We start from the raw sequence: 72,089 nt of genomic DNA, 5'->3' as shown, positions 1-72,089 counted from the left end.
AGGGGGTTTGGACGTGTTTTGGCAGAAGGATACCACAAAAAAAATACTGAAACACTCAAGGTGCTGTGAATCAAGAAAATTTGGGAACCTCTGCCTTAGAATAACTTCCTTTTTATGACCCTGTAGTTCCTATTTGGGGTAGAGTTGGTGCAGCTGGATGGAGCTGAGCATCTATTGGCTGGATGCCCTTCCTGATGCCTACATGGAGTTCACAGAAAATATTTTTTCTATATAAATATCAGAATATATTTTTGTAAAAGATGGGAAGTGTTAAGTTCGATGAACTAACATAAGAAAATGTACCAAGACCAATTCCATCAAAACGTTTCTCTACTTATATAAACATTTTTATTAATTATATGCATGTACTGAGTTCTGCAAAGCAAGTTGCTTTATTATCATCATCAAACAGGACAATAATATTGCAATGTGCTCTGGGAAATTCTGGGAAATCCACACTAGTTTAGTTTAATGTATTAAATAGATTGTGCGGATGGATGAAATGGAAATTAACTTCATTTGCATATAACTCTAATTTCGGTGGTGAAGACAGAACCTTGTATTTCTATTCAGAATAAGAATCTAAAACTGAGAAATATAAACAAACCAGCTGAGAAACATTCAGGCTAGGCTATTCATTTAAAGCAAGGTCTTTAAGAGAGGCAGGCACGTAACGCACTCACAAAACCCCGGGTGTACTGGTTCAGCCTATCCACCGATGATGCTTTTGCCAATTCTTTTTTGACATAGTTAGGAGGAGATATATCTGGAAGTCCTTGTCCAAGATTAACAATAGAGGGATCTGCAGCAAGTTTTGTAAATTCCACCCTACAGAACACATAAATTATTGCAATCTTATTAAATCCCAGGAAAGACTAGAATTTCCACTTCTGTGGAAATCATAACACAAAAATAGCAACAGTGTGCATTTTTTAAAAAAATTCAAATGCTTTGTTCTGATAGTCTGAAACAGTCTGAAATTATTATAACCTTAATGGAAGCGTATCCAATGCTTTTCGGATGATTGCCTTCCTCCCTAAAAAAATCAATTTCAAACTTGGGATATTTCTGAAATGACCAGAGGAATACTTTCCATAAGGTTTAGCAATCTGTTTTAAATTTACAACATCCTTTCGAACTAAAAGAAATTAAGCTGCATAATGGCCAACCAACTGCATCAGAAAATTCACTATTCTCCCGAGATGCCTTCAGAGGCAGTCCCACTGCCATCAAGACTAATTGTTATTGATCCCCATGGCAATAGATTAGAATAGGTCCAATCCTTTTTTGAAATCAGACAAGCTGGTAGACATCTACTACCTCTTGGAATACTCAATTTGCAAAGCTGAAAACATGTTGTGTAAAAAAAATCTTACTAAATACCTATTGGAAAAACCCTGTTTTGAGTAGTTTTTAAACTATAAAGTACAGGCTGTTCATGCCTCCAGAAACTAAGTGTATTTATTTGTTTGTTTGTTAACAGATTTTGTAGCCTGAAAAAAATTGAAAATTCATGGCTTATTCAGTCCCTTACAGATATATTTATTCCTAACAACCTTCTATAATTGAATAATGAAATATGTGGCTAATGGATAGAATTCTTATTCAATCTCTTGGCCATACATTTATTCTTACCTCTAATTGTACACTAAATTAATCTTTAGGCATCATCAATGTTTTTTTGTATTTAATTTCTGGTATTATTTAATGCAAATATCTGGATAGAATTTAATAAAGATAAAATCAGGAAAAATGCCAACTCCTGAGAACTTAAAAAAAGATGAAAAAAAATCCTGAAAACTGCCAACCTTTCAGCTGATTTCTGTAGCTGTACTCTTAACAGCAGCATGCAGTTCAATTATTCTCATGATACAAATCATAGTATACTGATTTCTGCAATCAAAGTGATATTGAAGGTACAAATGAAGGTGAAAAATTAGTTACCCTAACACACATTCTCTTCAGAGCTGAAATGTTTTGAGGTTTGACTATTGATTAAATTAATGCTTTCATTCATTATTACTTACCACATATTGTTATCAAGCCCTTCAATTCGTTTAGCGTTTTTATGCTTGAAGTTCATGGCCTAGCAGCAAAAAAAAATCAGAGACAAAAGGACTTTTGTTAGGGACAAAAAAAGAGTATATTATTGGATGGCATGTTATGCTGAAACTACAACTATATTCTAATATAAAACGAATTTCACACTGAAGACGCAAACAAGAATGAAAAGTAGATTCATCCTGTATGAAAAAGCACTAGAAACAAATTAATGGAAACTGGATGTAAGTAAATTAATTGGGAAGCTGCTTCGAACAGGGTTACTTGGGAGAAATATGAGACGGATGCTGAAGAGAAAGAAGCTGCAGTTCAGAATAAATGCATGTAAAGATTGTTACAAAAAAAGAGGATGGGAAAATACTGTAAATATATCTCTATGGACAGAAAGTTAGAGAGAAAGTAGTCAAAGAAAACAAGGGATAAGTTTAAAAGAGGAAGAAGAAACACAAAAGTGATTTTGAAGAATTTAACTGCCAGCAGTCACTAAACAAGGCAGTCACTAAATGAGGACTACTTATAAACTAACCTTGCTTGCAGCACATTGATATACTACATTGCCTTTATTCTTTGAATTTCTCACTTTTCTACCAAATTTAATCTAACCACAATTTTCTCCTCCCCCACCCCACTTCATCTTGAGTCATTGTCTTTATATGGCTAACCACTTCAAAAGTGCTCCCTTCATACTGACCAAATGCTTTTATATTCAGTCCAAATTCATTTAGCATTCATTTGTTCTTGATCTGACTATTCTTGTTTTATCACACATACTTCATGACTCCATTCCAGCTGCACTCAATTGCTTTTTGTGTTTCACCTGACGTAACTAACTTTCCAAATAACAAATACAGTAGAACACATTTTCATTTCTCTCAATAAGTGTTTATTCATTACAAGAGACCACAGCCTCCATCCATTTCTCCATCTTTAATACAAATTCTAACAAAGGTATACCATGCATTTGTTCTAATTTGTCAGCTTTTATATATAGTTTGTAATATATCTAATATTTGCTGAAAAACAGTCAGATATTGGGCCAACACTGCATTGTCATAATCTGCATACAAAATTATATTTACATTTACATTGTCAACCAATACACTTTTTTAACATCGCTACAGAACTCCTTGGCTTAAAACAATCCAAAAATGTATTATAGGTTATTAAACACATAGCTACATTTTAATGTATTATTAAGATCTCATAGCATTATGCGTTTCCACCTTTTTCTGGATGCTAACATCATAATGTTTTTTAAAATATGGCATTCCTTTAATATTTTTGCCTTACTATTTATTACTCCAAAAGGGAATAGCACAATCGGTATTATGCATCTACTGGTATCTATGTACAGCAACATTATAAAATATAACTCTGCTAAATTTCTTTGCTTGGCTTATGGTCAATCTAAGTACAGAACTCCTCTGGTCATACAACCCAAATGAACCACGAAATTCTGAAAAAATGAGAGAATATGTTAAAAAAAAATACCTGTTATTCTAGCTCTCTCTCTCTCAATCTTTTAAATATTATTAAGAATTTTGGGATCGATACAATTATTATAAAACATGTATAAACCAAGCAAAACCATCAAAACCATTTATTATAATACCAGGATACTAATAATCATTCTAACAGTTCCTCAAAAAAATATTAAAACAAACTATGTAACCAAAATGCCAAATGTAGAGAATGATATGTTAAGAGAATGACATGGAGGCTAGTAGACAGAGCCGCACTTAGTCTTAGATTCCAACATAAAAGTAACAAGACACACAAAGGCCAATTTAATTTGTTTTAAAAGGCTTCAAAGTAATTGCATCAGAGATATCCACACAGAACATCTATGCCAGCTGTACCATCTTGGATTGCTCATAAAAGTGTTGAGAAGGGCCTTGTATGAATAGCCAGCAATGTCAATCACTAGTCTAATAAATACTGTTTTGCATTTAAAGAGAGACCTGAGGGAACCTCAAGTGCACATCTAAATAGAGCCTCAGAGACATTAAAGAAAAATGCAGAAAAAGTTTCTTTGCTATGCTCAATCAAATGCTTTGTTTTTCCCTCCTTTTTTGGTTCTTGATTCTAACCAGCTAAAAGAAGGTGCCTTCTTTTCCTGCTTAAAAGATCAGAAAGACCAAATTTATTTTTCCATTTTAGTCCAGTTTTCCCATGGTTTTTTACATATTGCAGTACAGCCTGCAAATGAGATAAGAAACTGAAGTTATTATGTTTCTTATATTGGCAGTATTTGTAAGGAAATCTTTTTGAAGACATTTAAGTTATGCAGTGCAGGATAACTGCCATTAGTGATTCAAAAGTAAATGTAACAAAAAGTGCGTGCAACTATGAAATCTATGAAGAGACTGAATACATACTGAGCAAGTTGAAAACCTGGAGCATCTCAAAGGATAATTAATCTTCTGTAGAGATGTTCTAATCCCAAGACACTTGAAGTACAGATGAGCTAAGAACATTCCTGCGTAACAATAAGTTTTAAGAATGTAAAATAACAGAGACACAACAGAGGCAATTAACAGGCAAAACTTGCATTACTATATTTTAAAATGAACATACACAGAAAAATTTATATAACACATTTTGGTTATCAACCAACAGATAATAAACGGGAAATAAGAAATCAAGAAACATGAGAAAATCAGAAGGCATAAACCTATTTAATGCACTTGTTGGATTAGGGACTATTCTCTAAGGGAATTTTTTTTCCCTATGGGTAAGCTATCTCTTACTCTCAGTTTGGCAGAATAGAGTACCTCTTTGGATTTATGGGTGGCTATACAACGGAATGCTTAAATGTCATGGATGAGAGCAAAATATTACTGTTTGTTTTAATAGATATACAGTTATACAACAAATAATAGAGAGATTAATCAAGTGGTCACTTATTTAAAAAAAAAGTGGAAATCCGATATGGAATTAATTACAGAAAAAATGTTTTACAGGCAAAAGGAAGATGCACTCTCTTTGTATTGATTGCCCTTTCTCATTTTACATTTGGCCCAAAGCACAAAAATTAAATAAAGGTTAGTCTTACCATGTTAAGATTTCAGATTATTTTGGGTGCAAATCAGGGAAGAACAAGGCATCATTTAAAGAAAAATGATTTATCAGTATTTATTTGGAAATAATTATGCCAATTCTACCCAAACAAATCTCTGAATTAAATTGGGAGGGGGGGCAGCAAATCAAGTTTGAAATAATCTAGCTTAATTTCCTTTGAAGAAAGATTTGTAGAAAAAAGAATTTTAAGGAAGTATTGAATTGGGTCTATGTATTGAGAATATGGGTTTTCATAAAAACTAAAGTGAGTCCTGATGTCTAGCTTATAATAGTATACTCCTCATGTTACTCTTTCAAGCTAAGCAAACTTTATGCAAGGTTCAAAAAGCAATAAATATTATGTCAAGCAAGCCATAATATAAAAAAGGAAGCAATATATAAATTTAGTTTACACCAACTTCATTCATTTTATCCGTTTCAATTCTTCACAAACTATCTTTTTCCACAAATTCTTAAATTATCTCATGTAAGACCTTTTGCTCTTTAAATATCCCATCTCTCTCTTTTTCAGGATTTTTCAACTATGACTTTCTCAGTTTTCCACTTTCTCTCAACCAATGTATTCTTTTACTTTTTATACTGGTTTTTTTATGTGGCCAAATCTTAACACGTTTGTTTAACATTGATTAACTAATCAGTCAACATTCATTCATTCTTTTATCACCTTGTATTTTCTTGCGTTATCACATGTATTTCCTAAGTAACTCATTTCCACTGCATTCAATTTATTTTATCATTCTCCCAACTACATATAGAATAGAATAGAATAGAATAGAATTTTTATTGGCCAAGTGTGATTGGACACACAAGGAATTTGTCTTGGTGCATATGCTCTCAGTGTACATAAAAGAAAAGATACGTTCATCAAGGTACCAGCCTTAATCCCATCCCTTCCAAATACAGTGTGCCCTGTTAATAGTAGGGACACTTTTAGCAGTTTTGGCATATTTACAAACAGCTTCTTGAAGTTATTTTTATTCTAAATATAGAAGACAGCCTGCTTCCTTTCAAAGGCCAGGAACTCTACTGACCCTTATATCCTGTAATGCTTATTTTTGCTGCAAATCTAATTTGGCAGGAATTGTATAAGAATAAACCTGGGAAAAATGCTTTGAAATGGTGAGAAGACATATAACTATGCTGAGCTCAGTAACTACATTTACAACAAAAAGGAAATGAAATATAAATAAAATTTCTCGGTGATGATTGGGTGCTAGAACTGTAACTCAAAGCATAATACAAGACATGCCCTTCCAGTTATTATTTTGCAGGGAAAAATCAGCAGTGAGAATTTGGGGAGGGTGGGTAGATCTCAGAAAACTCATAGCCCTACCTATAAGAAAATAGTTATCTGTCAGAATGACAGGTTTATGAATATATATTAATGCCAGGGAACCCAAGGATTGTAACCCACAATACATTGTGAAATGTTAGATACAAGTCATCATATTTTATTCATTTGTTGTTTGTGACATTTCCACACCACCCATCTTACCTAAGTGTTTCTTGCAGTGTAAAGGTAACCTGAAATGTAATCTTAAGCAGCCTGTTTACAACCTTTATAAAATTATGCAATGCCATTTATTTCACTTGTTTATTTCAAAAGTGAACCATGCTGCTCCATATCTTTCTCACTTTCCACCAAGTCTTGTTATCCAAGAAACAGAACAGAACAGAGAGGGAAAAGGCCAGAATATTCAGATCAGGAAAGTGTTTGGTGCTAAGGGCAAAATCAATAGATCCCTTAAATAAGAGGGATATCCTGATTAATTAAGGAATAGTTTAGTCAGGCCTTGATTTTGAAGAACGAAAGGGGGGAAAAAGGAACTGTTACAGTTCAGGCTCAAGGTTGAATCAGCCTTCCATCCTTCCAAGGTGGGTAAAATGAGGACCCAGATTGTTGGGGGCAAAATGCTGACTCTGTAAACCACTTAGAGAGGACTGTAAAGCACTGTGAAGGATGGAATACAATACAAAGTCTAAGTGCTATTGCTATTCTCCCAATGTAGTACAGATATTCTACACTGAGCTCTGGGGCCAGCGAACGCACTCTGCGATTTCAAGTCATGATTTCAGAACATCTGTTTGCATTCATGCCCATTTATATCATTGGTTTCATTGCCAGGGCTAGACACCCACCTCGGTTTCTTTTGCTCATTCGTCTCTTTAAAAAGACTTTAATATTTTCACTACTCCACAAACTCTTCTGTGATTAAAAAAAAAAATCGTTATCTGTAACGGAACTGTTGCAATCATGCAGAAAGTAAAATTCACTCCACGCACTCTCAAAACATGTTTTTTAGAATAGAATAGAATAGAATTTTTATTGGCCAAGTGTGATTGGACACACAAGGAATTTGTCTTGGTGCATATGCTCTCAGTGTACATAAAAGAAAAGATACGTTCATCAAGGGACAACATTTACAACACAATTGATGATCAATATATCAATATATATTCTATTCTATTATTACTCAAGGCAAAGGAGTGAAAAGCCAAGCAAATCTTCCAAGAACTCCCTGGATCAAACCCATACTGCCTTCTACCAAAGGGTGCGTTTCCCATCTATTGCTAATTTTGCAAATCCTTTCCCACTTTCTTATTCTCAGATTATTATTTTTTTAAAATCCACTTCCCAAGGAGGCCATTTTCCTCTCGTTTGCTTGCTTCTTCGCTCGGCAAGAGACTAAAGGCAATTTTATAAACCACAGAAAGTAAGGAACCAAAGCCCCCGGGGACCCGCTTTTTAACGTCTCCTCGACGTCGAAGAAACGATCTCTCTTAAAAGTTTTGGCACTTTCTGCCTCCAAATCAACCACGCTGCGTCCTTCCTTACCTCGCACTTGTTTTTCCCAACCCCCTTTCCCCGGATATGGCGTGTCCTTCCCGAAGAGGCGGTGAAAACAAATTGGAGAAAGGCTAATCGCCGGGGAGGATGGGCTCGGCTTGCTTTGAGTCCTTTGATCACAGTCACCTAACAAGAGGCAAGAGTGGCCGGGATCAAAGCCCAGATCGCAGTCCATCGTTCTGGATCTATTTTCAGAGAATCATTTCAAAAAATAAGACTGAACAGGCTTCCCCCCTCACCTTTTTTTTTTTTTGCAAATACCAAATTTGCATGCTTGTCGGGCCCGCCAAAAGCTAGCATGAGAGACTCCGGCTGGCCTTTGCTTTTACAAAGTATTGTTTTCCATGTGTAGCGTAGCGAGCGTTGTCCTTGGGGTGGAGTGGGGGGAAATCAAACATGTAATGTCCCCTCGGTAGGCATACGTGGTACAATCCAGCAAAACCATCAATATACAGTGTATAAGCAGCGGATAATGCAATCTGTTGCAATTTTCTTCATATAATGATACCTCCTAATCTTAGCAGAGGAGAACTAAGCTTGTAAATCGTTTAACTAAAGCTACAATCTGATACATACACACACACACCCAGAAAAAGTGGTGTCTTCTGTCTTTTTCAAGTTTATAGATTGTCCTGGAAAATTAAATCTGTGTTGCACCAGATATGAATTATTTCAGATTATTCTTCCTTGAACAGTCTGAAATTTTTTATTTTTATTTATTAAATTTTTATACCGCCCTTCTCCCAAAGGACTCAGGGCGGTGTACAGCCAAAAATAAAACACAAGATATATACAATTAAAAACAACATTTAAAACATAGCAAATTATAAAAGGCTGATAATTAAAATTAAGATTTAAAATTTTAAAATATTAACAAAACCCCAAATTAAAATTCAACACTATTATGCCAGTCCCGCTTGAATGAATAGGTGTGTTTTAAGCTCATGACGGAAGGTCCGAAGATCAGGCACTTGACGTAGGCCAGGGGGAAGTTCGTTCGAGAGCGTCACTGCCCCCACAGAGAAGGCCCTACTCCTGGGGGCCGCCAGCCAACACTGTTTGGCGGACGGCACCCTGAGGAGACCCTCTCTGTGAGAGCGTACGGGTCGGTGGGAGGCAAAGGGTAACAGCAGGATGACATCATTGCTATTTGTAAAAGATGCTCAGTATGGGCACATCCACCCAGCCATCCACACCTAGCATCTGTTTCCATGTAGTATGAATGTACATTCCCATCCATCCCACACCTTATACACTGTAAGCCGCCCTGAGTCTTCGGAGAAGGGCGGGATATAAATGTAAATAAATAAATTAAAAAAAACCTTAGGGTCAAGCCTGTAGCTGAGGCACCTGAATGGCAGATTTAGAAGCTAATGGAGGAGAATATTTGTTATTCAGTGTTGAACTTCATGCTCTCTGAGCTTGATTGTTTTCTTGCAAACATTTCATTACCAAACTAGGTAACCTCATCAAGTTTAGAAGTTCTGTTCCTCTGCCAGAATTTTCGCTTCTACTGTATGGCACCTGCTGCTGAAGCGAATTGTGGCTTATTTATAAACTAATAAAGGTGAAATTTTAAAAATGCTAATAAAAAAATAAGATCATGCAGTTGGACCAGTTGCTAGATATAATGCAACAGGTAGTAGTGTATTTATATGTAGTGGAATTTCTGTGAGATGGAAATAAAATTATTTTAGATTAAAATGAACAAGCCTTGTCTAAAGGATTAATATGTTTTAGTTTTAATAGTGAAAATTGCTGCTTCATACAAAATGCAGGGTAAGGTGGAAGAGCAATCTGCATAATAATATGTAAAATGGCAGTACAGAAAAAAAACAGAATATATTTTGCATTCAACTAATTTGTGCCAGCTCTAAAGAAGAATTTTGGATAGAGTAGAAAATATTTCTATCAGAAAATCTGGAGAGAGAGTATTTTCAATTATATTGATTATTTGAGAAGCCTCAGATAATTTTTTTACTGATCTCCTTCAGAATCACTATTGTGTATTTCAATTTTCAAATTGGTCAGTAGAGGGCAATATTCCATTAACTACTTATCTTTAAAACTTGAGACTTTAGAGGAAAAACAAATTTTAACAAATGTCTTCTTTATGGTGTATATTCATAATGCTAAAACTTTGTGTTGTTGTTTTTGGTGAAAATATATTTCTTCTGCAATTTTTCACCATCCAGACAATACCATATTGTGATGGCTTGTAAACAAACACACTCTATTTTGTAAGTAAGAAAGAATATGTGATATATTAAAATACTTTTTTAAACATCAACAGTATCAATTAGTTTAGTAATCAATATTTTCTACATTGATAGGAGACTTTTATTAATATGAAAGTTATTTTTGAAAAAAAAATCCTTTTTATTCTAGTACTACTCTTAAGCGAGACTACTGATGCAATAAAGAAAGAAAGACCTTAATTCAGTTTTAAAGCTACTGACAGATACATTTTTATGCCCTGATCTAACATCTGTTTATTTGGTTAATTTAACTTATACCTAATGTGACTTATTCATTAAAGACTGCTAGTTTTTACTGTATTTGTTAAAATAAAGAACAATCATTACTTCTTTGGTCCAGAAATGTTTACTGTGATCTTTTCCCATCAAACAACATTTGTAGACCAAATTTTGTTTGTATTTGTTCAGATGCAAGTGTTACAATGAAGCTTATTTTTATATAAGAATACTTAAAACATTAGCCTAAGGCCATGAAACATTTTCTTAATAATGTTTACTAAGATAATCAGAACCCAAGATATGCCAATGTTTGAAGTCATTATCTAAACTTTTAATATAAACAATTAGTAATGCCATTTTAAAAAATGAATCAAGTCAACATAAACTACATCAGAATTGCTAACTTTTGATTGTACACTAACTTTTGAAGCCCCAATGAAAGCTTGACAATATAGGAATCTAGAAATTATAAATTCATGGTAGCCTGATCTCTTTTTAACTTATTATGTGCAATTAATTTTCTGCTGATTCTTTCTGTTGTCCTGCTGCATTTTGGTTTCTTAGGCTGTGAGTCACCAAACTTGGCAACTTTAAGACTTCTGGCCTTCAACTCCCAGAATTCCTCAGCCTGTCCTAGACTATACTGTTCAAGTACATATTCCAGATTATTTAAATTCTGCAGCGTTCCAGGTTCCAGTCATAAAAAGCACATCTTGTTTACATGTTCAATTTCAAATTAAACTTGTTATCAAAGTCACCAACCCTATCTTATTCTGCATCAGTGGGTGCAGCAGAAACATGGATAATTGTTATATTAAAGCGTTAGCCATAAAGTCCAATTGATATTATTGTATTGCAGCCAAGTATGCACAGTATTAAACAGTATGATCACCTGACTATGTTCAATTCCAGTCCACTTCAATTCACTGATAACTAATATATCAATATGTAGTTGTTATACTGCATATTTTATTTTATTGAGCTTTCTCTTTATTTCATACTTAATAAAAATTGCTCCATACCACATTCCAATCCTGGGAATCCTTTAATAACCTGAAACTAAAATTATTCATATTAAAAAATTTCATACATTTATAATATTTTTTTTAAAAACTTTAATTTTATCTTTATCTTTATTTATTTATTTATTTATTTATTAAATTTTTATACCGCCCTTCTCCCGAAGGACTCAGGGCGGTGTACAGCCAAAAATAAAACACAAGATATATACAATTAAAAACAACATTTAAAACATAGCAGATTATAAAAGGCTGATAATTAAAATTAAGATTTAAAATATTAAAATATTAACAAAACCCCAAATTAAAATTCAACACTATTATGCCAGTCCCGCTTGAATGAATAGGTGTGTTTTAAGCTCACGACGGAAGGTCCGAAGATCAGGCACTTGACGTAGGCCAGGGGGAAGTTCGTTCCAGAGCGTCACTGCCCCCACAGAGAAGGCCCTACTCCTGGGGGCCGCCAGCCGACACTGTTTGGCGGACGGCACCCTGAGGAGACCCTCTCTGTGAGAGCGTACGGGTCGGTGGGAGGCAAAGGGTAACAGCAGGCGGTCTCGTAAGTACCCGGGTCCTAAGCCATGGAGCGCTTTAAAGATGGTAACCAAAATCTTGAAGCGCACCCAAAAAACCACAGGAAGCCAGTGCAGACTACGGAGCAGTGATGTCACGTGGGAGCCACGAGCGGCTCCCGTTACTACTCGCGCAGCCGCATTCTGGACTAACTGTAGCCTCCGGGTGCACCTCAAGGGCAGCCCCATGTAGAGAGCATTGCAGTAATCCAACCTAGATGTAACCAGAGCGTGAGTGACCGTGCATAAGGCATCCCGGTCAAGGAATGGTTATATGGTTATCAAACTGCCTTTCACATCTGAAAAGCCTCCATCTCTTGATGCAAACTCAGAAAATTGGATTTAATTATTAGTTTAAAATGAATGGTGCAAACAATGTCAGAATGTAGGGAATATTTAAGTATCTCCTGTTTCCTGGATACTGCCATTGTTGATATATGATTTGTATTGTATGGCTAGCTTGTTCTATTCTATAGAGATATTCTATAGAGATAATTGTGGTGTGCAACATTGAAAAATAGATTCCCCCCCCCCCCAGTATTGAGGAGTTGTTGGGTCTTTAATAGATATAGGAACAAAGTTGGCATACAGGCTACCATAAGACAGTGGCAAGTATTATCTGAATGTTACAGGTTGTACGTATATGTAAAGTTGCTTTAGGTTATATTATATGTGCACCAAATAGATGCATATCATCCAAGGGTTCTTTTAGAGAGACACCAGATTGTTTTATAAGTAGAAGCAACAAAGAATCGTGCAATACCTTGATGATGATAATGTTATCTGGTTGGTCAAGCCCGACTCTTGGTGATTTTATTGTGGAGATTTCCCAGAACACAATTCAGTGCAACTAATTTCATTATGTTCGCACGATATATTGAAACCAGCCAAACACATTTGAATCTATTATTTGAGAAAAGCAGACTATGTGGCTATTGTTTATGGTTCAGCATTTTATGTAAGCCCAGAAAGTTGGGTCAATTCATTAAACAATGGTGAAGTTAACCATAACTAATTGCATTGTACAAAAGAGAGCCTTTAATTGATTTTGTTACATCATCTGTCAGTTTCATTTTTTTTTAAAGGAGACAATGTAAGTTAGGAAACTTCTTTATAAATTAGTAAGACTTTAGGAGAGAACGAAAACTATTTTTAAATTGCAAACTTGCACACTAAAGCCGATTAGCCCATTCATCTGTAATTAGTAGACAAGAGTAAATTAAATATACCTGCTTCTTTTACAGCACAGAGTCTGAGAAATATTCCTATTCCTAAGGTACAGACAGCTCATCCTAGAGAAAGTATGATTTGTAAGTTGAATGTCAGCCTTTGGAATGCCTGAAAAAGAAACAGCAGTAGCCCCCTCACCACCTGTTTTCTTTTGTGATGGGAGGAACAGTAACGGGAAGGAAAAGATGGCACCCTGCTAGGTTATCAATAGGATAGCAGTTCAGCCACCCCCTCTCATTTGTTGCACTGCTTCGAAGAAAAGTCAGAGTTTAAAAATTCCCTTTTTTTTTACAAGCTGAACTTGTGCATATTTGTTCAGAAGTAAATGCTATAGAATTGGACAACTTTTTTATCCAAATTTATCCTATTTGAGGACACAACCAAAAGCCTAAATTCTTGGATGGCAGACCCCACCTACCCCACCACCTTGCTCTCTGCTCTCTACCCACCCATCTTTTGTATTATCGTATTTATTCTCATTTTGTTCCTTTGTCATTGTTTGTTACTGTTTTATTATTTTACTTCTATTCTGTTTATACGCCTTTTCATTTTTCTTCTTTTTTATTATTGTAAGCTGCCTAGAGTAGCCTCATGGCAAGATAGGCAGCAAGTACATTTAATAAATAAATAAATTCCACTTTTGAGATATTTATTTACTAATTAAATTTATTACATATATCCTAACTCCAAAAGCTGGGCAGTAAACAAAACTAAGATTAAAATCACAAATCACATACATAGCAATAGAACTTAGACTTATATACCGCTTCACAGTGCTTTTACAGCCCTCACTAAGCAGTTTTCAGAGTCAGCATATTGCCCCCAACAATCTGGATCCTCATTTTACTGACCTTGGAAGGATGGAAGGCTGAGTTAACCTTGAGTTGGTCATGCAACATAACAATAAAAATTACAACTAAGTCACCATCAAAATCTTGTAAAAATGGGATCTTTAAGGATAGCCCCAGCCTGAGTTGTATAAAATTGAAGTAGGTAGGGTATACTACTAATAAATAAAATAAATAAGCCATCTTCACTGCTCTGTAAAAAGCCAGTACAGAGGAAACCTTGAGGGCAAGGTATGGAGGCCATTGTAGAAAAGCATTGGCCTTTGATCCCCTAACTTCTGTTAGGGACGGGATCCCTGTGCATCTCAGTATGCATCTCAGGGCAGAGTCCATATGGTGGAGAATCTGTAAGGGTTAGGGTTGTATCTTGGTCTTGGAAACTTATTTGTAATTTAATGCAGGGACTGGAGGATCATTATTACATAGGTAGTCCTCATCCAGTGACAACTGAGACCAGCACTTTTGTCATTAAGCAATCACTAAATGAAATCATAACTGTGCTTAAGATCTTACTTCAGCTTTCCATTACAGACCTATGAACACTGTAAATATGATTGGTTGCAATTACTTCTGTTGTTCCCAGTTCGGATCTGAGCTTGGTGCCGAAGCCAATGAAGAACACCAGACATGAAGTGCATAGTTTTGTTTCCTTTTATTGAAGTGCTTCAGCAAAAGGGGTCCCAGCCAGCAAAATGCCAGGACAAAGGATTAAGAAAGTTTTATACAATTTCATTAAAGCAGAAGGCAGGACAAGGTGGTCTATATAAAACAAATTATCTAATAAACATTTTAGTAATGATCTAACAATTGCCCTATTGGCCTCTAGCCGTCCCTATTCTTAAGCCTTGCCTAATGAATTCTCCAGGAGTTATCTAATACACATTCTATTTGCTCAAGGCCATCCCTATTTCTAACTTCTAGCTGAGATATGCAGGATATCTAACACTTTGATACTGTTATCAGTTCTCTAACTACTTAAAATGGATACAAGTGTTATATATGCATATTCTCTATAAAGAAAAGAATAGAATAGAATAGAATAGAATAGAATAGAATAGAATAGAATAGAATAGAATAGAATAGAATAGAATAGAATAGAATTTTTTATTGGCCAAGTGTGATTGGACACACAAGGAATTTGTCTTGATGCATATGCTCTCAATGTACATAAAAGAAAAGATATGTTCATCAAGAATTCTAAAGTACAAGTACCCACAATAGAAGAATGGATATTGAAAGTTGCCAATTTGGCTGAGATGGCAAAAATCTCAGCCTTTTTTAAAGATAATACACAAGAAAGATACTTAAACGAATGGAAAAAATGGTTTGAATATATTCAAAGTAGATATCAGACTAAGAGTTATCAGAGTGCCTTTGAATGATTAGGATGTATTATTTCTAATTGTTTTGGGGGAGGTTAGGAATTGATGGGAATTGTAGGAGTATAATTGAGTTAGGAGGGAAATTTTTTTAGCATATGTTTGTTTTATTTTTAACTATACCTTGTGTTTGTTCCGAAAAGTCGGGGGGGAGGGGGGTTTGTGAAGGGAGGGGGGAGTGGTGGGGGTGGGGGGAAAGGTGGGGGAAAGCTTTGTAAAACTTTTTCAATAAAAAAAAAAGAATTCTAAGGTACAACACTTAATGATAGTCATAGGGTACAAATAAGCAATCAGGAAACAATATCAATATAAATTGTAAGGATACAAGCAACAAAGTTAGTCATACAGTCGTAAGTGGAAGGAGATAGGTGATGGGAACGATGAGAAGATTAATAGTAGTGCAGATTTAGTAATAGTTGGACAGTGTTGAGGGAATTATTTGTTTAGCAGTGATGGCGTTCGGGAAGAAACTGTTCTTGTGTCTTAATTGTTCTGGTGTGCAGTGCTCTGTAGGGTCGTTTTGAGGGTAGGAGTTGAAACAATTTATGTCCAGGATGTGAGGGGTCTGTAAATATTTTCACAGCCCTCTTTTTGAGTCATGCAGTATACAGGTCCTCAATGGAAGGCTGTTTGGTAGCAATTGTTAGAACAGAACAGAAGAGAACAGAAGAGAACAGAATAGTTCTTTATTGGCCAGGTGTGATTTTTTTTTTAATTCGCATTTATATCCCGCCCTTCTCCAAAGACTCAGGACGGCTTACACTATGTTAGCAATAGTCTTCATCCTATTTGTATATTTATATACAAAGTTATTAGTGATTAGACACACAAGGAATTTGTCTCCGTTGCATAAACTCTGTGTACATACAACAATAGTGATAGATCATTATCATAATCATTGTAAAAATACATTCATCATAAAACATTAGATACAACACTTAGTGCCAGTCATGGATACAATGGAAGAAATCAACATAAATCATACTAGGATACTAAGTAAACAATATAAATCGTAAGATACAAGCAACTGAAATTATAGTCGTAAGAAGATGAGGAGATAGGGAATAGGGAAGATGAGAATAATGATGGTAACACTGCCTTTCTGGATAGTTTGACAGTGTTATGGGAATTAGTTGTTTAGCAGAGTGATGGCATGGGGGAAAAACTGTCCTTGTGTCTAGTTGTTCTTCTAAACACTCTTTGTTCTTGCCAGACTCCATAAATACAGGCTTCCCCATTTTCTTTCAAGTGTATGCCATAGCCTTTTAGCAGACAGCCCACCACTACAGTCCAAGGCAGTCGCTAAATGAGAACCAACTGTATTACCAAGCCCTGTCTTATTAGGCATCATTATTTTATTAACAGTTACTCTCAGCTCCTTTATTCACAACAGCCCAAGGAGCTGCTGATCCAATTCTACAGAGGAATTATTGAGTCTGTCATTTGCACCTCTATAACTGTCTGGTTCGGTTCTGCAACCCAACAAGAAAAACACAGACTTCAGAGGATAATTAGAACTGCAGAAAAAATAATTGCTACCAACCTGCCTTCCATTGAGGACCTGTATACTGCACGAATCAAGAAGAGGGCCGTGAAAATATTTGCAGATCCCTCGCATCCTGGACATAAACTGTTTCAACTCCTACCCTCAAAACGACGCTATAGAGCACTGCACACCAGAACAACTAGACACAAGAACAGTTTTTTCCCCGAAGGCCATCACTCTGCTAAACAAATAATTCCCTCAACACTGTCAGACTATTTACTGAATCTGCACTACTATTAATCGTTTCATAGTTCCCATCACCAATCTCTTTCCACTTATGACTGTATGACTATAACTTGTTGCTGGTAATCCTTATGATTTATATTGATATATTGATCATCAATTGTGTTGTAAATGTTGTACCTTGATGAACGTATCTTTTCTTTTATGTACACTGAGAGCATATGCACCAAGACAAATTCCTTGTGTGTCCAACTTAGCCAATAAAAATTCTATTCTATTCTTTATTCACAAAGACTCATAAGCTCTGAATAATAAGGAGCAGTAACAAAAGCACCCGCCATTAAGAAGCAGCTTAATTCTGCTTTTGAAGCTACACTGCTGAAGACACTTTGGAGTAGGCCTCTTGCAAGCATTCAAGAGGGGAATAAGACATCTAATACTTTTTATCTAAGACGACTTAAAATTTAGGGACTGACATCCAAGGGAGGCCAGCTATCTAAATACAGGGCACGCCTGCTTGGGAGGAAGCCCCAGTGTGCTTAGTGAAACTTATTGCACTAAAGCAAAAAAAGAAAAAAAAGGAACTGATAAGGTCATGTCAGGACACGGCAAACGCGTTCGACCTCCGCCAGCTTTTGCGAAGTCAAAACGGGGCCGGCATCCGCCGCCTCCTCCGTTCTGAGGCGAAAAAAAAAGCCAACACTCCTTTTGTTTTCTCCCTTCTGTCCCGCCCCTTTTATTATTCGCTCCCCTTTCCCTCCTCCCACCCCCTCCCCACCCCGCCTCCGCGGGTTCTGCCTTGCGCTTCCCTTCGCGCCCAGTCAGCGGTTCCATCAGCGAAAATCCAATTGGTGGACGGGCGGACGGTGACGCGACAAAGGAATCGGGCGGAGTCTGAGCCGCCGAGCCTCTGGTCGAAGCCGGCTCTTAAGCCCCGCCCCTTTTTATTTATTTCTCTCTCCCCCCCCCCCGCTCCCGTCTCCGGCGGCTCGCTTTCCTTTCGCCCTTCCGCGGCCGTGGAAGAGCGCCGTGGAGGAGCCGGGGGGCCCAAGCGTGCGTGAGCGCCCGGTGGCAGGCTTGTCCGGGTGTCGCAAGGCGGCGGTTAGAACCGACGGTAAGCGAGCGTGGAAGTCGGGCAGATGAAAGAGAAGGCGCCGGACCTGAGAAGGTTTACCTGACGTTTGCGGCGTGACGATTAAAGGTTGAGTTTCCGCCCTTTCTCTTAGGTGGGGAGCTTGGCGCAAGTTCCTGACATTTGTTCTTTCTGCAGGCATCTTCCACCCTTGTGGGAGGAGATGGTGGAGAAATGGGCTACCTCTCCTCCTTGCAAGTCTTTCACAACCCCTAATGAGTGGTGTGTTTTTTTTTTCCCCTCCCCGCGCTTAATTAAGCTGTCAAACCTGCTCCTCTAAAACTTAGGAATCTGGGCATGGGTGGAAGTACCTTTCCCCTTTCCAGCGAATCCCAAAGGTGCTTTTTTCAAGAGGCAACTGGACTTTCTTTTTCTGGAGAAAAACTGGACTTGTTTTTCTTTGATTTGGCTTCTTCAAAGCTGCTTTGGATGAGAAGCCAAACCCTCTTCAAAGAAAAAAACCAGAAAGTCCAGTTGCCTCTTGGAAAAAAAGCACCTTTGGGACAACCATGACCTGGATGGCTGAGAATCTCCATAGACTTTCCAGCAAATGGAGATTGTTTTTCTTTTAATGGCTTGCCTGTCGCAACTTCTGGTGAAATGTTTAAAAGGCGAGTTTAGTGTGGTCTAGTGGTTAAAGCACCAGGCTTAGAAAACTGGAGCCCATATGTGTTCTAGTCCCCCTTTTAAGGCTGGGTAATTTTGAGACTCTCAGCCCAACTCATCTCCCAGGGTGGTTGTGGGGAAACTAGGAAGAGGAAGGAATAATTAGCTATAGTCGCTGTCTTGGATTATTTTAAAAATAAGAAAGGGTGGGATAGAAATACAGCATTAAGAGACCTGGCATAGATTGCTTCAGCTCTGATAAGTGTGGACTGTAAATTGAAAAAGGGGTGGCTTTTTTTTGTTTTTAAGGGGGAGATTAGCTTTCATGAAAAGACTTCTTTGCTGCTACAAAAAAGTCGGTTCTGCTTTTCTGGTTCTGAAGTGGGTGAGACCAGTTACCGCTAACAGAGATCACAGGGAAGCACTTTTCAGAGTTATTTGTTACCAAGAAAAGCACGAGGCCATGCTGTAAAGACAGCCATTTCTTACAATAGCAGAAGCAGCTTTCTTGGCCTAAGAACGTTTGTTTTAAAACGTACCAAATATATATACATATGTACATATATACATACACACATACATACATATGTGCTTTGGTAACAATTTGGTGTGTTTTTGTATTTTAGACAAAGTCCTTACTGATCACAGGAACTGTGGAAAAGCCCTGTTTATAGTGACTCAAAATCAAGAGGAGCCCACTAGCACCTTTTTAGACTAAAAAAATATACATTAAAAAGACGCAAGCTTTTGTGAACTGTTCAGACTTGTCAGTTGGAAAAGGTGCCCATAAGACTCCTAATTGTTGAAAGATGGCAAGCTAAATCTTATTTTTTAATTGACTGCATTAATTTATTTTGAATGGGACCTGTTGATATACTATGATCAAAATTTCTGTAATACTTAATAAATTCTTTAAGCTGGACATGTTTTCTTAACTGGGTTCACACAACAGTTTGTCTCTGTTTATTGTAGCAGATATCGTTATTTTATGATTTTCTGAGCCAAAATTGAAATTAAATTAAAAACTGTAAACAGTAAAATATTTATTACATTTATAAGGCTGCCTGATTCACAGTGACTGGGAGGCATACAGTAATAAAAATTTTGTATGAAGACAACAGCAATGTTAGATTGTTAGATTTAGATATATCTATCTATTATTTAGATTTATATATATATATATCAATAAATAAAATTAGATTTATATTCTATTATTCATAAGCTCAAGGTGACATACATAGGATTCCCTTCTTTTTCCCAACAACCTGTGAAGTAAGTTGGCCAAATAAGTTGGCCGGAGAGAGAGTAAAAAACCACATAGTTAGCTGTGTAATTAAGATTTTTGTTAACACATTGTTTGCTTATCTCTTTTCTATATTTTTAAGAAATAAGCTATCAGAAGTCATTTACACCATGAATCCTATTATAAAAATTATCTCTTTTCTAGTTCCAAGGAACAAAGCCACTTATGTTAATATTTATCTATTGAAGGAATAATAACAAATTGGTGACCAGACTTAGTTGTTTTTGTCTGGTTTTAAGCAGCCCAGATATGTTGTTGTTAATTGTGAAGTCGTATCTGACCCATCACAGCCCCATGGACAACTTTCCTCCAGGCCTTCCTGTCTTCTACCATTCCCCAGAGTCCATTTAAGCTCATGCCTACTGTTTCAGTGACTCCATCCAGCCACCTCGTTCTCTGTCATCCCCTTCTTTTGCCTTCATTCTTTCCCCTTCTTTCTTCCTTCTCATTAAGTGGCCAAAGTATTTCAGTTTCAGCCCAGATATAGTAAGTGATCTTAAATTTTGGTAACCTAATAAATTTGATTCTCAATTATGTTTGTCTCCATACTTTAAATTAGAAGCGTTGATCATTTTTGACTTCCCTGGTAAATCCAAGATATGGCTAAATAAATTGCTAGATTAAAAAACCTCCAAATAAGATTAAAAATCCTAGTCCAAGTCTTAATTAGATGAACTTGATATTCAAATGTATTGACATTCTATCTGATTTTTAAATGCTTCTTGGTAATTAGAGAACTGATACAAAGTGAACAATTTAGACTTCATTGCAGTAAAGATTATTCCACCTAAAATCTATTCCTGGCAATTTATGACAGAAATATTTAATGCCAATCAATTCTTTCAGTATAAAACAGCCAACAGTTTTATCAAAATTCTCAAAAATTCTTTGAAAAGTATTTTACTCTCTGGAAAATTAAGCAGCATCCCAAAGCATTTTTGATTCACTGTCCATTAGAATCAAAGACTACCCCATCCTAAAGTGTATGTAATTGAAGATTTAAAAAATGTGGCTATTCCATTTTTCTGTAATTGATATCCTGCATGGGATCAGGAATTCTCCAGTAATATTTTTCTACATCCGTGTATTTTTATTCTAATAGGCTTTTGAATAAGAGAAATATTATTTATGCTCTTTATTGTCAGCCCTATTTGATTTTATGCACTTGTGTTTGTAATGGCCTTGAGGCCCAAAAAGGGAAGTATGGCTGCATCTGGTCATTATCACCCATTTAGCACCGCCGGGGGAGTAGATTGAGGAATGCTACGGATATGGGCGACTGTTGCTCCTCTATTAAACTTACTGTGCAAGATTGCCCACAACATGCGTTCTCTTGTTCTCTAGAAGATCTGCATGAAACAATACCAGAGGTGATCATTTTGATAGCTGAACTGGACATCTAGCTATGAGACCACTGCCATACCCCAATAGAAATTTTACTTATAATTATGTGGACTCTGTATATATGTTTGTTTCTCTTCTGTCATGTTCTCATCTTAGGCTAAATAAAAATAAATAATAATTGTCAGCCCTGATGCTTTGAATAATTCAATTCCAACATAAAACACTTGTATGTAATTTTACCCTTTTGTGTATATAGTGGTTCAGAACCTCTAAATCAGGTATATTTGATATGAAAAATGCACAAGTCAGCTGCTGGGTCAGAAAGAACATTGTTAAGAAAAAGGGTAGCCTCTTAGCTTGGCATAATGCGGCATTTATTGCTTAGTTTGAAGGAAGTGTTCCCAGAAGAAAGCCAACTGGTGATTAGAGTGGAATTTATAGACACTAAAAGCCATAGTGCCATCTGAGCAAAATGTCTTTCCTAGGTGACAATTGCAAATACATCTATCTTCCACCCATGTCAAACATTTTATTATGTTTGACATGCTTTCTCATTTAGTTGAACTCAATCAATATGCCTAATCTAATCATATCTTCTAAAGTGTCTTTCATATATATCCGAAGAAGGCAATAAAAGGGAATAAAGCTGATATTTTATATTTAAGGACATTACAAGTAATCCATGAGTTATGACTACAATTGAGCTCAAAATTTCGGTTGCTAAGTGAGACATTTGTTAAGTGAATTTTGCCCCATTTTACGACCTTTCTTGTCATGTTAGTTAAGTGGATCACTGTAGTTGTTAAGTTAATAACAGCTGGTTCCTAAGTGAATCTGGGTTCACTTTCCTTGTCAGAAGGTTGCAAATGATCATTACATGATCCCGGGTCATTATAACTGTCAAAAATACGAGTCAGTTGCCAAGCATCTGAATTTTAATCACGCAATCATGGGTATGCTGCAACGGTCATAAGTGTGAAAAACAATCATAAGTAACTTTTTTCAATGTTGTTGTAACTTCGAATGGTCACTAAATGAGCTGTTGTAAGTCCTCTACTTACATAACTTCCAGTTGGCTAATTGTTGAGTGTAGGAGCATGGCTCTTCTTTGAACCTGAAACTTCTACATAGATGGATCCTTGTTTTGTTTTTTCTGACATCATACTTATTGTTTCATTTACTTGATAAATAAATGTGCATATATATTTGCATATGATTTTACTCAAGACACCAAAAGTTGTTTACAATATAACTACGATTACATAAAACCATCAGAAAACAATTCTAAAAAAAGTTTGGGCTAAAAAACTTTAAAGACAAAGCTGAATGTTGCTCCGTATTAAAAATTATAGATGTAACATTGAGATAATATTTCAGTATTTTGCTATGACACTAGAATAGGTCCTGTTTCTTGTATTTAATGGAATTATATGCTATGATAGCAAAGACTTCGAAGCTGATCTTTATTTAGCTGTTGTTTTTTGCTGTTGGTAAGTATGTTTAAACCTATTTTGATGATCATTCTTAGAGTAAGAAATAGACAGATGGACTCTACTTGACTTCTTCCTATCTTATTATTTGTAGTAATGCAAGTGATATATATGTCAATGGCTTTTCTTGTGCCAGATCAATACTATTTCTGTGCTCTGGTTATAAAATATGCTTATGTGACATATCAGTCCGGTTTTTGTTGCATGTAATTCTAAACAATAATATTATTACCATGTAGATAGATCCTAGAATGAACTCTTGTATACACAAAAAAATTGTATTTGAATTTGTAATACATAGTCAAGCTGAAAATGACTAAACAAAGCTGAGTAAAATCTAAATTAAATGAATAGATTTGGGAACCTCTTAACTAGTGACTAGACTGATAGAATGACAATAAATCAAGTAGAAAAAAGAAACTTATTTTTGATTAAACATACTGTATATATCCTGCCTTTTTGCTTTCATAAGCATTCAGGAAGGCTAAGAATATGCTTGAAAATACTCTCATCCTGAAATATGTAAACTAACTAAGGTAATATTAAAAAGTGTAAATTTCTCTGAAATAAATCTTAGCATAAAACTGTTATAATGCCTGTGTAGCAAAGCAAAATTAACAATATAGAGTTGCTACATATGGCTTTGTGCCTCTTTTTATCAGGAGCAACAACTTCCTTTAATCGTGGTCAGTCTTTTAACTAAGCTTTTCTGTAAGTAGTTTTATGAAATACCGTATTTTTCGGAGTATAAGACGCATCTTAGTTTTTGGGGAGGAAAATAAGAAAAAAGCTGATTGGCAGATGGATCGGCCTCCCAGAATATCCCCAATCAACTGTTCCCAGGGGTGAATTTTAGCAACAGGTTCCTTGGTTGTGAGTTCTGTGCCTTGCTTTTTTTTTTTTTTTTTGCTTTTTTTCCTGCCTTTGAAAGCCTCTGAAGCCTTCCATCCTTTATAAGGTAGGTAAAATGAGGACCCAGATTGTTGGGGGCAATAAGTTGACTTCGTATATAAATATACAAATAGGATGAAGACTATTGCTAACATAGTGTAAGCCGCCCTGAGTCTTTGGAGAAGGGCAGGATATAAATGCAAATTAAAAAAAAAAGCCTCTGAAACAGCTTCAGAAAAAAAGCCTCTGAAGCTCTGTTTGGGGGCTTCTTTTCTAAGCTCCGTTTGGGGCTTTTTTTGTGAAGCTCTGTTTCTGATGCTTTTTTCAGCCTCTGAAATCTCTGTTTGAGAAGCTGGGTGGGACTACATTCGGAGTATAAGACGCACCCAGATTTTCACCCTCTTTTTTTGGGGAAAAGGGTGCATCTTATACTCCGAAAAATACAGTATTTAGTGTAGTGCTTTCTAATATTCAACTTTTAACCAGAGGAATTCTTAACAAAATGTCTGAATGAGAATTTAATTAGTATAACAGTGGCAGTTTGTAAGATTACCAAATAAATCCCTAACATGCATAATATTATTTTGAAATATACCTATGGATATACATTGGCAGAAAGTAGGAACTGAGAATGACTCTTTGTAGTTTTGTAGTGATAACAATATATAATAACTGGGAGGAGAGTCAAAGTAAAATCTATATACTTCTAAAACTCTTGCTCCTATAACTTTTAACTGGGGAAACGGTGCATCTTAGGACAATAGTTTTTGAACCAAGGTATTTTCCATGGGCTAAGTTTCAGAATGCACACTGCAAAATCTGGGACCCATGATTCCTGTGGAATTGAAATTCAGCAAATTTTATAAAACATTTTATGACATAAACTTATTTTAAAATAATACAAAATATCATAAAACATTTCCTGAACTGATGTTTGTGGGCTGTTTTCCAGGCAGATACATCTCTGAATGCATCCCAAATCTTCTAGTGAAGAAGTACATTAGACATCTTGTAATTTTTGAAAGTAAGGAAATATCTCTGCAATCATGACCCAGCGGGTTAAAGGTTGTCTAGTAACACAATAAAAGTTGCTAGATTTAGTTAAGAGCCAAACCTTTTTTTTTACAATCTCCAGTTGTCAGGACAGAGAAGATCAACAATTCCATACATAGCACTAAGCACAATTTTACACAAAGCACTAAAGTTCTAACCAAGATATGCCAGCAAATCTGGAGAATGATACAGTGGCCATTCTACAATGCAATACCAATAGCAAGGAAACTTGCTAGAGCGTGCTGACTATCTTACAATACTATTAATTTCACATATTAACAAAACAACGTTTAGGGTCATCAAAAGGAGATGCCAAACCTTCAAACTGACTTTAGAAAAGACCCAGAAATTGTAATCATTATTCCTGATATATGCTGGATATAATAGAAAACCAAAGGAACCAAAATCAAGTTAATATGTGTTTCATTGATTATAAAAAATCTTGTTCACATCAAGCTTTTGGAATATGCTAAGAAAAATGATGATTCCTGGAGCATCTCATTGTCCGTATGCAAAGTAACATACTGATCAGGAAGCCACAGTACAACACAGTGAAACAGATAGGCAGAGTAATGGAACAAGGCCAGGGGCGGGTTTCACTACGGTTTCGCTCGTGAGTGCATGTGTGTGTGACGCTTCTGCGCATGCGCAGAAGCGTCCGGGCAGGTGAGCCTCCCTCTGCTAATCTGGGGCGAACTGGTAGCAACCCACCAGGCTGTCTACTCTGCTCTTATTTATTCAATCTATATGCAGAATATAAATTAGGCTAAACTAGATTGAAAGAATTTGAGTGTAGTTTTGAAATGGTAGATAGTTTCTTAATATATCAAACCCTCAACAATAATGAAATAAGCAGTTAAGAAACATGTCACAAATTAGCACTTATTTTTGTAATCATGAAGGCCTTGGGAAGGATATTTATATGCCTTGGTGTAATCTATCCTTACATGTATCAGAATAGCGTAGGCAATGGTATTCCATGGAATGCTTTATGAAAATGAAATTAGAAGTTTGAAGAAGCCAGATAGACTGTTGCTACTTTTGAGTTTGGATGTTGGAAAAGACTCAAGAATCCAAGAGTTTGGGTGTTGGAAGAGACTTTCAAGAGAGCCAAGAAAACCAACACGTAATTGCACAAATCAAGCCAGAATTCTCATTAAGGCACAAATGATTAGACTCAAATAATTATACTTCAGACATATTATGCAAGGACCTAGCTCTCTGGAGAAGGCTCTGATGCTGGGAATGGTGGAAGCAAAGAGAAGAGGAAGACCAGCTGGCAAGGTAGATGGACTCAGTTATAGTGGCGATGGGTACACCACTGGAAAACCAGAAGATTAGGGATATGTCATTATGGGAAAATAGCTATGTGGTCGCCAAGAGTTGACTTGGTGGCACATAATTAGCATAATCAAGAACCTATTATTCAACTGAACAGGAAGTGAAGGAAATAATATGGGAGAATCCTATGGCCAGCATAACATTTCTACATGCCGATAATGGTATAACAATATATTTATCTTTATTCTCATCAAACATTCATATTTAGCAAATGTTATTTTGTTTAACTGTCAGCAGAACTAAGTATGGCAAAGAAAGAGTGATCATGCAACTATTTGCCAAATTTATTTGAAAAATATGAAATATTGAACTGAAACAAATACGTGCTGTTGTCTTTTTATAAGATAAACTTTAAGAAAAATTAGCATGTGTAGCTGAAGTTTGAAATGTGTTTAATTCCATACAGATTGTCAAATTGTTCGCTCAAACTGGGGCGAACCGGTAGAAACCCACCACTGAGATGTAGATAAAATTTCAAGCTGTGGCCACATCATGTCTCACTTAATTACGCTGATGATTCTTTTACTGACCAAATGGGAAGTGACATTGTTAGCCCATTGTGGTGAAATGTTTTTCCACTTAGTGACCCCAGAATTTAGTTATGGAATTGCCAGTCCCAATTTTGATTTCTAAGCAAGTACTACCTGTAATCCCTAACTTTGCCCAATAAAGAGCATATCTAGTACTACTACAAAAATATACAGATTATAGTAATAATAGAAATACTTTATTTGTCTACTTGTATACAAAGACTAAAAATGTATTTTGCCTTGTCAGAAATAATAGAAGCAAATTTATTAAGTGTTTTTACTTTTATAAATTTATACTCCACTTGTAACACATTTCAGTTATTTTCCAGAATTGTAATATATGTGTTTGCAAGACTTGCTTTACTAATGACCAGATGAGCTATTCCTAGAGCTGTGTGCTCACTGCTTGTGAGGCTGGTACATTTCCTATGTTTGGTACAGCCTTCCTTGATCAAGAGTGCCCAAATGCGTTTTATACTGGTTAACTTGTATATTTTTAATGTTCCAGACTACTAGATAAGAAACTTTCAGTGTAGACAGTTTGGCAGCAAAATTATTTATCGTATTATTAATATAGTCCTAGATGGGGTATCTTCTAGTCTACAGTGGATAACTACAAATACTAGCTCTTGACAAGTAAGAAATGGAATTTTCTCATAGTCACATCTAGCGATAACGTCTTCAGGAATTTTAAAGCTTGTCTCTTTGTGTGTGTTGGAAATATTCCTTTTAGAGGATTTTGCTATTATGTCCTCAGTATATAACACTCTTTTTGAGGTCAAAATACTTCCAAAAGCTTAGAACAGCTACTTTTCATTCAGAATGGCTGTTCTGTATTCAGATCAGTTCTCTTCCAAATATTTTGTACATCCCAGCTTTAGATATGTAAATGTATATACTGTAAATGTTTATCCCATCTCTAGAGGTTTTTTCTCATTTTCTTTATTTATTTATTCCCATGAATAACCTGGCAAACTGGTAACATATATGTGGAGAAATCTCTGTTCTTTTTATTACTCCAGTTCTTTATTACTTTTGATTATTTATTGCAGTTTCTGTGTGAAACCTGCATATGAATAAATGCAATCACAGTTTTACAGCATTGTATGGTTTATTTTGTTCAATAAGCACTATTATGTTTCCTTCACTTCTATTTCTTCATTCCCTACTACAATTTGGAACTGAAGATTTAAATGTTTTCTCATTCCATATAATTCAATATTTGTCCAAATAAAAGTTATTTCACCTCTTGAGGGACCCTATCCATACCTAAAAATAGTTGGTGACTTTAATACAAAGATAAATATTACATTAAGTACCTCCTTTAGGGATACATGGGTCATCTCTTGTATAAGCAGTAAGAACTCATTTCTCTTTCAGCACATTGCTTCAAACCACTCACAAAATGCCCCATTTCCTGTTTATCACTGCATTTCATCTGAGGCTTGAGAGGAATAATTATATAATGACAAATCAGAAAATGTAGGTACTGTATAAAGGACTTATAGGTCTGGTCTTGTCAGCCCTACTAGGTACATTTCAGTGGTGGGATTCAAATAATTTAACAACCAGTTCTCTGCCCTAATGATTTCTTCCAACAATCAGTTCATCAAACTGGTCAGAAAGTTAACAACCGGTTCTCCCGAAGTGGTGCGAACTGGCTGAATCCCACCACTGGTACATTTGCATAAAAAGCTAAAACTACTTTTTTTGAGATTGGCTATAATAATAGAAACTTGCAAGTCTAATTATGTTGTACCTCCTCCTCATACTTACAATTCATTGAATTAGGGAGGTATCTGTCTGAACTGCTCCCAGACATTATCTTTCTGTTGTGGATTTAAAATATGTCATTTTCCCCCTTGTCACCCTGGCAACAGTTCTTGCATGTTTCCATCAACTTTATCTTCTACAAGCCTCCACAGAGGTTAATGACCTAATTATCCAATTACGATAAGGAAGGGCGTAGACAGAGACTTAATTCCTCCTGAATTAATAATTCAGACTAATGGGCAGCTATCATGGCTTCACTGTTAATATTGAAAGTATGATCGGATCTTGAAGATTTGAAGTTTGCACATATAGTCTTAATTTGAAAGGGGGAAGCTATTGCAGCAAATTACTGGTTAATCAGTTAATGCAACCAGTGCAATGTCTTTAGTGCAATATATTTATTAGAAGGTTACAGAGCAGATAGAACAGAGAAACAGTTCCAGGAGGATTGCTGCACTATTGATCAATGTAGTGTCCTCCAATATAGATAGTCCTCGACTGATCAAAGTTATGACAGCACTGAACTTATAACTTGTGCCCAGCCATTGCAGTGCCCCTGCAGTCACATGATCAAAACTGGGGAGCTTGGCAGCCCACATGTATGACTACAGGGGCACTTCAGCTCCCCCCATCCATTTATGGTCTCCCATCTATGCCCTTTTGGGTTCACCACCCAATCTGACCAATCTGTGTTTCGCCATCAACCTGACGTTTGCTGTTCCTGCTCTTGTTCCTGATGTGGTGTGCCTGGCCTGGCTGTTAAGGCAGGCTGGAGATGAGTTTCTCGCTGTAGAAAAAGAAAAAAGCCCCAGAGCCATGGCAGACAAAACATCCCTTTTATGTTACAGACTTACAGGTCAGGGCTTCTTTTGGCTTTTTTTTTTTTTAAGCATAAAGCCCAGCCCCAGCAACTACGCCATGTACACCTCATTGGCAGCAGGAGCAAGAAGACGGCAAAGGTCATATGGAGCAGTGGCGTGCAGGGGAAGTGCAGGGTAGAAAGGGCAACTACAACTGGCTTGGGGTAACTGGCTTCCAAGATGTAACAAGCAGTCCCAGAATTAGACAATTGGGGACTGCTTGCCGCCTTGCATGATAGGGTGCCCCAAAGAGCAAAACTGGGGAGAAGATGTAAAGGTGGAGAAGGTTGGAGTCAGTCCAGGGGTGAAATCCAGCAGGTCTGACAGGTTCTGGAGAACCGGTAGCGGAAATTTTGAATAGTTCAGAGAACCAGCAAATATCACTTCTGGCTGACCCCAGAGTGGGGAGGGAATGGAGATTTTGCAGTATCCTTCCCCTGCCACGCCCACCAAGCCACACCCACAGAACTGGTAGTAAAAAAATTTGGATTTCACCATTGAGCCAGTCCATTTCCTTACTGAGGCTCAGGGCTATAAGGGACCAAGCCTGGAATGGCTTGGATTGGAGTGGTCATAAATTAATGACCCATGATTCTTGGTTAACAACAGTTGCCAGAATTATCATGTGATACCTCACACTACAACTGCATTGCCTAGCGATGGAAATTCCAGTCCCAATTATGTTGGTTGTAAATTTGAATTACCTGTGTTTAATAGAAAAATACTTTTCCTCGTCCACAGTCTAGTTCAATATAGCCAGTATTTGATTGGGTTAATCAAAGTAAACTCTGGGAGAAGCTGAAAGCTTCTTTGATTGTCTAAAGGCTATTCTTAGGTTGCATTCTTCATGATGCTTAAAGTCAGAGGCAGCTCCCCAGGGTCATTTAACATCTGCTGCGTCAACTAAAAATGGAGTTAAGCCTGGTTGAATTTTAGCCCTATTATTATTTAACTTTTCTGTGTTTGACTTGTTAAGTTACCTAACAAATGTGGACTTTCACCACCCTAAACTGAGAGAGAAATTTGTTTTCACTTTATGTAGCTGAAGCAACGATATTATCTTTGATTCCTGTTGGTCTCAGAAGAGTTGTGAAGACCTTGATACAATTTTGAGTGGAGGGAAAAATTAAAATTTATCAAAAGATTAAAATCTTGAGCTTTGCCAGGACATCCAAGAGTTATCCTGGCATATAGATGGACTTTCAGTCAAGCAATATTTTCTAAATATTAAACACATATTAAAATGTGTTCATAATCATGAATTCTAAAATGCGGTGCTTGAAAATAATTATATTTTTGCCTGCTGAAATATGCAGCTTGTCTCTGGGTAATTTGAATGATTGCTGTTATGTATAGTACATATTTTGGAGCATCTCTAACAATAAAAGAAAAGCAACTATTTGTAGCTTTTAACGTTATGGTTAAATTGCCATTGCGGATAGTTCCCTGCTTATGAGCACAACAGGGACCAGAAATTAATCATTAAGGATGTTGTTAAACTTGACCAATACATACAATATTTCCTGCTGGCTTCCCCATTGACTTGGCTTGTTGGAAGCAGGCTGGAAAAGTCACAAATGGCAATCACATTTCTGTACGATATTGCATCTGTCATAAATGTGCGACAGTTGTCGAACACCAGAATCACAATCATGTGTTTTCAGGGACGCTGTGATGGTCATCGGTGTGAGGACCGCTATTAAGTCACTTTTCAGTGCTGCCGTAACTTGGAACATTTGCTAAATGAATGGTTGTAAATCAAGGACTATATGTATTCCTCTGCAAAGTACTACAGAAATTAGGCGGTTGTGGCTAGGAGCTGTAAAAATTAAAATTACGTCAGGAGTTTATGAATGTAGCTAAGTATCTGTTGATAAATGTCTTGGGCAGTGGCCCTCAACGTTTTGGCACCAGGGACTGGATTTGTGGAAGACAGTCACAGAATGGGGGAGGGAGATGGTGTTGTTTTCGCTCATTTGCCTGCTACTCACCTTCATCTGTGGTTCCTAACCTGGTTCCAAACAGGCCACGGAGCAGTACCAGCCTGTGGCCCAGGGGGTGAGGAGCCATTGTCTAGGGTACTTTTTAGTTGATTAGCAACAGTATTTTATAAATTAACAATAGCAAATGAGGTTGGAGATGTTTATTTTTATTTTAGATGTTTTTTTCCTGCAGTTCATTATTTTTATGAATAACTCAAGCCTAACTCTATATTCCTTCCTCTCATTTTCTCCAAAACAACAATTCTGTGAGGTGAGATAGGCTAGGAAAAAGCGATTAGCCCAAAGCCAATATTTCATATCTAAGACCAGAACTGACAATTTTCTGGTTTCTAGTTAAATGTCCTAACCACTAGACCAAACTGGCTTTGTTGTTATAATTATCCTTATATCTGAATCACACTAATTTTTACTTAATAGAGTATGCTAGCCAGTTCTAGAATTTTAATCGCCATCTGTGATAACTCAAAGATAGATTGAAGATTTATATAGTCACATGGCCCAGATGTTTAGGTAATACACTTTAGTAAATAGTTGGCTTTGTCCTGTGATCCCTCATTGGCTCTGTTGCTACCTGTATATGGGAATGTAATGATCTGATATTTTCAATAATCCTGCACAGAGGTTTTCCAAGTTCATACACTTTAAAGATTTATAAAAAGTTATAAATGAAGAATTGCAATATATGAAAGAAACAGGAAATTTTTGTTCGGTTTTGGAAAAACGAGGAGGACCTTTTCCTTCTATTTCTCTGAGAATCTGTACTGGTAGCCTAACTGAATCCACCCCTTATCATTGACAGCATTCATTAGATTAGAGCAGGGGTGAAATTCAACTGGTTCTATCTGGCTCGGGCAAATTGGTAGCGGCGGCTGCAAAAGGCTCTGCCCACCACGCAGATGTCATGACGTCGCTTTTTTGTGATGATTTTAAGCCTCTGTGCATGCACAGAAGGCTTTGCACATGCACGGACGACAGCGCACATTTGCGAACTGGTAGGGAAGGTAAGTGAATTTCACCACTGGATTAGAGTAGATTGACTTCTCTTTCAGCACAACCATAACTAGATCTCTTTAAAACTGTAAAATAACTAGATGAAAACAGTTTTCTATTCCCAGGCTCATTCTGATACCAAATTTTATGCTAGTCTGCACTATATATCTTGCAAAAATGTTGGGCTACTACAATAATAATAATATTTGTAAATAATTTCTTTATTAAAAGAGGAATCTTTTGAATGAACAACAACTAAGCTCTATTTTGTTGCAGCTTAAACTTTTCAAAATTGGGAAACATCTAAGAATAATATGGTAATTTTAAAGAATTGTACTTTTGTTATGAATTACTAACCACTTCACTGGAGAGTGATACAAAACTGGGCATAAGTTTAGAAATATTTTTTATTTTAAATTATATTTTGGCAATTAAAAAAGCTTTTAAGCAGTTTTTTTAGCTGTTTTACCAACCTAGTAAAACAACTCTGAATCCAAGATGAAAATTTATTGAACAGTAAATATACAGTAATAAATATTGACTAGTACAGAAAACTGCATATAAAGTAAATTCTCTAAAAGAGTTTCAATAGATCTGCTAACAAGTTTACCAATTCTGCTCAGTCACAGAGTACTATACAAAAAACGATGCAGCCACTGTCAATAAGAATTAGTTAATACGATTGGCATTTTGAAGCAGTAGCTTCATATATCCTCTTAGAATGGACTTTTTCAAATTTATCCAGATGTGCTTGACACTGGTAGAGTGTTTCCATTTGCCTATATGGCTGTATTTTCTGAGCTGCATGTGTGATAGAAATGTAGTGGTACTTAAACTACAGTATATTTAAAGTTTTTAAGAATTGAAATAGAATTTTGGGATTTAGCAGAAATAAATGCTGTGATTAAACCATGCCACTAGATGGTGCCTTGGATTAAATATTTTTCAGACATGCTGAGATTGGTATTTAAATCTTATTAACCATAATTAGAGAGTTCAGACTACATGACTCTCATAAGCTTTTCTTGTTCTATAATTTTGTATTGTAAATATGCAGTAACTCTTTCAACAATGTCTCTGCAGGAACTGTCAAGCTCCAGAAGGAATTATATCTGACTGGCAATTGGCAGGTAAGAACATGTTAATTAAATTACCTGGCTATTTTAACTATTGTTTGCTGAATAGATTAATTTAAATTATATGCCTAAATATAAGCAGAGTTCAAAGTTAAAAATTGAAATTTGTGTCACCTACTCTATTTCCCGATTTAACCATCATGCCTGAGAAATTTCTGGAGCTGACAAGATAGAAAGCATATCTTGATTTAATAATAACAACCCTCTGATTCTTATTATATATGTTTGTGGAACAGTTTTAGGAGCTGATTATTGATTGTCTCTGTGCCATTATATAGGTGTCAAACTCTTAGTGATCACATAGACCTTCTCCTGGATGATCTATTTCCATCCTACCTTCAGGTCTTCTACTGGGAGACCAATCACCACTGTAATTGAGTCCATCCACTTTGCTATTTGTTGTTTCATTACCCTCTTTCCTTCATCTTCTCCAGATAGTTAAGTCTTCACATAATGTATCCAAATTATGACCATTTGAGCCTATTCATTTGTACTTAAGTGAGAATTCTGGTTTGATATTTATTTTATTTATTTATTTGATTTATTTGATTTCTATACCGCCCTTCTCCCGAAGGACTCAGGGCGGTGTACAGGCAAGAATAAAACAGACGGTACAATATACAAATTTAAAATGCAGTTAAAAAACTTATTTTAAAATTGGCCTGAGAAGTAAAATATATAATAAGCTAAAAAACCCCATTTAAAATTAATTACTAAGAATTTAAAAATTTGTTAAAATCAATTTAAGCCAGCCCCGCGCGAATAAAAAGATGTGTCTTCAGTTCGCGACGGAATGTCCGAAGGTCAGGTATTTGGCGTAAACCCGGGGGAAGTTCGTTCCAGAGTGTGGGAGCCCCCACAGAGAAGGACCTTCCCCTGGGGGCCGCCAGCCGACATTGCTTGGCGGACGGCACCCTGAGAAGTCCCTCTCTGTGAGAGCGTATGGGTCGGTGGGAGGCATGTGGTAACAGCAGGCGGTCCCGTAAGTACCCAGGCCCTAAGCCATGGAGCGCTTTAAAGGTAGTAACCAACACCTTAAAGTGCACTCGAAAGGCCACAGGTAGCCAGTGCAGTCTGCGCAGGAGCGGTGTTATATGGGAGCTACGCAGAGCTCCTTCTATCACCCGCGCAGCTGCATTCTGGACTAACTGAAGCCTCCGAGTGTACTTCAAGGGGAGTCCCATGTAGAGAGCATTACAATAATCCAAGCGAGAGGTAACGAGCGCATGAGTGACCGTGCACAAGGCATCCCGATCAAGGAAGGGGCGCAACTGCCGAACCAGGCGAACCTGGTGGAAGGCCCCCCTGGAGACGGCCGTCAAATGATCTTCAAACGACAGCCGTTCATCCAGGAGGACACCTAAGTTGCGCACCCTATCCTTTGGGGCCAATAACTCGCCTCCAAGGAGTCAGCCGCGGCTGCAGCTGACTGAATCAGGGTGCCGGCATCCACAGCCACTCCGTCTTGGAGGGATTAAGTTTGAGCCTGTTTCTCCCCATCCAGACCCGTACGGCTTCCACACACCGGGACAGCACTTCAACAGCTTCATTGGGGTGGCCTGGGGTGGAGAAGTACAGCTGGGTGTCGTCAGCGTACAGCTGGTATCTCACCCCAAAGCCACTGATGATCTCCCCCAACGGCTTCATATAGATGTTGAACAGAAGGGGCGAGAGAATCGACCCCTGCGGCACCCCACAAGTGAGGTCCCTCACGGTCGACCTCTGCCCCCCTATGTGATTTGATCCATCTGTTTGTTTCCTTAGTGGTATTTTGACGAGAGTTCTTCAAAACCAAAATTTAAGAATCAATACTCTTTCTATCCTCTGTTTCTTCAAAGTCTATTTTTCGCTTTCATAGAAGGTCACAAAGAAAATCTTTGCCTGCACAATTCTTTGTAGTTCAGACATACTGTACCACAGTATCTGAATATGTTTTCTAAGACCCTCATTGTTAATCTTTCAAATGCTACCCTGTGGCATGTTTCTTGACTTCTTTTTTTTACTTTTTTTTACTTTTGATAGTTCATCTTCAAAGGGTAGAAGCTGTCCACCGTTTTAATATTTCACTATCAATTCTATTTGTGGTTATCAATAATTTGGTATTCCTTATGTTTAATCTTAACCCCATTTTTCACTGTGTTCTAGTAATGAAGCACCTTTTATTACTAGACCTTCTTGATTGGCGATCACCAACTGGTGGTCTGTGGACCACTGGTGGTCCGCAAGAAAATTTTGGTGGCCCGCAGAAAAATTATTTGCATTTTTTTTATATTGCACTAAATCAGAGGTCCTCAAATTACAGCCCCTGGGCTGAATATGTGCAATGAACATTTGTATTGCTGCAGAGTCTCCCCCTTCAGGGTCTTTTTGTGTGGGTCGGAGGGGGGCAGAAATTCTGACTTGATGTCTGCTTCAGCCTCCTGGTGTGGGGCTTTGGGCGAAGGCTGGAGGGAAGTGCCGCTGGTGGCGAAGAGCCAGAGGTCCTTGTTCCAGTGGGACAGCATCATGGCCTGGAACTGTCTAACCATCTCAGCCCACTGAGCCTCCAGGTGCCGATACCTGGCCTTGCACTCCCACAGGTCTTCCCTCTGCTTGGAAAGACTATGCTCATAGTCCTCAGTGAGGTGCTTCTGCTGAGCCTCCTTCTTGGCCAGATCTAATTTGAACTGAGCTGTTTTGCCAACTGTTTCTCCTCGTGGCTGCTTAACTCCCAACAACTGCTTCCTGTTGAGGCCCTAAAGAGCCTGGGCGGGCGGGCAAGGAGGGGCTGGTAGGGGGGAGGAGAGGCCAATGAGGCATCCCTTGATATGAGTAACAATGAGTTGGCTTCGCCCACCCAGTCACATGACCACCTAGCCATGCCCACCCAGCCTGTCATTAGGCAGATCATATTAGTGGTCTGCGGGATTTAAAATTATGAATTTAGTGGTCCCTGAGGTCTGAAAGGTTAGGGACCCCTGTTCTGGATCATTCATATTTTCAAATAGCAGAGTAATATCCGTATAGTACAGATTCTTGTGGTTTGTTCCCAAAATTTTAAAACCAAACTTACATTTTTCCAATCCCACTTCCCTTAATGTATATCCAGAATAGATAAGGGAAGACTGTATAGCCTTATCTCCTTCCTTTGCTGATCTGGGACCAGTCTGTTTTACAATGTACCATCTGAACAGTGGCTTCCTATTCTGTCTGTAAATTCTACATGAGGACAATCAGATGTTCTGGGATTCCAATTTTCCTAAGGACTTTCCACAGCTTGACACAATCGAAGTCTTTTCTATAATCAATGAAGTATGTGCTGAATTTTTAAAATATTCATTTGCTTCTTCAATTATAAAGCATGCATCAGCAATAATGCCTCATGTTCTTTGGTCTTTTCTAAAGCCAGCTTGAACATCTGCATCTCCATTTCTGTGTAGGACTCTAATATGCATTGGATAATCTTGAGCATTATTTTGCCAGCATGTAAAATTGAGAATATAGTATGATAGATTGCAGATTTCTGTTTAAATCTCTTCTCTTTGTTATTGGTGTCCGGGTTGACTACTTTCAATCTGTCATTCTTCTGATTTTCTGGCATAGTTTGGTTAGAATTTTATTTATTCTTATCTTGTTTACCAAATATTAATATTTATTCAGATAATTTGTGTCGTGACCAGATTGCTAATCTAATTTCAGTTTCTAGTTGTAGAAATATTGTAAATAGGCAATATTTTCTGTTGAATGCTGATATCACTTCTCGTACAAAATTTCAGTATTCTTCCATTTTTGTTTGATTTTTTTTTGAATATGTTATGGCTTCTCTTTTAGTATACTATTTCAAGATTGGGACATCCTTCAAGGTTCAGAGATCTTTTGCAAGACTTCCTTGCTTCTCTATATCTAGTTCCATCTTCAATGGCTTTATAGATATTATTGTAATACTGATTTTTGTCTCTTCTAACATTCTGAAATTTTGTTAAGTTTCTTCCTGAGAACATTTTTCCCCCTTGGCTTTTATCTCTCTTCGCAATATCCACCATCTGTTCTCTAATCCAATTTGCTTTCTTCCCTTTCTTGGTCTTGAGCAGTCTCTTTTCACATTCATCCTTGACAACCTCCGTGATTTCATTTCCACAATTCATCTGCTTCCTGATTAAGAGGTTCAGGACTTTAAACTAGTTTCTGATGTTCTCTTTGAAAATGATGTATATGTGCTGTAGAAACTGTGGCAAAGCCAGCTTGCTAGGCTTATCTTTGCTGTTATTACTGATATTACTAATAATACATTATTATTACTATTTTCCATCTCCTTCTAGAAGTAGTATGTTTGATTCTCCATCTGGTTATGTCGATGTATATAGGTGTTTGTATTATTTGAAGACTTATTAGTAATGAAAAACTCATTGAATAGACAGAAACTGATAAAACATTCTCCTGCTTCATTTCTGTTTCCTAGGCCATAAAGTCCAAGCACATTTTCCTGCTTACTATTCCCAACTTTACCATTCCAGTCTCCAACCATAAGCATCCCATTTTGCTGATTTCAGGTTAAACCTGAACCATAAAATTCATGAACCTCTTTTTCTTCTGCGTTAGTGGTTGGAGCATAAACCTGGATAATGGTTATACTAAGGGATGTCTCCAAATCTAATTAATATTATTCCATCTTTGATTGCACAATATCCACATACTGTCTTTGCAATACTTTCGCTGCCTTGAAAGCAGCACTGTTCCTTCTTTGTTTTCTGTGTTCTTTTTTTTTTTTTATTACTTTTTTTACAACAAACAAACAAAAAAAAATACATTATTACACCCTTGTGCTATACATAAAAGGAAGATTTGGGTCTTCGGATATATCCTCATGATTGCCAAAATCCACGTTCTCGAGGTACAGGTACCGAAGCGTCCAATGTTCCAAGCGCAAAGTCCACAAATGGTTTCCAAGTCTTCCAGAAAATATCTTCTTTATACACACCACTTCTAATTTTAATATCACATGTCATTTTATCATTTAAAGCTAATTTCCACATTTCAGAATTCCACTCTTCTATTCTAAAAATCACATCTAGTTTCCAATATCTAGCTATTATAATTCTACCTATTATAATCATAATTCTAATCAATTCTTTTTCATATTTTGTTAATTCTATTTCCTTAATTACCAACAATAATATAGTTTCCACTCTCAATGTTATTACTTTCCCCATCATTTCAAATATCATTTTCTCCAATTGTTGCCAAAACTTTTTGACCTTATCACAATTATACCACATATGTTCATAAGTCCCCAATTCCATCTCACATCTCCAACATTTTTTACTAATTTTTTTATCCATTTGCGACAATCTTACTGGAGTCAAATACCATTTCCAAACAACTTTATAATTGTGCTCTTTAATCCTTATAGATAAAGTTCTCATAATTCTACTCTTCCAATTCACATTCCAATCTTTCTGTGTTCTGAATAATAAGCAAGACTAGCTTCTAACTGTCCATTTCTAGATAATTTCAATTTATTGATGCCTGAAATGTCAGTGTGTGGTTGATTCATTTCATCTTTCACCGCACTGATCCTTCCCATGTTCATGTTTCTTACAGTATATACCAGGGGTGAAATGTAAAAAATTTTACTACCGGTCCTGTAGCTTGGTGGTGGTGGGGTAATGTGACTCGGTGGCCGTGGCCAACTTTTTTTTTTTTTTTTTACTTTTAAAAGCATTTTTTCTTCAACCTCTTCGGACAAAGAGCTTGTAGAAAAAATGCTTTGAAAGGTTTCTGTCGATCCCAGGTGAGTTGCCTGATCACCAAAACCCTTTCAAAGTTTTGTTTTTTACAGCCTCTTCGGCCGAAGAACTTGCAGAAAAAATGCTTTGAAAGGATTCTGAAAATCCCAGCTGAGCCGCACGATCATCAGAGGCTTTTTTTTTTTACTTTTAAAAGCATTTTTTTCAGCCGAAGAAAAAATGCTTTTAAAAGTAAAAAAAACCTCTGATAATCGCGCAGCTCAGCTGGGCATGCGGGGGAGGGGGGCAGGGATTTTTGCTACCGGTTCTCCGAACCACCCACTACCATCACTACCAGATCAGGCGATCTGGTCCGAATCGGGAGCATTTCACCCCTGGTACCATGTAATTCTATCTTTGTAAAGACAGATTTTTCCCTCTATATGATAATATCATCAATTAGATATCCCAAAGGTTTTAATCTAACCACATTGTAAACACTATTAGTATTCCAAAACATCCACAGCGCTTCCTCAATAGCATCTTGAGTACCATCCAATCCATATCCTAAATCACTTTAGATTTGTCTGCATGGTTTTCATAGTAGCATGTAGGAGCGGGTTATTTATTTATTTATTTATTTATTTATTTGATTTCTATACCGCCCTTCTCCCGAAGGACTCAGGGCGGTGTACAGGCAAGAATAAAACAGACGGTACAATATACAAATTTAAAATGCAGTTAAAAAACTTATTTTAAAATTGGCCTGAGAAGTAAAATATATAATAAGCTAAAAAACCCCATTTAAAATTAATTACTAAGAATTTAAAAATTTGTTAAAATCAATTTAAGCCAGCCCCGCGCGAATAAAAAGATGTGGGTTATCATTGCCTTCTCCCACCAAGTTTCAAATGAAGCTTTTGCTATTGTCACTAAAGCAATCATCTGCCTGTAGCATCTTCCTGTATCACTGCTGCCCAATAAAGGGTGCCTGCTTACTTTAGATGGCTTCACACTTTGGGTTAGCCTGCTGTGACTATATTCCTGGCATTCTTCGCTCATCCCTTCCAGGAACAGATCCTCTGCTATGATGAATAGTTGAGAGGGAGTTTTAGAAATACAGGCTGTAATAATTCTGTTTTCAAGCATTTGTATTCATGTTCAACACAAATGTTTCCTAAGGAAAACATTGGAAGTTATTTAAAGAATTATAAAAGAATAATTTTATAATACAATGGATCTATTTATCATAGAAAGAATGAATATGTATAAGAAAACGCCAGCGTGGTTAAAAAAATGTTTAAAAAAACGTCAGGCAAGATTTTTTTTTTGAAGTGGAAAGCTTAATTTGATAAAAACAGGGGAGGAAGTATTCTAGCTAATCAAGCAAAAATAGGAATCTGAGGGGAAATAATGCATTAATTCAAATAAAATAATTAGGGAAAATGCTGCAACCTCTACAAAACAACACTATAAAAACATTCCTGAAAGAGTATAAGGCAGGGGTGTCAAAGTGGCAGCCCGCAGGCCAGATGTGTCATGTGCAGACCACGCCCATGCCAGCTCCACAAAGGGAAAAAACATCATGATATGTCATGTGACGGCGACATGACACCATGAGTTTGACACCCGTGGTATAGGGAGTAAAAAAGGAATATGTCAGCCCTTCAAGGTAGCCTAGACAGACAACTAAAACCATGAGTATTAATACTTCCTTTATTGTAAGATTACAGTAACAGAATCTTGCAAGTCTGAAAGCACCTCCCCAACCTTTACTTTCAAGAAAACTAGGGAAAGTCCCTTCTGAGATGCTTTCTCCATTCCCATTCCTCCTCTGGATTCAGATTTCATTTATCAGGCCATTGTTTACATTGTGAGTATCTAACCTTTTGGCTTGCCGGGGCCGCAATGAGTGAAGAGTGAAATTGTCTTTGGCCACATATAAAATATAAATAGTTATTGTATATCAATAACAAACTTCCTTTATTTTTAAAAACATTTTAATTATAATTTTGATGGGCCGCATTACTAGCTATCCAGGGTCACATTCAGCCTACTGGCTGCAGGTTGAACACAACTGGACTGGGTTGTAGTTCTTCCTTAGGTAGGTTATATCTGTCTATATGAATATGTGTTTCCTTGATTTAATAAAATTTTTGAAATACTGTATAGCATTCATTAATTCAGCAATACATTTCTATGCAAATAATTAGTATTTGAAGTATTTCAGTAAACAACGCAAGAATTTCAGCCAAAAATTATAGTTTTTGTTATTAAAAATGTGATGAACAAGTGTTAAATAGCATTTAGGCTAATTGATCACTCCTTATCCTATTGAATTACCCACTAAATGGCATATAAAATATTAAATAAATCGTAACAAGGTTTTATTCGTTTCTGTTTAACATGTTTACAACAAATTTTGTAAAAACCAGCAAGTCAAATACTAGACTAAAAATATGTACTGTTTGTATTTTACATATTTTGACATATAAAAGTTACCAGGATTTGATACTACATTTTGTTGATCTTCAAACAGTAAAAGTCAGCAGTTGACACATTCTGCAATTGCATTCAAAAGCTTGTCATCACATACTCTTCTAATCTTGTATGCAGTGAACAGTTCTTGAAGAACTTAAATGTTATCTCAGTTAGTGTGCTTTGTTTTCTGGAAGTTAAGATTACAAGTACACTTTATTCAAGGTTTCCTCTTGAATTAGCTCCTGCCAGGATAGCCATCTGCAAATATGTTTTCTGTGACTGACAAGTGATCATGTTAACCACCTTTGTGCTGGCTAAGCTATATCCTGGGAACCTTAGGCAAGGTCATGTCAGAATCCATTGTTCTTTCATTATCTGCCATAGACGAAACAGAAACATTATTTGTTATTGTGATTGGCTGTCTCAGTTTTTATTTAAAACTTGTTATCATAGGCTCACAGTACTCAGTTATAATAATACAATTATGAAGCAATTTGGAATCCATGTGTATGCAGCTAGGTAGGTAGGTAGAGAGATAGAGATGGATAAATAGAGATAGATAGATAGATAGATAGATAGATAGATAGATAGATAGATAGATAGATAGATAGATAGATAGATAGATAGATAGATAGATAGATAGATAGATAGATAGATAGATAGATGGATGATAGATAGATAGATATAAAAATAGATGTAGAGATAATCTTTGCCCTTCATATACCACAGTTTCTAAATGGTAGCCTATTGGCTCCAGTTACCTATTAGTAAAATTGGCATTAGTGTGAATATTACTAAAGATAATTTTTTGGGAATGGAAAATAACACAAAAGAAGATTTTCAATACACATGAAGGCCTGTTCTCTGTTAAATTGTCTTAGCACTGTTCTGGAAATTTAAGACTTCCATTACTGTATAAACAAAGAACAAATCTAATCTCGTTGGCTGTACTTCTGATTTATCTTGCTCCCTGATTATATAGCTGTTTTGTTGTTGCTTTTTTGGGGGGGCGGGGGGGTTGTCGCTTAGCTCCTTACTACGTTATAAAATAGCAGCAGAAAAGAAAATAACTTTTCAGGTCATGAAATGCACATATTTCTATGCTTTGTTTTTGCAGATGCAGGAAGAGGTATCAGAAATTAATATGTTTCTGTTTTATTTAACCAGATGGGTGCTACTCAAAGTGGCAGCATAAAGGCTTAACTACATTTTTATTTGTAACTTTGAAATACATGTTATTTCTTCAACATGTATCCTGTGTTTCCACATTTAGTATTCGGGGTGTCCTCCAAATATAAAAAAAATGAAATTAATAATTTAAATCAAATATTAAACAATACATAATAAAAGACCAACTAAAACAAATTTAGTAATGGAATAATACAGAATCAATCAGTTAGTGTTCTGCAACATAGGAGAAATAGCACTCTATCTTAATAGCTCTGTGAGGAAGAAGCAAACATGTTGGAATTCCACCTCTCCTTGCTTGGTTGTGACCACAAGTATTGCTCTATAGCATATATAGAAATTCTTATTCTTAAATGTGGCAGTATTAAATATTTGAGTGAACAATATATTTTTAAAGTATATTGCTTAGAAAGCTGGCCTGCATTGTAAATGGTAACACTGTGGTTTGCAATTTTTGTGGATTAATCCCAAAACATGTTGATACTGATACCAAAAAGGAGACTTGATATTAAAGTAAGTTTTTATATACTCTTAGCTTGAATTCACTGTGACCTAGATAAATGCAAATAGGATTACAACCTAAAGCTCAACAAAATGAGGAGATAATTATTGAGATCATTTTAGATACTCCATGGTCCAACTTTAGAACATAATCACAATTCAATTAGAGAACTTTGAAGTGCTTTTATGCTTTTATGAGCTAAAAGCTGTTTGGAAGAGTTCTGATCTATTAATTGTATTACACATTAAATTGAATGAAATGTGTCTATTCTTTTTTATAACCTTTAGAACTAAACAAAATGGACAGGTTAGCATTACTTCAATCAAAGTGTTCAGGAACAACTTTTCTTTCATTATAATTTTATTTTGTTTCTTTTAAAACTGATGTTGAAGCAATACTCAGTCAATTGGACCGTGTCCCTAGTTTGTGGCAAATGAGGCTTTAGAGACCTTTTTAGCTCAATTTCTATTCTGAACCCTTCTGCTATAAAAGAGAGGAAGCAAAGTACTGTTCAAAGAAGACAAGTGGCTAGTACAGGTATTGTTTGACTTAACAATTGTGACCAGAATTTTCATTGCTAAGCAAGGCAATTGTTAAGGGAATCGTATCTGATTTTACCACCGTTCTTTTCCCATGTTTGTTAAGCAAATCTGGCTTCCCCCATAGACTTTGCTTGTCAGAAGTTGGCCGAGGAGGCTGCAAAGGGTGATCACATGACTCCAGAATGCTGCACTTGTTATAAATACATGCCGGTTGCCAAGCCCCTGAATTTTGATCACCGCAAATGCTGCAATGGTTGTAAGTGTGAGGACTGGTTGCAAGTCACTTTTTTTCAGTACCATAATAACTTAGAATGGGCAGTAAATGTATGGTTGTAAGTAGAGGACTACCTGTAATGTACTCTTCACTTCGTTTGTATTTCCAGACAAACCATTTACTGTAATATAATCCAGTCTAGCTTGTTTCAGCTATACTTTCGATCCTTTTTCCAGTAGTTTTCCTTCTAAGGACATGTTCCTTGTCAAGTGAAATCACTTTTTACTATATGGATTTCATTGGGAATCACGGTCACATGTTGCACTCCAATCTAAATTCATTTTGAAGTTCAGACTCATTGCCTTCACTGGAATATCCAGGCAAGTAACTTTTTTCATTGCAGCTTGTCATAGTTTGGCATATTAGAGCAGCTTTGGTATTCTAACCAAGGAATTAAAATCACAAGCGAATGGTGCTTGCCTCTCCCCATTTAACACATATTAAACTCCTTTTAGTCAAAATTAATAAGTGCACCTGCTAAAGGATTTAACCTTTAGTTGTAGCCTTTCTGCTGTTATAAAAACTAATTGAATATATTTAGGGAGAAAGGAAAATTATTTTCTGGGAAGGCTATATTCTATAACCCCATTATAAGAGGAAATGGATACCATTTTGTCATGATAAATTTGTGACCCGGGCATGTAGAGTTTTTCTCTGTGCGTTTCTGATAAGAGATTAATAATTACATTTTCTCAGGATTTTTTTTCAGTTTAGCTGCAGCATTTCAAAAGTTGCTATTAACCTAATTTTCTTTCACAGGGCCTGACAATTCTCTCTTGGAATATGAAATCAAGGAGAATCTATAGACAATAAGTCTTCTCCAGCCATACCCCTTTATCCGTAAATCCTAATGTACAATGTAAAAATTAATCTAGAAAGAAATTGCATGGCACTATAGGTAGGAAAGCACCTGTTTCTATATATCCGTGTACATACATACATACATACATATACATACATACATACATACATACATACATACATATATATTTTACACGGGAGGAAACCCGAACAACCAAAGACCTACATATATATATATATATATATATTTGTTTTCTGAGGTTTTCACGGGTGTTTGTATATAGGTCTTTGGTTGTTCGGGTTTTCTCCCGTGTAAAATTGGAAGTGTCTTGGCGACGTTTCGACGAAGTCTCATTCGTCATCTTCAGGCTTCAGCTTCGTGCTTCTGGGAGCAGTGTGTGATCGCAGCTGTTTCTTCCAAAGACCTATATATATATATATATATATATATATATATATATATATATGTAGGTCTTTGGTTGTTCGGGTTTCCTCCCGTGTAAAATTGGAAGTGTCTTGGCGACGTTTCGAAGTCTCATTCGTCATCTTCAGGCTTCAACCGTGCTTCTGGGAGCAGTGTGTGATCGCAGCTGTTTCTTCCTTTTAACTGCTAGTGGGGGTTTGAACTGATTGGGTGGGAGTTTGGCTGTGCTCTGATTGGATGGGGGCTTTTTTGTGCTCTGATTGGATGGGGGTGTGTCCTGTTTGGGTGGGGGCTTGTTTGTGCTCAGTTTAGTCTGTGTTGCAGATGGATTTGAGTTGAAACGTCGCCAAGACACTTCCAATTTTACACGGGAGGAAACCCGAACAACCAAAGACCTACATACAAACACCCGTGAAAACCTCAGAAAACAAATATATATATATATATATATATATATATATATATATACACACTTCAAAGAGGTCTCTCTTTGAAATGGCTAGGACTGGCTAGGACTTTTCCTTTGCTAGCCTTCAGATATAATGTATTTTTGTGGTAATCAAATCAAATACAATGTATTTTTGTGGCACCTATAAATTCTCCATGGCTTCTTTCAGCCATAAGGATGGATGGATGGATGGATGGATGGATGGATGGATGGATGGATGGATGGATGGACGGACCATTCATTTTACCTTCCAATTATATATAACAGGGGTCTCCAACCTTGGTCACTTTAAGACTTGTGAACTTCAACTCCCAGCTTTGCTGGCTGAGGAACTCTGGGAGTTGAAGTCTACAAGTCTTAAAGTGACCAAGGTTGGAGACCCCTGTTATATAATGTACTTATATATTTAGCATGTATTATCTAATGTTTCGGTCTATTTTAAAATGTACTTTTAGCAACAGACCAGCTCATCACACTGACCAGAGTAGAGCTGATATGGAACTAAATGTCTAAGGACTGCTTCCTTTGAAATGTTTGCAGTATTCTTTCCTTATAAATCACAATGAGAGACTTATCTTTTAAACAATGAAGGAATCTCTATCAAACAAAATATCTGGCTTTATCTGGATGGAGGACTAAGATTATGAGATGCCAAGCTAATCTGAAACATTCTACTGCACAACTCAGTGTAAAACTTCAAGATGGTTTAAGGGACTTTTAGAAATATTTATAAAGGGTGATACCCTTCTGAAAATCTAAGGCTATTTACCCTAGCTTTATACCAGCTTTCTGGAAGTTGTTGTTGATTCTTTACTTGCAACATGTCAGGAATGGTGTTTCTGACTGAGTAGTACATACCAAAAGTAAGTAGTTAATTATGCCAGATGACATTTGTTTGTTATTTCTTCATGTGATAAGTAACTTCCAAATTAACACTCTCCTAATGCTTATCTCTGAATACATTCTTACATGTGTTATCACTGTAATGGATGTTAACTAAGATGAAATGTTAAGTAGAGATTTGACATTTCAAGAATTTTGGATGAGAACCTTTCCGATATTCTAAATTTGATTTAATTGGACTTTTTTTTTAGACCCTATGTATTTTCTGTTTGTAGTTTTATCCTTCATCTGCATTCTATGAATTGATTGAGCAAACTTAAAAACATTATTTTTAAACTTTGAAAGTGATAGTGCTGTTTAATCATATATCCATATATTATGTAACCGATTACTAAAATAACCTTAGAAACAAAGATTCTCTTTCCAACACATTATCACCAAAATTCTGATACAGTACTGTCTATGGTTGTATGTCTTGCGATTAGCAACATCAGTTTTGAATCCTTGTCATATCTTGATATTCAGGATGAAGACGGTTGTGAAGATGGCATGCCTGAGGAGTTTTAAAAGATGCAGACCGCCTGATTGAAAATGATACTTCTATGCTTTATCCCATTCAGTTAGGAAAGTAAGTACAAATTAATATTTCCAACATATACATTGCACATTTATATTAGAAGTCTTTTTTATTTGTTATTATTTAGCAGGTTCAGAAGTCATTAGAATTAGAATTCTTTATTGGCCAGTGTGATTAGACACAAAAGGAATTTGTCTCCGGTGCATAAGCTCTAAGTGTACATACAGCAATAGTGATAGATCATTATCATAGTCATTGTAAAAATACATTCATCATAAAACATTAGATACAGCACTTAGTGATAGTCATAGATACTAAATAAGCAATCAACATAAATCATACAAGGATACTAAGTAAGCAATATAAATCATAAGATACAAGCAACAAAGTTATAGTCATAAGACGATAAGGAGATATGTAATAGGGAAGATGAGAATAATGATGGTAACACTGCCTTTCTAGATAATTTGAGGAGTGTTGTGGGAATTAGTTGTTTAGCAGAGTGATGACATGGGGGGAAAAATACCCTTGTGTCTAGTTGTTCTTCACACAAACTCCACAAATACAGGCTTCCCCATTTTTTTCAACTGTATGCCATAGCCTTTTAGCAAACAGCCCATCACTATAGTCCAAGGCAGTCGCTATATGAGGACTACCTGTATTAGTGCCTTATAGCGTTGTATATTATAATATCTATACAACAAGACCAGGTACCATGCGTAAATAACAAATTCAGTAAAAATCCTCAGACTTAGCAGTGAAATGTTCTTAAAGAAATGGACAACAGTCTCAAGAAACTGCTTCTGTGCCAGTATGCAGATTTGTATCATGACAACTTCATTTGTTTTGGAGATGTTCCCTTTAAACAAGAGGGGAGAAGGGCTGCTCAAAGTGAGAGGCCTATCATTTCATTTAGTGTGTCATTTAAAGCGAAAAATTCAATACAGGGTGAGTGCATTGTGAACCCAATGTTATTTTATTTGCTCCTTGATTAGAGTAATATAAATAGTATAAACAAATTACACTTTTTATAATCTGATTTAGCAGTTAATTATATAAATATTATGTATCATAAAAAAGTGAAATTAAAAAAAAGAGAAATCTGTGGAAATATGTATGCCAAATTTTAAAAAGTCAAGAAAATGTGATTAAATAGATTAGATTATAAATTTATTTTTATAGTACTGTGCAGTAAATTGAAATTAGTTTAACTGATTAAAAAATAAAAGTATATAATTAAATAAAAAGCTAAAAACTATAAAACAAACAGATATATGTATGTTGTTCATATGAGGCTACTAACATTGGCTCTGGAGAGTAATTGAGGCTAAGGTTTATCCTTCCAATGCTGAAAAATAAGTGAGTTAGTTGTAAATAGGACAGTAAAAACCCATTTTCTTTGCCATGCAAAAGGAATGTAGTTGAAAAAAATATTAATATGTCAGAAAAAGAGCCAATTTAATGTAGTGGTTATAGCATCATGCTAAAAACCCAGAGTCTGTGAATTCTAATCCTGCCTTAGGCACAAACCCAGCTGGGTGACCTTGGGATAGTTGCTCTCTTTCAGCCTTAGGAAGGAGGCATAGGAAAATCACAAAAATATTTCCAAGAAAACACAAACTTGTCCAGGCAGTCTCCAAGAAACAGACACAACTGAATCGAAGGTGGAGGGAGAATGCAGAATACTAAGTCTTGTACTATAGTGGAGTTAATGCTTGCAATAACAGATAGGATTTATCTTGGACAAAAAAAAATGGCAAATTCATAGAAATGTTTCATTTGTGACAAAATTGCAATTAAATAGAAATTGCATTTCTCTGTGTAGATTATGAAATATGCCTTATACACTGTAAGCCGCCCTGAGTCTTCGGAGAAGGGCGGGGTATAAATGTAAACAAAAAAAAAAAAAAAAAAAAAATATTTAAAGACTTCTAAGCTGTTTAAAATGTTAATGTTTAGCATAATAGAATTTTAATTTCTACCCGGTTAATTCAGCTAAACATTCTCCTTTGTTTTTCTTTTCCAGTTGCTACTGCGTCATAAGCAAATCATGATTACATTAACTGAACTCAGATGCTTAGCAGATGCCCAGGCATCATTTCACATCTTGAAACCATGGTGGGATGTTTTCTGCTACTATCTTACCATGATAATGCTGCTTGTTGCTGTCCTTGCTGGAGCTCTTCAGCTCACTCAGACTAGATTGTTATGTTGTCTTCCTTGCAAGCTTGAATTTGACAATCATTGCGCAGTGCCTTGGCATCCGATTACAAGCAACAACAATGAATCCTTCACCTCTGCAACACCAGAAATTCATCCTCTTCAAATCCAGAATTACCTTCACAGGCAGCAGTATTCTTACATTGATGCAGTGTGTTACGAGAGAGAACTTCATTGGTTTGCCAAATTTTTTCCGTACTTAGTGCTTCTCCACACTTTCATTTTTGCAGCTTGCAGTAATTTCTGGCTTTACTACCCCAGCACAAGTTCAAGGCTAGAGCATTTTGTAGCCATACTTCACAAATGTTTCGATTCTCCTTGGACCACACGTGCCCTATCAGAAACAGTTGCTGAGCAATCTGTGAGGACTGTGCCATGCTCCAAATCGAAAACATTTCTTCCTTCCCCAAGCAACATGACAGAGCTGGAGAGCAAGAGGCAATCAATGTCCTACTCACAGACTGGACTAGAAACAGCTGGAAGAGAGAGCACTTCAAATGTTCTTGACCGAAGAGAAGGGGAACAAGCGAAGTCAATATTTGAGAAAGTGAAACGATTCAGGGTACATGTTGAGCAAAAAGATGTCATTTATAGAGTGTATCTAAAACAGATTGTGATCAAGGTCATTGTGTTCATTTTAATAATGATTTATGTTCCGTATTATTTAACCTTTATTAACCTAGAAATCGATTGTATAGTTGATATTCGAACTTTTACTGGCTACAAGCGATACCAATGTGTTTATTCACTGGCCGAAATTTTTAAAGTGCTTGCTTCATTTTATGTTGTCCTGGTGATTTTATATGGCCTGACATGCACTTACAGTTTGTTATGGATGCTGAGAAGTTCACTTAAACAATATTCTTTTGAGAAGCTGAGGGAGCAGAGTAATTACAGCGATATCCCTGATGTAAAAAATGACTTTGCCTTTATTCTTCACCTAGCAGACCAGTATGACCCTCTATATTCAAAGCGATTTTCAATATTTCTCTCTGAGGTGAGTGAAAATAAGCTGAAGCAAATTAGTCTCAATAATGAATGGTCTTTAGAGAGGCTGAAGAGCAAGCTGGTGCGAAACCCTCAAGACAAAATGGAACTTCATCTTTTTATGCTTAGTGGCCTTCCAGATGACGTCTTTGAACTCACAGAGATAGAAGTTCTAACACTGGAGCTCATTCCTGAGGTTAAACTTCCACCGTCTCTCAGTCAGCTATCCAGTCTTAAAGAACTAAACATTTATCATTCAACATTAACTGTAGAGTATCCGGCACTGCACTTCCTCGAAGATAATTTAAAAATTCTGCGTCTAAAATCTGTTGATATGGGAAAGATTCCACGCTGGGTATTCTATCTAAAGAACTTACAGGAATTGTATTTGACTGGATGTTACGTTCCAGAACCCCAGAATGGCTTCTACAGTGAGGGTTTTCAAGACCTTGTAAATCTGAAAGCAATTCATTTAAAGAACAGCCTTTCCCGCATACCTCAGGTGGTTACGGACCAATTGCCTTCACTGCAGAAATTATCTATTGACAACGAGGGGAAAAAACTGTTAGTGTTGACCAACTTGAAGAAACTGCTAAACCTGAGAATCTTGGAACTGATCAGCTGCGATTTGGAGCGCATCCCTCATTCTATTTTCAGCTTAAACTATTTGCGTGAAATAGATTTGAAAGAAAATAATCTACGAACGGTAGAAGAAATTATTAGCTTTCAGCACCTTGAAAATCTTTCTTGCCTGAAGTTGTGGCACAACAAAATATCTTATATCCCTGTGCAGATTGGTACCTTGGCAAACTTGGAACAGCTCTACTTAAATCACAACAACATTAAAAAAATCCCACCACAACTTTTTCTTTGCAAAAAGCTACATCATCTGGATCTGAGTTTCAATAAGCTAACCTCTATTCCTGATGAAATCCAATATTTAACAAATTTGCAGTACTTTGCTGTGACAAAGAATCATGTAAGTAGAAGCTAATACTGTCTTTAAGTGCATTTTGAAGTATTTTTTTCAGATCCTGTTCATTGTTTCCTCTCATTTATATTCTACCCATCTTTGACTGAACTCTGGTCTATGTTAATGGCCAGCAAAATGCAGTTGATCAGATTCATCTTCATTCAGCTGTATTGACATTCCTTCATTTATATATTTACCTAAGGAGCATAGAACACACAATAAGATTCCCTTGTAAACAAGAAGTGGTGTGGCAGTTTAGACATTGCTAAAATATAGTTCCCAGCATCCTTCATAGTTGGGCCATGTTGGATAGAACTGAGATTCAGCAGTATATGGAAGACCATACATCAACTTGCCTTGATGTAAATAGAATTGTATGAAGGCATGTTACATGTCACATCCTTCATAGTTGATGAGATTTCTGATTTAAAAGTGTGTTTATAAATGTAGAGCAGGGATGTCAAACTCAATTTCATTGAGGGCCGCATCAGGATTGTGTTTGACGTTGGGGGGCCAGGGTGGATGTGGCCAGCTCAACGTCACTCATGTTGGGGTGCCTGTGGAGGTCCGAGAGTTTTGTCAGCGAAAACGGGCTCCTGAGATCCGTTTTTGGCTGTGACGGCCTCCTGAAACCTTTTGCCAGTGAAAATGAAGTTGGGAGTGCAGCCTGCGGCCCTCATGAGTTCTGTTTTCACTGGTAGAGGCACCATGGGCCAGTCCTTTGCTGTTTCCAGGTTGGCCTTATGGGCCAGATCTGGCCCCCGGGCCTTGAGTTTGACACCCCTGATGTAGAGGAATGACCTTGACAGCAATATGCAAGAACTGTTACTTAGGCAAAGACAGCTGAAACATTATTCACCCAATATTGTGTAAAGCACAACAATATTTGGAAATGGCTCAGGCAAACATTCTTCTGATTCACTGGAGTATAAGAACGAGGGACAGCCCAATCTGATTTGCAACATTCTCTTATTATAGCATAGCTCAATAAAGTATAGTTCTAATCTTTGTGTGGAGATCATTTTCTGGTCTACCTGGTAACCAGTTTGGTATAGCGGTTAAGGCCCCAGGCTAAATATCGGGAGACTATGAGGTCTAGTCTCACCTTGTGCGTGAAGCTAGCTGGGTGACCTTGGCCAATCCCTCTCTCTCAGTCCTATGAAAAAGAAGGCAATGACCAAAGCATTTCCAAGAAAACTGTAGAAACTTGTTTAGGCAGTTGTCAGGAGTCAAGATTGACTTTAAGGCAACAGACAGAAACTACCTAGTACACGGGTGTCAAACTCGCGGCGTCACATTGCTGTCACGTGACATATCGTGACATTTTCTCCCTTCACAGAGCTGGGGTGGGCGTGGCTTGCGCGTGACACATCCGGCCTGTGGGCCACCAGTTTGACACCCCTGACCTAGTAGGACTGACAGTTGAAGGAACTAATGGTGCTCCCTGCGTTTTTCAAAGGCTGCTGTTCTAGAATTCTGTGTCTTTTTATACCACTTGAGGGTTTCATGGCCTGAACTGCTGATCCAAAGTCTACAATTAGAGACAAACTGTATTAGTGGTGGTGCATCACAAATTATACAAGCTTGTTTTGAATATATAAAGGATAGCATTTCCAAATCTTACTACTATTCATTGGAAAAGATAAGTTATAGGTGCAGAAAAGAAACAAAAATTTTAAAAAATGTGGTGATGAAATCTCAGCTCTCAGGGAACTTACAAGAAATTGTCTTTCCTTAAAAACATATTTTTTTTAGCAAGTGTTCCAATTTAATCTCAAATCTTAATAGCCAGTATCTATACATTTTCTTCTTTTTTTTCCCTCCTGTCTTTGCAGAAGCCATTTTGTAAAATCAAATTACTTCCTTCTGCCTTCAGTTAATATTCCCTGAGGAAGGCACCACGAGTAGTGATACTTGCTCATATTTTAGAGATTTGTAGCAGACTACTGAGTGGTTAGTTGATTACAGGTCTTTGTTTGTAAATAGGCTTTAAAGAGTGAATTAACAGGATCCAATCAGTTGGATCTTGAAACATTATCCCCGGATGCTAGTGAATTAACAATTACATGAAATGGTGACTATTTAATGAGCCTTGGTGGCGCAGTAGTTAGAATGCAGCACCGCAGGCTACTTCTGCTGACTGCCGGATGCCTGCAGTTTGGCAGTTCGAATCTCACCAGGCTCAAGGTTGACTCAGCTTTCCATCCTTCCATGATCGGTAAAATGAGGACCCAGATTTTTGCGGGCAATGCACTGACTCTGTAAACCATTTAGAGAGGGCTGCAAAGCACTGTGAAGTGGTATATAAATCCAAGTGCTATTGCTATTGTGGAATTTATTTAAAAATATATATTTCATTAATATGACTTATACATACTTTTGAAAGAGGAAGGAAAGTGTGAGTACTGTTACAATTTGAGGGCATTCCTTATATTAAGTTTGCGGGACTGGTTTACAAATTGAAAACAACTTTTTATTACTTGTTTTTTTTTAGATTGAAGCACTTCCTGACGAATTATTCCAGTGCAAAAAACTACAGCACCTTCTTCTGGGACATAACAGCCTAATGTACTTGTCCCCTCGAGTTGCAGAGCTTTCCAACCTTGTTCATCTGGAGCTCAAAGGAAACTATCTGGAGTTACTTCCTGCTGAGCTAGAGGAATGCAATTCTCTGAAACGGAGTTGTCTAATTGTAGAAGAATGCGTGTTGAAAACACTTCCCCTTCGAGTAACAGAGCATATACAGATATGCTTGGACAAAGTTTGAGATTGAGAAAAGTTATGTGCATGTGGGCAAAATCACGGTTCAAAGAAACTTATAGACGAAAGAAGAGAAATACAGGTCTGCCCATTGACTTCAGTTTCCTGATAATAAATCATCATTAAAATCCTAAGCAGAAATATAGACCTGGCAAGTAACTACATGCATTTCATTCAAACCTGAAATTAATGTGCAGAAAATTAAGTGGTTGGTGTAATCAGTACTTAAGTGGCCAAGTTTGAATAACATCATTCAGGTCTAGAAAAGTTTTTTTTTTCTTTTCCTTAAATGGAAGTTTTTAAATTGTTGTAAGGACCAACTAATACATTTTTTTCATATCTTTTACTGTTGGCACATATATAGAGGGAAGGAGAGACTATTAGTGAAAGCTTCCCTATATAAAATCTGTTTCAGAACTGAAGGTTCACTTTTGGTTTTGAAATATAGGAGTGCTTCCCAACATAGGCATAATGAAAGGCCTGACAATTGGGATGCTATGAACTATGTCCAGATTATGGTAACCAAAGTTCAGGCAATCCAGAGTCTCAATAATCTTTGCTGCTTTAACACTGGAGTTAATTATGTATACCTAAAGGAAAACAACTGGACCTGATACAAAAGGTAAAATCAAATCTTAGAGAACTATGCAAGTGGTAAAACTCAACATGTCACTTTTTTTTTTTACTATACTAATATAATGCTTTCATTAAAAGGAAAAAGGCTAGCGCTTTAATTTTGAGCAACAGTAGATATGTAATATGCAATATAGAGGGTCTCCTTTCTTTTAAAAACCTGGCGATTTTTTTTTCTCCCCAATTTTCTTGCCCATCATACTAAAGATTTTAAAGATGTCCCTCTACAGTTACAAGTAATTGTAGAAATAGCATTTTAAGCACTTAAGAATATAGAGTGTATGAAAAGCAAAATATTTAATGAAAAGCACATGAATGCACAAAACTTATATATTTCTCTCTTGTTCACAAATGTCCTTTGAAAAACTAACATAAGGAGGAACTTTCCTATAGCTTCATACTTTATTTTCACTAAAACAGGAGTAAGATTATTTACACCTGTAAAGCTGACTCCTAACTAATATTTTCTAACAGAGTTCTACTTTAAAGAACCAGGAGAATTTCTGTGATAGTATATTGAGTAGCAAAGGAAGACAAGAGGAAAAATGATGAAAACTGATCCCTTTAACACAGTGTTTTTCCTCTTTAGCAAATTGAAGGTGAGTGGACTTCAATTCCCAGAATTTTCAGCAATGGCTACGCTGGCTATGCAATTCTGAGAGTTGAAGTCCATGTGCCTGGAAATTGCAAAGGTTGGGAAACTCTGGTTTAACAGAAACCTCTGTTAGGCTGAAGTGTTTTTCTCTGAATGGAAGAGCAATTTCTGTCCACAGCAGGAAACTTGGGATTCAGTCCGTGATTATTTTGATGCATTTCAGTCTCATTTGGGCACATCATCTTTATCGTGGCTGTGGTGCTCTATGTGTGGGGACTTGGTGGGGGGAGGGATTTTGGCTTCTGTTGTAAAAAATACAGTAACTTGATCGCATGCTCTCAGAGAAAATGAATCTTTTACTTATGTATGATATAGTTTTATAATCCACTATCTTCATCATGTGCCCAATTTTGTGGTTGCGTTGAATGAGATACTGGAAATGTTGGGGTTTTTTAAATATAAATTTTTGATTGCTTCTTTAAATGCAGCAAACTTGTTTTAATGATGCCATAAATTTGAGTTGTTTATGAAGTGAAACTTTCTCAATGTTCATGTTATGTCCATCTGAAGAATTACATTCCAAAGAACTTTCAGAGTAACTCTCAGGGAACACACACGTGTTGTTGTTTCATGGGTTTGATGCAACTCACATTTCCCCGGCTTTTTTAGTTAAAGGTACAATTTATTATACAGGTATCTTTTTTCCAGTAATTTTGTTAAGGACACTAAAAGATGATACGATGTTAAAAAAGTAAAGAAAGGAAAAAGTGCAAGAAAATGAAAAAAAGCAAGAAGCATCCCCCTTTTTAACAAAGCCTCTTTCTACCCTCATCACAAGCATATAAACAGTTTCATAAACACCTCTTCTTCTCTTAAATTAACAAAACTCTTCATCCCATAGCCCAGCTTAGTAATAGACAAATCAAATAAGTAATGTCTATTTAACCAACTTATCAGCGAAAGGTCCAAAAAGAACTATAAACTAGTCACATTAATTAACATATATAAAACTCAACGTTTCACATCTCAACCATTAGTTGTAAGGAAAACCATACATAAAAGCATAAAAAGGTCAAATTCCAATACAATATACATTTCTCCCATTCAAAATGCCAGCAATTCCAGAGAAAACTACCCCAAATAGCAACATCATTATATGCATATATAGATGCTAACTATCCTATACCACTTTGGAACAAATCATATCAATCTTTTGGGAGCTAACAATAGACCTTATGCTCAGTGGTGGGTTGCTACTGGTTCACTCCAGTTCGGGTAAACAGGTAGCAGCGGCGGTGGGAGGCTCCACCCACCCACCCGGACATCAGCAAATATGATCTTCGCATGCGCAGAAGCTTCTGCGCATGTGCAGATGGGGCGCGGGCGTGAACCGGTAGCAAAGGTAAGTGAAATCCACCCCTGCTTCTGTTACCTTCCACCAGTCACAAGGTAGAATAGTTCATCTCCCATTTCTTGTCCCAGAGAGCATAGGCAACAAACGCTTTCAATGCCACCTGGCCCAAAGACCAGCAATACAACTTTCCCTCCATTCATCTCTTCCTGAAGCTAGTAGTCTCTTCCTGAGACTATTTGAAGCCTGAAAATATAACTGATTCACCCAAATAGGTAGTAAAAAAATGCTTTTAAAAAGTAAATAAAAAAGATTCCGATGATCGCACACCTCATCTGCTCACCCCCTCCCACGCGCGCTGTTCTACTTACCTTCCCATGTCTCCTTTTGGTGTGCACTGTGTGCGCGCACACCTTGCATTTGGTACGTGGTGCGCACTGCACATGCGCCTACACAACACACATTTGGTACACAGAGCGCATGTGCAGCCACCGCAATTCAGATTTCACCACTGACTGCAAGTTGTACTAATATATATACTAATAAACAGAGCAAAGGGAATGACCTGCTGCCCTGTGGAATGACCAGAAAGAGAGGATAAAACCCAGAGCTGTATAACAGGTAGAGAAAGAGGCTCAGAAGGGACCCTCCCCAGTTTTCAGGCGCTAAAAGAAAATTGTGAGAGAGTTGTACTTTCAGACTCACAACATTCTGTTAATGTAGCCTTACAATAAAATTGAAGTAGCTCATCTGGTCTGTTTTGCATCTGGTACACCTGGGAGGGCTGACATGTTGAGTGGAACTATCTTCCTGAGTATGATAAAATAACAAAATGATCCAAGAAATTCTTGAGATGGTCTGTTATTAAGACTATCAGTTATCCATAGGTATCTTTCAGGAGACTTCTACTAGAGCTAATACTTAGAAGCCTTCATTCATTCCCTGTTCAAACCCTTGCATGGGTTGTCCTCAGAAAACCAAATTTGGAAAGGAATGGAATTGGAAATACTCATAATAATACAGCCAGGCGGAATTCTGAAATAGATGCTAGATGAACCATCAAAATCTACCTAAATAAAACAGGACTTCACAACCTCAAACAACATCGTGGTTGACTTTCAACATTGATATTTCAGCCGCAAAAGCCTTCCTAATCTGATTTCCTATTGAATCGAGGCATACAACAAACTAGTCTGTGAGATTCAAGATAAGGCTGTCTCATGGGGATGGCACACTCCATAAGCACAGCTAACTCAGCCATCCTTGATACTAGTGACTCCCTGGCACATAAGGATAGAGAAGGAAGCATCTTTCAGCAGGAAACTACCCCACAAATAATAATATCCAGCAAGAACTAGGGGCCCTCCAGCTACTCAGATCCTGTAACTTTGGTATATGCCACTTTACATTACCCTAAATCAGGGATCTGCAAACTTGGCTCTTTTAAGACTTGTGGACTTCAACTCCCAGAGATTCTGGGAGTTGAAGTCCACAAGTCTGGGAGTTGAAGTCCACAAGTCTTAAAAGAGCCAAGTTTGCAGACCCCTGACCTAGGTCTACTATAGGAAAATACATTGGATTTGTCATGAAGGTCCTTCTTTTATTGTATAGATTGAGCATCCAGCCCACTCACGCACTTACAAAATCTGGAAGGAGTTTTAATATCTCTCCTGTATTCCTGACATTTCAAGCTTTGTTACATTGAGCCATATTTCTGGCTTGTAACTCCAGAACTGGAGAAAAGAATTGTCTCCTTCCATAAGAAGGAATTTCAGGCAGCCTTTGAGCCCTACCACTAGTACAAGTATGAGGAAAAATACTGTACTCACTTTAACCCACACTATCTCTGCTGTAGAAAATGGACCATCATGCACCATTCCATGTACCATTAAAAAAAGGTTTTGCTTGTTTGATTTAAGAAGAGTATCTTAGTATTGAAAGATGATGAATTGTATCTTGTGAACGTTTTCTAAGGTTATCATGAATCTGATGTTCCCTGTTTGAAATAAGCCTGTCTTTTTACATTATGTTTCACCAAAAATAGCTTTGAACATTCTCTCCATCCAGCTATTATCTTCTAAAGAAGCTTTATCCCATCTTGATGCCTTCCAAATGTTCTGGATTTCCATCTCCTGCCAACTACCATTAGCTGACAAGATAAAGATTTTGAGATCCAACACATTGGGAAGACAATGAATTAAGAGAAGAGTGAAATCGTGTTTTGAAATAAATAGAAGGAACAAATGTAAAGAGTTCCTTTTGCATTCATAAAGAAATTGCGGTAGATAAGAAAATTTTTGAAAATAGCATTTCCTGACTTGGCGCTCACCTCATGTATTTGACTACAAATCACCAACACTCTTAATTGGTACATGCTGAACGATGGGAGTTGTATGATCACATTTAAAAATTACAAGCTTTCGGGATAAAATAGAAATTAATAATACTTCTGAAAATAAGACATTTTTTAAAAAGCTATAGACAAGATATCTAGAGATAAGTGCATGTAATAAAACTTCAAGCAAATTAGCATTTTAATATTTGTTGCAAAATATGGTTCACAAAAGGCAAGAAATTGAAAGGCTGGTAATTCTAGTCTTAACGGATGCCACAGTGTGCCTTCTGGATTTCTTTTGTGCCCCATTCCTCCAGTAGCAGAAGTGACCTATAAGTATTTTTAATATCCAGTCTGTTGCTTTCCATCATCACACTATTTATGTATTAGAAGGAAATTCTGCTGAGAGCAAATGAACTACTTGTTAAATTCTCCTTCATGATTGTAGGATAAATAAGCTTAAACCATATTTGTAGATAGCACTTATTTTATACTGTACACCATGGTGGTTCAGTAACTGTAATGCTGCTGGGCTGAGGGAGGGCTTTGAATATGATCTTGCATATGTTGACAGATTTGTTGAGAATAAAATTTGAATAAATAATGGATAAATGGATAAACATAAGTTATCTTGTCCATGTTTAATTTCTCAGTTCTATTTTTTTAATTTGTTAAAGGAGCAGGGGTTGTATACATTTATAAATATAGAACATTTTTATTAATTAGAAGCACTATCCGGGTTATAAGCACTCATATCTGCATTGTGGAACCACTAGATCCAAAGATTTTTCATCTTTGCTTCTGTTTGGATAGCACTGCCCCAAACACTTTCAGAGGGCAATCTAGGGATCCTTCTAGACCAGGGGTCTGCAAACTTGGGTCTTTTAAGACTTGTGGACTTCAACTCCCAGAGTTCCTCAGCCAGCAAAGCGGAATTCTGGGAGTTGAAGTCCACAAGTCTTAAAAGACCCAAGTTTGCAGACCCCTGTTCTAGACTTACCAGTTCCTCATCAAAGAATAGGTGGTCATGATTGTGCTGATTGTGCCCATTCCTGGATCAGAAGGACTTTCTTAGGGTTACTCATGCTTTAAGTCATCTCATGATTGATGACTAATGCACTCTACATAGAGCTGTCCTTGGTGACCACTCAAAAGCTTCATCTGGTCTAAAATGCAGTAGCATAGGTGGTTATGGGAATACTTCCTATGCTCATATAACACTGGGCATAAGATGCACATATCACTTGCAAGACTGGTAGGCAGGGGTGAAATCCAGCAGGTTCTGACAGGTTCTGGAGAACCGGTAGCGGAAATTTTGAGTAGTTCGGAGAACTAGCAAATACCGCCTCTGGCTGGCCGCAGAGTGGGGTGGGAATGGAGGTTTTGCAATATCCTTCCCCCAGGAGTGGGGAGGGAATGGGGATTTTGCAGTATCCTTCCCCTGCCACACCCACCAAGCCACACCATGCCCACCAAGCCACGCCCACAGAACAGGTAGTGAAAAAATTTGGATTTCACCACTGCTGGTTGGGTTAGCATGTTCTGGGGTCCCCTAATCCCCCCTTCCTCTCAATATCGCCATATCTGGCTCTGCCCCTCCCTTTCCTCAAATACCAAGTCCGATAATGGTGTGACCGTTGGACGATATTTTCTCCAGCCTTTTATATGTTTCTGTTGCGGTTTTATATTTTGAATGGCTTTTTAACGTGATTTTTGTGGAGTCTATTGTTATTGAAAAATATATGCTGCCCTGAGTCATGTGCTGAGGGGGGAAAGGGGAAAGGAAAGGAAAAACCAGTGCTTCATTTTATAAGTCAATTATTTATTTCAAGATTTTGTGAACGTCTACGCTTCTCTCTATTTCCATCTATTGGTATAACAATATTATTAAAATTATACTGTATTTTGTAGCACTTTAATTTCTAAGCCTTTGTTTGTGTTCATCTTAAACATTGCTGCACTGTTTTTGTCTTAATGTTCTCACTCAGGAAAAAGAAATTCAGATTTTAATACATGTAGAAAACCATATAGAGTTATTTTGTGCCTTTCAATGTTTTTGTCCCAAATATTGCATCTTAGCTTCTACCCCAAACTTAATAGTTGGAAAGTTGACAAAGAATTCTTGTTTCTTTTCTTTGTGATTTGTGTTACATTTTTTATTAAACTTTTTTCCAGTTTGGGCCTTAATAACCTATTAATTAGAATAGATATTAATTTTTCATTGATTGAAAAAGTAATACAGGAAAGGTGCAGACAATTTGCAATCATCCTTTTTCATCCTCCCAAAATCACTAATAAAATTTCAGTTGTTTTTTAAGTAGATAAATATGGAGTACTCATATTTATTGGTTGGGCGGGGAAATCCTGCATCACTTTCCTACCCACCGCACTTGTCACCTTGTAATTTTTTTTATTGCTCCTTAATTTAGATAATTGCAAAAGCTGAAAGATTTTGGATTAAGAGAGGAACTTTTCTTTACAGTACTTCAATCTCAGTGTAACCCTAACCCCAAATTATCCTAAACTCTTAGCATGTCTCTTAGGCTTACAAAAGACACTATCATAATATTCCGAAGCACCAATAATTGGATGATAATGGGTTGTCACATGAGATTTCCACTTGTTGATTCTGCCAAATTCAGCATATATTATTAATGTTGATTAAATCTACAGTCTTGTACTAAATTCTGTCCATCAGGGCTTGTCCAACCGATGGCCTGTGGGCCACATGAGGTCCTTGATAGCTAGTAATGTATCCCCACAAGATCATTTTCTTTAAAAAATGAAGTTTGTTATGTATATACAGTAACTATATTATATATTTTATATGCAGCCCAATGCAATTCTTCACTTAATGCAGAGCAGGCAGGCCAAAAGGTTAGACGCCCATGCTGAGAACAACGCTCAACAATTTTGAATAACTTTTCCCAAACAAGTCTGAATGTGATTAACCCTGAATTTATGTGAGCTAGAAAGAATATGAATGCTTCTATTGAGACAGAAAGGGCATAGAAACTTTAGAATTTCCCACCACCACCCCGCAATTCTTTATTGACTTTGAAAACTTGGATCTCTGAAGCTCTTTGATTACTTGATTGCCCTATGCAAAAATCTTAACACAAAATCATACGTTCTGTTAAAAAATGAAATATAAATAGATATTTCATCTGAAAACAGAGCTTAAATGATTTAACACCAAGTGCAAAGTGCAGAACTAAGTGACAACATGCAGGATGCAGGGATGAGATCCAGCAGGTTCTGACAGGTCCTGGAGAACCGGTAGCGGAAATTTTGAGTAGTTCGGAGAACTGGCAAATACCGCCTCTGGCTGGCCGCAGAGTGGGGTGGGAATGGAGGTTTTGCAATATCCTTCCCCCAGGAGTGGGGAGGGAATGGGGATTTTGCAGTATCCTTCCCCTGGAGTGGGGACGGAATGGAGATTTTGCAATATCCTTCCCCTGCCACGCCCACCAAGCCACACCACGCCCACCAAGCCACGCCCACAGAACTGGTAGTAAAAAAAAAATTGGATTTCACCACTGGCAGAATGCCTATGTCCCATATATTATTTTGTTAAAAGCCACTGTGAGTAATTCTTAATTATTTCTCTTCTTCCCTCTTCCAACTTCCTTTCCCACCAAAAACAAATCATTATGAGATAATGTTTATGTTGCTACAGATTGTTGCTATAAATATGTGGCAGGATTTACTATGCATTCCTTTACGTTGATTTTTTTTTAAAAAAACTGTTAATGGAACAATGTGGTCATTAATACAATAATTTTAAAATCTCCATCCATTAACAATATTTACATAATCTGTTTTGTAAAACATCTTTTCCAGGAAATGCATCATTTTTCATGTACATTGAAAATATGTTAAGCCTTTTAAATTTAAATCATCTACAATTCCTGTTTGTTGCCTTATGTCTGCTTTGGCTTAGATGTTTGTGGGTTTGTTTTTATTTGGGTTTTTAATGCATCGAATTATGCAAGCAACTATGCTATCAGAAAAATCATTTGTTTATGTTCAACCAGAAATGTTGAAATTCTGTCTAAATATTTGTTTTTCAGTTCTATTAAAATTGCTGTAGTGTAATGCAAGCTCATTTTTTCTTCCTTTTTTTCTCAGACAAGAGAAAAATGTATTTGAAGCAGCAATCATACGGAATCCTACTTCAATTTATATCCGTACATAATTTGCATAATTTGTATACATAAATACATTTAAAAGTGTCTACTGGCAAAAGACAATGAATGCCCATCAAATACTCAGTGATTATGCTTTTTCTTTTTTATTTATTTATCAAATTTATTGTCTGCCCATCTTATCACAGGGTAAATCTGAATGGTGGTATCACTCTTCCCTGACATATTTGCTTTAAGTATGTGTTATACTTTCGGCCAGGTAAAATGCACACTTATAAATAACAATAACAACAGAATAGAAAACTGTACCACTAAAAGGATGACAAGAGGTACCTCTTTGTATTATATGTGCAGATGTTCATGATCATTATTACACCCTCCTGCGCAGTGGTGGGATGCTGCCGGTTTAACAACCGGTTCAGTGAGCGCGCATCTGCTGAAAATGCGGCATTTAGAAGCTCAGCTGCTTACCTTCCAACAACGCACGGTAAGTAGAACAACTGGGGGGGGGGATCAGCTGTGCCGCACGATTGAGATCAGCTAGAAAGCAGGAAATAAAGGACAGGATAGGACGGTGGCGGGTGAGTGGGGCCAGCTGATTGTCAGAGCTACCGGTTCGCTCGAACTGGTGCAAACCAGCTGAATACCACTTCTGCTCCATATTTAAACTCATAAGAAAGCAACCAATTGCTCTTCTGAATTATGATTGTGTCTCAATTGTCTAACAGGCATGAAAAAAAATGTTTTTAAAATCCCAATTTTTCATTTGGGCTGCAATCATTTTCTTTTATTGGGCTTTCTTTAAAAAAATGTCTGTCCTGATTAGCTTTGGGGTCAGAGGACAAAATTTTAAAAACATGACAACATGGTGTGCCCAGACACCTTACGTTAGGAAGTTATGAAGGTTTAGAAATAATCCCTTATCACAGAAAGAAAGAGAAAACAGCAGATATGCTCACACCACCAACTAATCCTATCAGAGCCAAAATACAGGTAGTCTTTGACTTACAAAAATTGATTTAGTGACCAATGACTAGATCTCTCACTGCAGCATCCCCTCAGTCACACGATCAAAATGTGAGTGCTTGGCAATCAGTATGTATTTGCGACATGCTGGGGAGTTGCAGCATCCTGTGGTCATGTGACCACTATTTGTGACCTTCCCAACCACTTTCCAACAAGCAGTCAATGGGAGAGGCCAGATTCACTTAACAACCGCATGATTCACTTAACAACCACCTTACATAGCAATGGAAATTTAGGTCCCAATTTTGCTTGTAAGTTGAAGACAACCTGTATGTAAAGAAAAAAAAACCTAATAACATTTTGCAGCCAGAATAAGTGACCCTTTTCTTTGGGGAAAACATTATTTTTGTAAATCATAACAGCAGGATTTCCCCTGGAAATCATATTTCCTCTGCTGCAATAAATCAAACTTCACCCCTCCCCTCTCTAATTTCATGGCATCTGAAATCAGCTGAGTATAAAATTAAATAATTTTTGTAAGCCATGATAGCTTACATTAGTGTGCTTAAAATAATTAAGAGTATTTAAGCAAATTTAAAAAAATCCTCATTATGGTTTACAAGTATTCCGGCTTTTTTAATATTAAAGCCATCAAGTTTCAAATAACCAGTTCGTAGGGATGAAGCAACTATTTATTTTGACATTATAGTTCAATGTACAAAACTCCATTTGATATTTAGACTGGCATCAAAAGTTCCTGAATTAGTAGACAAGGTTTCTTGTTAGTAGTTTTTTTTAAAAGTGGTCAGAGCACAAGAAAAGATTGTGAAAAGCCTCCATCCCCAAGAATGAAATATTTTGGGGGATATTAAAAGAGGCAGAATAGTATATTTCCCCAAAGGAGAATGGAGAAACATGTTCTTAAAGGCAGAAAGCAGCCTTAGTCTTTCTGCCATAGGAAAACAGCCTCAAGCAGAAAAGACTGGTCTTTTGGAATGGAGATTTTTTATCCATTCAGAAAGACTGGGCCAATCTATTCATAAACAAAACACCTTCAGCCATAGGTCCCAACAGAAGGCTGAAGCTGAGGGGATTTTTAAAAATAGAAAAACAAAGACTCCTAAAAATTTACGTTCCCCCACCCAAATTCTAAGGACAGGACTTGACCTTTAGGACATAATAGGATTTACCCACCACCATTAGGATAAGCAAAAAACACAAGGCTCACTACATTGCACAACCCCCTGAAGCATCTCAATCACCAGAACCCTATAAAAAAACCACCTACTCACCCAGCCAATTGGTCAGCCACCCCAAAAACATGCTGATGTCACTGAAGTTTCTGGCACCCAAATAAATACAGACCTCCTTTCCATGTGGTCTGCCTCCATTTTATTTTCAGCGTCTTTCTCCCGGCTTGGAACTGGACTGGATTTTTCTTCCAACAAGATTAAATTTATTTTGGTTGAGGATGTACATCCCTCTCAAATGTCCAAATCCCCAGGTCTGGCAAACACAGAAGCAAAAACCCTCTGGAACCATTGGATACAGGTTTATTCAAGCCTGAGTCCTGGCACAAATTGAATAGGTAGCAGTCCGTTGCAAAAGTGGTAGCTCCCAGCACTCTTTATAGGTGGGACCACGTCCCTGAGCCCTACCCACTCAACCACCATCCGGCATTGGCATCCAAACCGGTAGAGGTTTGATAGTCCCCATATATTTACGGTTATACAATTGTATATGGCAGTGATGGCTAACCTTTTTGCCATCGTGTGCCAGGAGGCGGGGGGATCATGCGCGCATGTGCCCACACCCATAATTCTATGTGCCCTGCCCCCACGCATGCGCATGCGACCCCCCCCTCCCCCCAGTCCTGACACGCAATGGCCGGGTAGACCCATTTCCTTTCCCACACCCCCAGGCCCTCTGGAGGCAGGAAACAGCCTGTTTCCCTACTTCTAGTGGGCCCAGAAGGCCAGAAAATCAGCTGGCTGGTGCACACATATGTGCTGGAGCTGAGTTCGCATGCCCACTGATATGGCTACGTGTGGCACCTATGGCACGCGTGCCATGGGTTCGCCATCACGGGTATATGGCATTCTAAATCAAATAGTTGTGCACAACTAAGAAGCATATTGTACATTTTAAAAACTGAAATATAATTATGGCTAAGGAAACATACATTCAAACCCACATACTTGTTGTGTCTGCGCCCCCTGAGCCAGACCTCCTGCCAGAACGTGAGGGGGAAGGGCTGTCAGGACTTACCTCGGGAGCACCGGCTTCCCTGGCTCAGCTCCAGGAGCCAGAGGCAGGCCAGGTGGAAGAGATAACGAGGCCTCCGTCCCCTGACTCTTCCCCCCCAGGCCACGCCTTCAGACCCAGCTGATGGCAATCAGGCTTGGTTGGACCCTAGGTTTCGTAGGCAGGAGAGGAGGGAACAACAGAAGCAGGGGTGGGGCAGGCCTAGGAAGTGCTGAGTCATGGAGCCACACCCCACAGGATATAAAGGCAGCGAGAGCTGTTGTTTCTCTTCGTAGCAGGCAAATCAACTAAGTAACTAAGAGCTGAAGTTTGTTCCTGGGTGACTCATCGGCATCGAGGGAGATAACAGAGACACTTGGCAGATGCTTGCTATTTTGCTGCCAGAGCTGATAGTGCCGGCTAATAAAGCCATCACTCGGACAGAGGCGAAGGAGGACAGAACGATACTAATGTTTGCAGTTTCAAGGTTTGTTCTAGAACATCTAGGGCACCTCTATGCATGTTTGAGGGGTCACAGAGAACCTAGATAAAGCCCTAAGTTTCTAAATATTTTTCTAAGCATCTGCAGTCCAAAAGAGCAGTGGTGAGGGATGCTGAGATTTCTAACTAGGGAACAACTGAAAATCCAGTGATTTTTACTGCACACACATATATGCACAGAGAAAGTCTGAGAAACAATTTGACTACTAAGCAGTGGAAGGAGCCCCATTTTGTTACACTTCTTAGGCAAGGATCCCTTATTTCTGCCTCTTACTTTCCTCCTCACCATTAATATGTCATTCCTCTGTGCTTAGTTCACATTACTAAGAGGACAAAGACTCCTCTTTCTCCTTCATCAGGAGGGAGGGAGAGGGAGAGGTGGGGAGGGGGAGAGGGAGATGTAAAGTTAGAAACTAAACTTTTGCTTGTCCTCTAGTTTATAGTAACCTGCTAATGCCAGTTCTTGAGTTTCTGGTGAAGCAAAGCAGATTCATAAAATACATTTTTTTTAAAAGAAACTGACCTGTGGTTTGCATACATATGTAGTATTTGTAAAATGTAGTTTTGAATACATTGTGTGCAAGAGCAAAGAGCAATCTGCACAGAAATTTTAACCAAGAAAAAACAAAAAGTCCCCTGACCTTTGGCTGAACTTATTTTCTCATGCTCCTTTTTATGTACCAGGCTATAACACTGGAGTTCTTCAAAAAATTATGTCCTTGCACTGTTGTTTTTAAACTGAAAAATGGAATAAAATCAGTGTGTTCTGCACTAGAATATTTTGAAGAGAAAAAAAAAAGGCTAGGCCAAAAGATTATTCATAATGTGAGGAAAAATATTTAGTTTACCCTAACAGGTGCTTCAAATAGTGACCATATGGAAAAGGGCAGGGGGTGGGCTCGCCTTTCCTGGGGATGTTTAAAGAAAGGGTGGATAACCATCTGGTATTGGATAGTTACACTGTTTTTTAAGGGAGGTAACGATCTCCAAAATCCTTTCCAATCATTACAAGATTCTACCTCCCTCCTCAGCAGTTCAAACATCAGCAGCAGCACCCTTCAACCTTCACTCAATGGCAGAATTTTCGATCAGGGAATTGGCATTGATTGAGGAAGGGAAAAATTGGTGTCAAACTACTTTCTCCAAGTTCAGAGTCTCAAGGGTCCAATGATTGCAAACTTAATATAAGATTATCACATTCATACACTGGCATCTGCCAGATATGGCTCCTTTATTATTTATACAGATAAAAAGCTCTGCTGATGCCCTACTGAACACTATCTGGCAATTTAGTCAAGAGAAACTGCCCTCTTGAAACCATGATTTAGCAAGATATGTGCTGAACTAACCATTGGGCCAGAGGTTGTGCAAAACCGTGTTTATTTTAGCAATAATTTGTTGAATAATCCTGAGTTGGCTGGGTTTACATTATACCCTAAGCTGTGAATTATGGTTTACAAATCACAAAGGCTACATTTAAGCAGTAGGATTAATCTGTTTATTTCTGTCTTAGCATGCTGTCTGAACCTAATCAATGTTAATTAATTTACGAACTAGTCTTTAATATCAAGCATATACAAAATATGAATGTAATGTATCTTTAAGAGTTTTGGAGGGAAAACTGAGCGGAAAAAAGCACGTTGCTGATTGGATGAAGCCTCTGGCTAAACTGTATATAAAGAGAGGGTTTTCCCAGCCAGCGCTGCTGGGTTCACCATATAGTAAAGAGCTGTTGTCACTATCCTGGTCTCCTGCCTCGTTATTGCCCAAATCTAACACTGGCGACGAGGATGGGATCTCGAGGCTAGGAGCGCCAGGAAAAAAGCTGAAGTCACCAGGAAGACGCGAACCCAGCAAACAAGGGGCGGAAAGCAGCGATGTCCAGCTACACACCGCCAGCGCCATTCGACCCAGCTAAGGAAAAATGGGGGTCATACATGGCTCGTTTCGAGTGTTTCCTCGAGGCGAACGAACTCCAAGGAGTCTCAGACAACAGGAAGCGAGCGTATTTCCTGAGCCACTGCGGTCCAGAGGTTTTCGACACCGCAGAATCGTTGGCGGAGCCAACGCCGGTACAATCGGTGCCGTGGCAGACTCTACAGACCGTATTGAAAGCCCATTATGCACCAACGCCGTCCAAGTATGTGCAACGGTACGAATTCAGGGAGCGTAGGCAGCAAGAGGGCGAGTCCATCAGCGTATACATGGCAGCCCTGAGGAAAGCCACGAACCATTGCGAGTACCGAGACTTGGAAGAGGCATTGCTGGAGCAACTCATTCGTGGGGTCAGGGACATCCGTTTGCGACGGCGGCTGCTGTCCAAAAGCAACTTGACGCTGGCAAACGCCTTGGATGAAGCCAGGGCTCATGAGATGTCTACCCAAGCGGCGGAAACCCTACAAAAGCAGGTCGCACCAACGGCTGGTGCGAAATCAACCCCCGGCCACAATGAAGAGGTCCAGGCCGAGTCGGACGGTGAGGAGGAGGAAGGAGTCTTCCACACCGGGAGGCCGGAGAAAGAAGACCGGGGTGACTGCGCGAGTTGTGGAGGGCAACACCAACGACAACAATGCAAATTTAAGGATGCGACTTGTCGGCGGTGCGAAAGGAAGGGGCACATAGCACAGGCCTGTCGAGCACCCCAACCTTCCCGCCAAAAATTCAAACTGACCAACCAGAGCTGGAACGCGGCGGCCCGTGATTGGTCAATTCAAAAAGGCGCGTTGAATCAGACTGCCGTGAGAGTGGGTCACGCATCAACACGCCTAGAAAAAAATCTTTACGAAAACAAAGATTGAGGGGGTGCCGTGCCGATTGGAGGTGGACACCGGCTCAGCGATCACGATCATGTCCTGGGACACTCTCGTGAAAGCCTTACCCGCCCTCGCAAAGCGCAAGCTGAAACCACAGAACTTAAAGGTACAAGACTACCAAGGGAATCGCATCCCTGTTCGAGGGGTAACGTCCGTCCACGTCGTGTATGGACAATACAAGAAAACTCTGCCCATCACCATAGTCGATGGGAACCTGCCAAGCTTGTTGGGACTGGACTGGTTCCGAGCATTGGGCATGGGAGTGACTGGAATCTTCAGAAACGAAGTAAACCTCAAAGACGCACTCATGAAGGAATTTGGGGACGTTTTCAGAGACTGCCTGGGCAAGTACACGGGGACCCCTATTTCTTTTAACTTAGACCCACAAGTTGCCTCTATTCGTTTAAAGGCTAGGAGGGTCCCGTTCGCCCTAAAGCCCAGGATTGACCGGGAACTGGACAAGCTAGTAAACCAGGGAATTCTAGTGCCAGTTGACCATGCTAAGTGGGAGACCCCTATAGTCACCCCAGTCAAACCGGACGGGTCGGTCCGGATTTGCGCTGACTATAAGGCAACGCTTAACAAAGCGTTGCAAAAGAGTGCTTACCCGTCCGGTGGTACAGCACTTACTGCACTCAATGGGGCAAGGGCAGGTTTTGCCAAGCTAGACTTGGCCCAAGCCTATCAACAGCTGCCTGTAGATAGCAGCACAGCCAAGCGCAGACAATTGTGACTCACAGAGGGGCTTTTAAGTGTACCCGTTACAGTTTGGGGTTAGTGTGGCTCCAGGGTTATTTCAGAACCTAATGGAGCGGCTATTGCAGGACTACCAGGGTGGTACCATACTTTGACGATGTACTGGTATCCGCTGAGAATCTAGAGGAATTAGGGGTAAGGCTGCGAAAAGTTTTGGGCATTTTCCAGTCTGCCGGTCTCACAGTTAAACTGAACAAATGCCAGATCGGGGTTGAGTCTGTGGAATTCCTAGGCTACCGGATAGACAGGGAAGGATTCACCCACTGAAAGCAAGGTACGGGCCATCAGGAAGGCCCCGGTTCCAACGAACAAAACGGAGTTGCAGGCATTCTTAGGTCTGGTCAATTTCTACGCGGTATTTTTAAGAAATAAGGCAACAGTAGCCGAGCCGCTTCATAAATTACTAGCAAAGACGGCTGCATGGTCTTGGGGAAAGGCGGAAGCTAGGGCATTCCAAGGGGTAAAGAATCTCCTATCGAGTGATAGCCTCCTTATCCAATACAATGGCACGCTGCCATTAGTGTTAAGCTGCGATGCATCTCCCTATGGGGTGGGGGCTGTGCTCAGCCACAGGTTGCCAAATGGCACAGAAGCCCCTATTGCATATTACTCCCGAACCATGTCATCAGCTGAAAGGAATTATAGCCAGCTTGATAAGGAAGCCTTGGCTATAGTCTCCGGGGTAAAGAAATTCCACGAATATGTATTTGGTCGTGATTTCGAGATCATCACCGACCATAAACCTTGCTAGGTCTGTTGGCAGGCGACCGCCCAACGCCTGCGTGGCACTTTCGCCCAGACTGACCAGATGGACTATCTTCCTGGCAGCGATTCTTACAAATTACTACACCGCCAGGAAGGAATTAGGGCATGCAGACGCCTGAGCAGATGCCCATTACCAGAGACTATCAAGACCCCACTCCGGGGACACCAGTTCTGCTAATTGACTCTTTGGACTCTGGCCCAGTCACATCCAAAGAGGTGGCTCGGCTTTGTACAAGGACATTACAATAAGGACTGTAATTGGTTGGGTACAAAGAGGTTGGCCGCTGCGCCGGGCGGCGTTTAAAGAGTTTGTAAAAACGTGGGAACTCTCAGCTCAAGGGGTGCCTGCTATGGGGGATCGAGTGGTGATCCCGGAGAAATTGAGGAAAAGGTATTGGAGCTCCTTCACGAAGGCCACCCAGGAATCGTGAGAATGAAGGGTCTAGCGAGAAGCTATGTGTGGTGGCCCTTAATGGACACGGAAATTGCTGAAAGGGTAGGGAAATGCCAGGCCTGCCAGGAGTCCAGACCGCTACCCCCAACGGCCCCGATTCGGGAATG

The 72,089-nt window shown here is 37.9% G+C and overlaps 2 protein-coding genes across 9 annotated transcripts in view; one reads left to right on the top strand and one right to left on the bottom strand.

Moving 5' to 3' along the window:
- Positions 1-8,034, bottom strand: part of KYAT3 (kynurenine aminotransferase 3) — a 22,417-nt gene extending 14,383 nt beyond the window's left edge. Inside the window, exons 1-4 of one of the 3 annotated variants that reach the window (XM_058177510.1) lie at positions 7,979-8,034; positions 4,440-4,540; positions 2,028-2,086; positions 684-828 (exon numbers count right to left, since the gene is read on the bottom strand). In XM_058177510.1, coding sequence (XP_058033493.1) covers positions 684-828; positions 2,028-2,086; positions 4,440-4,538 — 303 coding nt within the window. In that variant the 5' untranslated portion in view covers positions 4,539-4,540; positions 7,979-8,034. Of the gene's footprint in view, positions 1-679; positions 829-2,027; positions 2,087-4,439; positions 4,541-7,281; positions 7,349-7,978 lie in introns of those variants that run through there. The other 2 variants (XM_058177509.1, XM_058177511.1) reach the window with 2 other exon arrangements.
- Positions 8,035-18,220: 10,186 nt separating this feature from the next.
- On the top strand, positions 18,221-63,438 carry LRRC8B (leucine rich repeat containing 8 VRAC subunit B). 6 transcript variants are annotated; one of them, XR_009154320.1, is made up of 6 exons: positions 18,221-18,358; positions 33,644-33,690; positions 47,430-47,532; positions 49,508-51,667; positions 54,156-55,043; positions 59,068-63,438. XR_009154320.1 is itself a non-coding variant. In XM_058176284.1 (6 exons), the coding sequence occupies exons 5-6, from the start codon at positions 49,532-49,534 to the stop codon at positions 54,426-54,428; spliced, it is 2,409 nt and encodes an 802-aa protein (XP_058032267.1). In that variant the 5' UTR covers positions 18,221-18,358; positions 33,644-33,690; positions 44,239-44,370; positions 47,430-47,532; positions 49,508-49,531; the 3' UTR covers positions 54,429-63,438. The 6 variants fall into 6 exon arrangements, 4 of the variants coding, with proteins under 4 accessions (XP_058032267.1, XP_058032263.1, XP_058032266.1 ...); XR_009154319.1 differs by having other exon boundaries at positions 59,045-63,438; XM_058176284.1 differs by adding an exon at positions 44,239-44,370 and having other exon boundaries at positions 54,156-63,438.
- The last annotated feature ends 8,651 nt before the right edge of the window (positions 63,439-72,089 follow it).

Source organism: Ahaetulla prasina, chromosome 3 (assembly GCF_028640845.1).
Source record: "Ahaetulla prasina isolate Xishuangbanna chromosome 3, ASM2864084v1, whole genome shotgun sequence".
Taxonomy (NCBI): Eukaryota; Metazoa; Chordata; class Lepidosauria; order Squamata; family Colubridae; genus Ahaetulla; species Ahaetulla prasina.
The sequence above is the reverse complement of the archived record's forward strand: the minus strand, read 5'-3'. Positions and strand labels throughout refer to the sequence as shown.

What these genes read in the sequence shown, in the direction of transcription:
- LRRC8B (XM_058176280.1), top strand. Translation starts at nt 49,532, where the DNA reads ATGATTACATTAACTGAACTCAGATGCTTAGCAGATGCCCAGGCATCA. An exon ending in TTGCTGTGACAAAGAATCAT is followed by an intron (nt 51,668 to 54,155) that starts GTAAGTAGAAGC and finishes GTTTTTTTTTAG; the next exon opens with ATTGAAGCACTTCCTGACGA.